Genomic DNA, 72,089 nt, shown 5'->3' with positions numbered 1-72,089 from the left:
CCCATAGTGTCAGGAATAGGATCTTTAATGGAAAGACTGGCGGAGTGACTTGATTCATTTCTGCAACCTTTAGTCAGACGTTTACCAGGGTATATTCGGGATACTTCAGTGGTATTAAAAGCTGTTTATGACAAAAAGTGTAGGGGTGGGTTTATGTGGCTTACCTTGGATGTAGTGTCACTCTATCCTTCGATTCTGCAAATTCCATCTTCACAAATATAGTACACATACATCTGATTTCATTGATTATGTTTTAGAAGTTACTTCCTTCTTAATGTCACATAATTATTTTATGTTTGACAATAATATTTTTTGCAAACCAAGGTGTGTCCATAGGGGTTAAGTATTTGCCATCTTTGGCTAATTATGCCATGGCATACTGGGAAGAATGCTATATGTACTCAGCAGATAATCCCTTTGTGGATGCGATAGTCTGGGATGGCAAATACATCGATGACCTGCTCATTATTTGAGGGGCCAGTGTGTCTGCCATGCCATACTTCGTGGACTATGTCAATAATAATCCCTATAACCTCCGCTTTACACACTATATGGATTCTTGTACTGTCAATTTTTTAGATCTTAGATTGGTATACAGGATCAGATTATTGAAACTAAAACCTTTCGGAAGGAAATTTCAGGGAATACTGTTCTATAGCTAATATCCATCATCCTGTACATACAATTAAAGCAATCCCAGTGGAAGAATTTCTAAGAGCACGGATAAACTGCAGCACTAACGCTGCCTTCATGTATGAACGCGGCGTCATTTGCAATCATCTCAAAAATAGGAGCTATCCAAATTGGATGCTGCATAGAGCTTTCAATATAGCCAAAAATAAATGCAGAGAGAACCTGCTCTTTGATATCGCCTACTGTGACACAAAACGAAAAAACAAAAATACAAATAATAAAAATAAAAACAAAAATAATAATAGGAACTATAGGGAGAAACAAAAACCCATTTTAGTTCTTACCTATAGTCATCAGTTCCCAGAAATAAAATGTTATAAACAAATGCCTACCAATTCTTTATGATGACCATACCCTGTACAAGATCCTGAAAAATAGTTGTCGTATTGTTCCTAGGAGATCGAAAACTCTAGCAAATTCTCTTTCTCCATCGTTGTTCAGTAACACATTCACCGGACCAAGGATACATGGCTCAAATATAGAGGTTTCTTTAAATGTGGGGGTCATCCGTGCAAAACTTGCAGAGTGACATCTTGAACTACGGAGTTTGAGCACTCGAACCACACGTACACCTTTCAAATTAAGGATTATATCAATTGCAATACATCCGGTGTGGTTTATGTTATAAAGTGTACCGCATGCGATTTAATGTATGTTAGCAATACAAGCAGACAGTTCAAGGTAAGACTGCGGGAACATCTCAATTATATTGAGAACCCCCGAGCTTTGTGTACCTCTAACGCAGAGGCCCATTTTTTTATAACAAAACATAACCGTAATATAAACAGCCTATGCACCTTTGCCTTTGAAAAAGTGTCTGCTCCACCCAGAGGTGGGGATATTAAGCAAAAAATATTATTGCGTGAAGCGTATTGGATTTTTAGGATGAATACCAGGGTTCCAATTGGCTTAAATTTAAAAAAAATAATTCATTCTTTTTTTCTAATCGCTGCATTTATATTTTATATTTAACATCTAATATTTATGCTTTATTATCAATTTATATCATGTTTCGGCCATTCGTGCTGTTTACCTGTTTTCTAAGGGAAGTTCTCCTATGGGAGATCCTGCTGTTTTGCCAGGTCTTCCCTTCTTTGGTTTTAGCTACTTTTTCCTATGCGATTCTGAGACATATACACATGATGCATATTTATGTCCAGTCTATATTGTATATGTTCATTATTGTGTTCATTATTGATCCTAAAGCTAATAAGTGTAACTGGTCTTTCAGGTATGGTGTGCAGGTTTGGGGGTTTATATTTTGCTCTCCCTTCCATTCCGGTTTCTTTTTCATTCTTAACTTTATTCTGTTTTGATTCTCTCACCTGATCTAATTTTCTTGTTCTACCTTTGGCCTACATTTCTCCCTTCCCCCTAGCTGTTTCTTCCTACGGGATTGGAGAGGGAGGAGCATAAGTTTATCACAGCCTGAGCACATCATGAGGCTATGATTAAGAACCACAGTGTTCGAAACATGTCAACCGAATTGGAGTAGGAGGGAGGAGATGTCCACCGCATGTATTGTCCCGTGTATATGTGAAAAATAAAGACGTTGCAACGACAGAATTGTTCCGGTGCTGGATAACTTTCTTTTTTGATTTTTATGTATGCCAGAATTTGCCTTGGCTCGTACCGCGCACAGAGGACATGAGGTGAGCTGGACTTACTACGTGTTCACTTCAGTCTTAGGCCTCATGCACACGACCGTATGTATTTTGCGGTCCGCAAAAAACGGATCCGCAAACAATACGGATGACGTTCGTGTGCATTCTGTATTTTGCGGAACGGAACAGCTGGCCCCTAATAAAACAGTCTTATCCTTGTCCGTAATGAAAACAATAATAGGACATGTTCTATTTTTTTGCGGAACAGAAATACCGACATACGGAAACTGAAAGCACACAGAGTATCTTCAATTTTTTTTTTGCGGACCCATTGATATGAATGGTTCAGTATACGATCCTAAAAAAAGGATGCAGAAAGAAAATACCTTTGTGTGCATGAGGCCTTAAAAGGGTTGTCACATAAAAAATATTGTACAATTTTCAAACCAGGACCTAGATCTGACTACTTTCGTAATTGGATGTAATTAAAAATTTTGCATAGCAACTGAGTCATTCAATAAAATGTATCTGAATAGCGTTAACTGCAGTTTGTTTTTTTCTTATTTCTTTGTCCGGCTCAATGAGAAGGTGGCACATGCTCAGTTTCATCCTTCAACTTCCTCCTGAGAGGCAGCAGAAAAGACACCCCCAACTGAGCTGCCAGCTTGATATAAATCTAGCAGAGCAATGAATAGGGAGATCTCTGGATCCATGTGAGGTATGGGGATGGTTCTAGCTTTGATAGAAAGATACTGTATTATCATGGACTATATAATTTCTGATTTGAATTTTTTACATTAGTCATGGGTAGAGTTGAGCGAACACCTGGATGTTCGGGTTCGAGAAGTTCGGCCGAACTTCCCGGAAATGTTCGGGTTCGGGATCCGAACCCGATCCGAACTTCGTCCCGAACCCGAACCCCATTGAAGTCAATGGGGACCCGAACTTTTGGGCACTAAAAAGGCTGTAAAACAGCCCAGGAAAGAGCTAGAGGGCTGCAAAAGGCAGCAACATGTAGGTAAATCCCCTGCAAACAAATGTGGATAGGGAAATGAATTAAAATAAAAATAAAAAAAATTAATATGAACCAATATCAATTGGACAGAGGTCCCATAGAAGAGAATCTGGCTTCACGTCAGCAGAGAATCAGTCTCTTCATGCCATAGCAAAGAATCTGGGTTCATGTCAGCAGAGAATCAGTCTCTTCATGCCTTAGCAGAGAATCTGGCTTCATGTCAGCGCAGAATCAGTCTTCATGTCATAGCAGAGAATCAGGCTTCACGTCACCCACCACTGGAACAGGCCACTGTCACACATTTAGGCCCCGGCACCCAGACAGAGGAGAGGTTCATTCAACTTTGGGTTGCCCCGCAATATAATGGTAAAATGAAATTAAAAATAGTATTGAATGAGGAAGTGCCCTGGAGTAGAATAATATATTGTTAAGGGGAGGTAGTTAATATCTAATCTGCACAAGGGATGGACAGGTCCTGTGGGATCCATGCCTGGTTCATTTTTATGAACGTCAGCTTGTCCACATTGGCTGTAGACAGGCGGCTGCGTTTGTCTGTAATGACGCCCCCTGCCGTGCTGAATACACGTTCAGACAAAACGCTGGCCGCCGGGCAGGCCAGCACCTCCAAGGCATAAAAGGCTAGCTCTGGCCACGTGGACAATTTGGAGACCCAGAAGTTGAATGGGGCCGAACCATCAGTCAGTACGTGGAGGGATGTGCACAGGTACTGTTCCACCATGTTAGTGAAATGTTGCCTCCTGCTAACACGTTCCGTATCAGGTGGTGGTGCACTTAGCTGTGGCGTGTTGACAAAACTTTTCCACATCTCTGCCATGCTAACCCTGCCCTCAGAGGAGCTGGGCGTGACACAGCTGCGTTAGCGACCTCATGCTCCTCCTCTGCCTTCGCCTTGGGCTTCCACTGGTTCCCCTGTGACATTTGGGAATGCTCTCAGTAGCGCGTCTACCAACGTGCGCTTGTACTCGCGCATCTTCCTATCACGCTCCAGTGTAGGAAGTAAGGTGGGCACATTGTCTTTGTACCGGGGATCCAGCAGGGTGGCAACCCAGTAGTCCGCACACGTTAAAATGTGGGCAACTCTGCTGTCGTTGCGCAGGCACTGCAGCATGTAGTCGCTCATGTGTGCCAGGCTGCCCAGAGGTAAGGACAAGCTGTCCTCTGTGGTAGGCGTATCATCATCATCCTGTGTTTCCCCCCAGCCACGCACCAGTGATGGGCCCGAGCTGCTTTGGGTGCCACCCCGCTGTGAACATGTTTCATCCTCATCCTCCTCCACCTCCTCCTCATCCTCGTCCTCCAGTAGTGGGCCCTGTCTGGCCACATTTGTACCTGGCCTCTGGTGTTGCAAAAAACCTCCCTCTGAGTCACTTCGAAGAGACTGGCCTGAAAGTGCTAAAAATGACCCCTCTTCCTCCTCTTCCTCCTGGGCCACCTCCTCTTCCATCATCGCCCTAAGTGTTTTCTCAAGGAGACATAGAAGTAGTATTGTAACGCTGATAACGGCGTCATCGCCACTGGCCATGTTGGTGGAGTACTCGAAACGGCGCAACAGGGCACACAGGTCTCGCATGGAGGCCCTTTCATTGGTGGTGAAGTGGGTCTGATCCACAGTGCGACTGACAAGTGCGTGCTGCAGCTGAAACTCCACTATGGCCTGCTGCTGCTCGCACAGTCTGTCCAGCATATGCAAGGTGGAGTTCCACCTGGTGGGTACGTCGCATATGAGGCGGTGAGCGGGAAGGCCGAAGTTACGCTGTAGCGCAGACAGGCGAGCGGCGGCAGGGTGTGAACGCCGGAAGCGCGAACAGACGGCCCGCACTTTATGCAGCAGCTCTGACATGTCGGGGTAGTTGCGAATGAACTTCTGCACCACCAAATTCAGCACATGCGCCAGGCAAGGGATGTGCGTCAAACCGGCTAGTCCCAGAGCTGCAACGAGATTTCGCCCATTATCGCACACCACCAGGCCGGGCTTGAGGCTCACCGGCAGCAACCACTCGTCGGTCTGTTGTTCTATACCCCGCCACAACTCCTGTGCGGTGTGGGGCCTGTCCCCCAAACATATGAGTTTCAGAATGGCCTGCTGACGTTTACCCCGTGCTGTGCTGAAGTTGGTGGTGAAGGTGTGTGACTGACTGGATGAGCAGGTGGAAGAAGAGGAGGAGGAAGCTGAGTAGGAGGAGGAGGAGACAGGAGGCAAAGAATGTTGCCCTGCGATCCTTGGCGGCGGAAGGACGTGCGCCAAACAGCTCTCCGCCTGGGGCCCAGCCGCCACTACATTTACCCAGTGTGCAGTTAGGGAGATATAGCGTCCCTGGCCGTGCTTACTGGTCCACGTATCTGTGGTTAGGTGGACCTTGCCACAGATGGCGTTGCGCAGTGCACACTTGATTTTATCGGACACTTGGTTGTGCAGGGAAGGCACGGCTCTCTTGGAGAAGTAGTGGCGGCTGGGAACAACATACTGTGGGACAGCAAGTGACATGAGCTGTTTGAAGCTGTGTGTGTCCACCAGCCTAAATGACAGCATTTCATAGGCCAGTAGTTTAGAAATGCTGGCATTCAGGGCCAGGGATCGAGGGTGGCTAGGTGGGAATTTACTCTTTCTCTCAAATGTTTGTGAGACATGGTTGAGATGCTTGGTGACGCAGGTGGTGGTGTTGGTGGTACATCCCATGTTTGCTGGGCGGCAGGTGCCAACAATCCTCCAGAGGCGGAGGAAGAGGCCGAGGCGGCGGCAGCAGCAGCAGAAGAGGCCGAGGCGGCGGCAGCAGCAGAAGAGGCCGAGGCGGCAGCAGCAGAAGAGGTAGCAGGGGGAGCCTGAGTGACTTCCTTGTTTTTAAGGTGTTTACTCCACTGCAGTTCATGCTTTGCATGCAGGTGCCTGGTCATGCAGGTTGTGCTAATGTTCAGAACGTTAATGTCTCGCTTCAGGCTCTGATGGCACAGCGTGCAAACCACTCGGGTTTTGTCGTCAGCACATTGTTTGAAGAAGTGCCATGCCAGGGAACTCCTTGAAGCTGCCTTTGGGGTGCTCGGTCCCAGATGGCGGCGGTCAGTAGCAGGCGGAGTCTCTTGGCGGCGGGTGTTCTGATTTTGCCCACTGCTCCCTCTTTTGCTACGCTGTTGGCTCGGTCTCACCACTGCCTCTTCCTCCGAACTGTGAAAGTCAGTGGCACGACCTTCATTCCATGTGGGGTCTAGGACCTCATCGTCCCCTGCATCGTCTTCCACCCAGTCTTGATCCCTGACCTCCTGTTCAGTCTGCACACTGCAGAAAGACGCAGCAGTTGGCACATGTGTTTCGTCATCATCAGAGACGTGCTAAGGTGGTATTCCCATGTCCTCATCATCAGGAAAAATAAGTGGTTGTGCGTTAGTGCATTCTATCTCTTCCACCCCTGGGGAAGGGCTAGGTGGATGCCCTTGGGAAACCCTGGCAGCAGAGTCTTCAAACAGCATAAGAGACTGCTGCATAACTTGAGGTTCAGACAGTTTCCCTGATATGCATGGGGGTGATGTGACAGACCGATGGGCTTGGTTTTCATGCGCCATCTGCGCGCTTTCTGCAGAAGACTGGGTGGGAGATAATGTGAACGTGCTGGATCCACTGTCGGCCACCCAATTTACTAATGCCTGTACCTGCTCAGGCCTTACCATCCTTAGAACGGCATTGGGCCCCACCAAATATCGCTGTAAATTCTGCTGGCTACTGGGACCTGAGGTAGTTGGTTCACTAGGACGTGTGGCTGTGGCAGAACGGCCACGTCCTCTCCCAGCACCAGAGGGTCCACTAACACCACCACGACCATGTCCACGTCCGCGTCCCTTATTAGATGTTTTCCTCATTGTTCCCGTTCACCACAATTTTGAGAATGGCAAATTTGGGAATGCTTTTTCAACCCAGAAAAAAAAGTGTGCTTTTACGGTCACTACAAATAACTTGACCAGCTAAAACAGTGCAGATTTGGTTGAATAGAGATGTGAGACCTGTTTTTTTTTGCGCTGTGTGACAGGTATAGGTTTAATCACAGAATCACACTTCTATCAGCACGCTAGCGTGTGTCTTAGGTTTTTCTGAATGACACTATCAATACCTTCAATGTAAGATTTTCTTTTTGGGATAGATTTCAAGTAGGCCTCAAATACCAGAAACTAGTTATTTTGAGAATGGCAAATTTGGGAATGCTTTTTCAACCCAGAACAAAAAGTCTGCTTTTACGGTCACTACAAATAACTTGACCAGCTAAAACAGTGCAGATTTGGTTGAATAGAGATGTGAGACCTGTTTTTTTTTGCGCTGTGTGACAGGTATAGGTTTAATCACAGAATCACACTTCTATCAGCACGCTAGCGTGTGTCTTAGGTTTTTCTGAATGACACTATCAATACCTTCAATGTAAGATTTTCTTTTTGGGATAGATTTCAAGTAGGCCTCAAATACCAGAAACTAGTTATTTTGAGAATGGCAAATTTGGGAATCATTTTTCAACCCAGAACAAAAAGTCTGCTTTTACGGTCACTACAAATAACTTGACCAGCTAAAACAGTGCAGATTTGGTTGAATAGAGATGTGAGACCTGTTTTTTTTTGCGCTGTGTGACAGGTATACGTTTAATCACAGAATCACACTTCTATCAGCACGCTAGTGTGTGTCTTAGGTTTTTCTGAATGACACTATCAATACCATCAATGTAAGATTTTCTTTTTGGGATAGATTTCAAGTAGGCCTCAAATACCAGAAACTAGTTATTTTGAGAATGGCAAATTTGGGAATGCTTTTTCAACCCAGAACAAAAAAGTGTGCTTTTACGGTCACTACAAATAACTTGACCAGCTAAAACAGTGCAGATTTGGTTGAATAGAGATGCGAGACCTGTTTTTTTTTGCGCTGTGTGACAGGTATAGGTTTAATCACAGAATCACACTTCTATTAGCACGCTAGCGTGTGTCTTAGGTTTTTCTGAATGACACTATCAGTACCTTCAATGTAAGATTTTCTTTTTGGGATAGATTTCAAGTAGGCCTCAAGTACCAGAAACTAGTTATTTTGAGAATGGCAAATTTGGGAATGCTTTTTCAACCCAGAACAAAAAGTCTGCTTTTACGGTCACTACAAATAACTTGACCAGCTAAAACAGTGCAGATTTGGTTGAATAGAGATGTGAGACCTGTTTTTTTTTGCGCTGTGTGACAGGTATAGGTTTAATCACAGAATCACACTTCTATCAGCACGCTAGCGTGTGTCTTAGGTTTTTCTGAATGACACTATCAATACCTTCAATGTAAGATTTTCTTTTTGGGATAGATTTCAAGTAGGCCTCAAATACCAGAAACTAGTTATTTTGAGAATGGCAATTTTGGGAATGCTTTTTCAACCCAGAAAAAAAAGTGTGCTTTTACGGTCAATACAAATAACTTGACCAGCTAAAACAGTACAGATTTGGTTGAATATAAATGTCAGGTCTATTTTTTAGGCGCTGGGTGACAGGCTCAACTTGCCCCTGATGTAATATATGGCCAAAAAATAACCACACTGTTGATGGTTAAATGCACTTGGGTGACACAGGCTCAGCCTGCACCAGATGTAGTATATGGCCAAAAAATAATCAGACTGTTGATGGTTAAATGCACTTGGGTGACACAGGCTCAGCCTGCAGCTGATGTAGGATATAGCACAAAATAACCACACTATCGATGGTTAAATACACTTGGGTGACACAGGCTCAGCCTGCAGCTGATGTAGTATATGGCCAAAAAATAATCAGACTGTTGATGGTTAAATGCACTTGGGTGACACAGGCTCAGCCTGCAGCTGATGTAGTATATGGCCAAAAAATAACCAGACTGTTGATTGTTAAATGCACTTCGGTGACACAGGCTCAGCCTGCAGCTGATGTAGGATATAGCACAAAATAACCACACTATCGATGGTTAAATACACTTGGTGATAGCTCGTGCTGGCGCACCACAAGTCACAAAATGGCCGCCGATCACCCCAGAAAAAAAGTGATCTAAAAACGCTCTGGGCAGCCTCAAAAAAGTGAGCAAGTCAATAATAGCACTTCAATGATCCACAGCTGCAGATCAATCACAGAAGGAAGTCTTTTGGAGGAGTTAATCTGCCTAATCTTGCCCTAACGTCGCAGCTGCAACCTCTCCCTATACTGATCATAGCAGAGTGACGTGCGGCGCTACGTGACTCCAGCTTAAATAGAGGCTGGGTCACATGGTGCACTGGCCAATCACAGCCATGCCAATAGTAGGCATGGCTGTGATGGCCTCTTGGGCCAAGTAGTATGACGCTTGTTGATTGGCTGCTTTGCAGCCTTTCAAAAAGCGCCAAGAAAGCGCCGAACACCGAACCCAGACTTTTACGAAAATGTTTGGGTCCGTGTCACGGACACCCCAAAATTCGGTACGAACCCGAACTATACAGTTCGGGTTCGCTCATCCCTAGTCATGGGATAACCCCTTTAAGTCTAATCATATTTATTACAAATATTTAGTCAGTTTGTAAGTTTGTATGTAACCAGAGGACTGGAGTGCAGTTGTGGGTTTTTTGCCACTTTTTGCAAAAAATTCACAAAGATAAATCTGGCTAATAATATAGCCCTGTCGATACATACCAAAAAGGCAATGGGACTCCAAAAATACAAAAATCTTTATTGAATAATAAATATAAAAAAATACATAATTATTCAAAGGAAGGAAATAGCAAGATGGAAAATAATACAGAGAACATTGCAAGTGTAGTGATCCATGCCTTTAAGATACAAGATGAAAATCAATGGCGCTACTGAGCATATCACTATTAAAATAATGAGATATAAAGTGTCTGATAATCCCCAATAAATCGCAAAGGGACATTAATATGTTCACTCTTTAGATAAAAAAAAATAGCACCACAGGCACACAGGTATGTCAAATATGCACTATATTGCATTAGCAGTGTTGCTGGACAAATCTAAATAGCCCAAAACTATATGAGAGATATTATCACAAAGTTAATGACCAATATGCATAACTGCACTAATATTACAAATATATGTATAGTCTGTACCACAACACTGCAGATGTGTACAATATACTAAAGAGTATACATATAATACACATCAAAATAAAGAGGTAGAGCATAAATATCCTAATGGAACATACCCTGTGACATGGTTCACTGTAACCTGGAATGCCGACACCTCGATGCGCGTTTCACTCTCAAGGCTTTGTCAGGAGGTGATAAATGTAAGAAATACAGGGTATATATAGAGGATGTGATGGGAGTATATTATAATAATTATTATCACCTGGATTTCCACCAATGCAGGCGCGAATCCGCCATGATGGCCGACTCGATCCTTCAGCACGTCCCTGCTGCACCAATGCTCATGCGCTGCATATGTAATGACGACACATGGGAGCACGTCCAGATAGCATTGTACAGTGCATGCATCGGATCGTGACCCAATGGGGAAAAATTCTATTTCCTGGCTGATGAGATCCTCTATAGTGGTGTAGAACACTGTGCCTTGTAGTAACACACATAGGGAGTCTGCTTTGGCAGTGAAATAATACTGTGAGTCCATATGACATGCAGATGACAGACGTCGCTCTTATAATCACTGCACACTTCACTTATTAGGGCAGTCACGGGGCCAAAACTGATCAAATACGGTAACTAAATAGCTTTACAGATCGATGTTAGTGCCAAGAAGAAGCGCACTCCTTTTACACCGTCACCAGCTGTTTCCACATACAGTACAGACCAAAAGTTTGGACACACCTTCTCATTCAAAGAGTTTTCTTTATTTTCATGACTATGAAGGCATCAAAACTATGAATTAACACATGTGGAATTATATACATAACAAACAAGTGTGAAACAACTGAAAATATGTCATATTCTAGGTTCTTCAAAGTAGCCACCTTTTGCTTTGATTACTGCTTTGCACACTCTTGGCATTCTCTTGATGAGCTTCAAGAGGTAGTCACCTGAAATGGTCTTCCAACAGTCTTGAAGGAGTTCCCAGAGATGCTTAGCACTTGTTGGCCCTTTTGCCTTCAATCTGCAGTCCAGCTCACCCCAAACCATCTCGATTGGGTTCAGGTCCGGTGACTGTAGAGGCCAGGTCATCTGGCTCAGCACCCCATCACTCTGCTGTGCATTTACCTGACTTCTCCTCAACGCCACTGATGGTCCCAACCCCATTTATAAGGCAAGAAATCCCACTTATTAAACGTGACAGGGCACACCTATGAAGTCAAAACCATTTCAGGGGACTACCTCTTGGAGCTCATCAAGAGAATGCCAAGAGTGTGCAAAGCAGTATTCAAAGCAAAAGGTGGCTACTTTGAAGAACCTAGAATATGACATATTTTCAGTTGTTTCATACTTGTTTGTTATGTATATAATTCCACATGTGTTAATTCATAGTGTTGATGCCTTAAGTGTGAATCTACAATTTTCATAGTCATGAAAATAAAGAAAACTCTTTGAATGAGAAGGTGTGTCCAAACTTTTGGTCTGTACTGTAGATGTTAACAGAACCTGTTCTATTAAGCGCGTAGAGCCCCCCGGACAGAGTCAGATTCATTTGCTCTTCCTCTGATCCGTCAGAACAATAACCAATAAAAAACGGATCGTGTCTGTGGAGCATACACTTTCACCTGGTCAGCATTTGCTCAATAATCCATCACTATTGCTAATGCCCAAAAAAACAGAAGTGGATGTAAAACAGAGATGACACGTGAATGGAATATTTGCATATCTTCTGTGTTTTCTACCCACTCCTGCTTTTGGCTACCAAATCACAAGCCAATTCTGATGGGACCATACAGGCCTTACAGCTGCTACACAGACAGGATCCAATGTGCGTCTCAATTTTATTTTCTTCTGACAGATCGGAAGAAAGGTCAAATAAATTATGATGTCAGCCAGGCTGAAAGGCAAAATAGTGGCCCAGTCATGAAGTGGGGAGGGTGGGAACAGCATGAGAAGTCCACAGAGTGGACCTATGACATAGTAGTGAAGTGGAAGCAGCATGAGGAGACCACAGAGTGGCCCAATGACAGGGTCTGGATTTGGTAGCAGTATGAGGAGGCCACCAATTGGCACAATGACAGAGTCTGGAGGTGGCGGCAGTATTAGGAGGCCACCGAGTGCACAATGACCGAGTCTGGAGGTGGCCACATCAGGAGAAAGCCTCCGAGTAGCACAATGACAGAGTCTGGAGGTGACGGATGCAGCAGCAGCATCATGAGAAGGCCACCGAGTGGAACAATGACAGAGTCTGTAGATGGCAGCAGTATGATGAGGCCACTGAGTGGCACAATGACAGAGTCTGGAGGTGGCAGCAGTATGAGGAGGCCACCAATTGGCACAATGACAGAGTCTGGAGTTGGCAGCAGTATGAGAAGGCCACCGAGTGTCAAAATGACAGTCTGGAGGTGGTGACAGCATCAGGAGGTTGTCATTGTTTTCATGTACTTTTTGTATATTTGTTGTTTCATAATATATATTTTCCTCACACTTTCAGATGTCACACGACCTCATACGATGTCATTCGGTCCATACAGCAAAAGGAGTTTTTCAGTCACCTATCATTTTTATTGAAAAAAAGAAACACTTTGAAAGAGTGGCACAATGACATCGTCTGTAGATGGCAGCAGTATGATGAGGACACCGAGCGGCAAGGTGACATAGTTTGGAGGTGGCGGCAGCATCAAGAGGCCACATAGCGGCAAGGTGAGATAGTGTGAATATGGCAGTAGCAGGATACCACAGAGTGGCAAGGTGACATGTAGAGATGTCCTTGCGGTTCATCCAGCGGTAATTTTGAGGCAAACTTTACTCGTTCGCGGATCACTGAACATGCGAACATACGGCGATGTCCGCCGGCGCCATATTCTTTTTGCATTGTGCCGAACTTTGACCCATGACACATCCATCAGGTGGGACAGGACAACCAATTGAGACATTTCAGCACATGGCCACTACCCCTACCCAATAAATAAACCCGATCTGGTCGCCATTTTATAATTAGTCTTTTGCCAATGTAGGGAGAGGTTGCTGTGTGGGGCAGGGACAGACTGTTAGAGACACCAAACGCTAGCTAATAGGGCCACAAATGTCCTTTTAAGGACTGGTATAGGTGTGCTATCAATAGGTGTGACATACTGAGGGGTGTGATATATTTATAATATACTTTATAACATAGAAAGTATATTATAGTGCATTTGTATTGTGCAGCAGTTGTGTGCGGTTCTGCTGCGATACTGCAGCTATACAGAGGGACAAACGCTATTGGAACAACTAATTGTAACTAGTGTGATATACCAGTTGCCCCCCCAAAAAAACGATTGAGGCAGGGGTGTGATATACCTATAATATGCTTTCTATATAGTGCAGTTGTGTTGTGCAGTATTTGTGTGCAGTTCTGCTAGGAGACCGCAGCTATACAGAGGGACAAACGCTATTGGAACAACTAATTGCAACTGGTGTGATATACCAGTTGCCCCCCCAAAAAAACAGATTGAGGCAGGGGTGTGATATACCTATAATATACTTGGTTGCACGGGTGAATAAAAGGATCCCACTATTTTCACCTACTGGAAGTGCTGCAGTGTATTTATTTTTATATAATATACTTTCTATATAGTGCATTTGTATTGTACAGCATTTGTGTGCGGTTCTGCTGAGATACCGCAGGTATACAGAAGACAAATGCTACTGGAACAACTAATTGCAACTGACGTGACAGACCAGTTGCCCCCACAAAAAACTGATTTAGGAAGGGGTGTGATATACCTTTAATATAATTTCTATATAGTGCATTTGTATTGTGCAGCATTTGTGTGCTGTTCTGCTAAGATACCGTAGCTATACAGAGGGACAAACGCTATTGGAACAACTAATTTCAACTTGTGTGATAGATATACCAGTTGCTAGAGATGGCCTTGCGGTTCACCCGGCGGTCGTTTCGCAGCGACCTTTGCTTGTTCACGGTTCGCTGAACGGGTGAACATATGGCGATGTCCGTCCGCACCATTTTTTTTTACATTGTGAAGAACTTTGGCCCATGAAACATTTATCATGTGGTACAGGACAGCCAATTGAGACGTTTCAGCACTTGGACATACCCCCTACCTTATAAATAAACCTGATCTGGCCGCCATTTTACATTCAGGCTTTTGTAAGTGTAGGGAGAGGTTGCTGTGTGGAGCAGGGACAGACTGTTAGGGACACCAAACGCTAGCTAATAGGGCCACAAAAGTCCTTTTAAGGACTGGTATAGGTGTGTTATCGATAGGTGTGACTTAATGAGGGGTGTAATATACTTATAATATACTTTCTAACATAGAGAGTATATTATAGTGCATTTGTATTGTGCAGCAGTTGTGTGCAGTTCTGCTGCGATACTGCAGCTACACAGAGTGCCAAATGCTATTGGAACAAATAATTTCTACTGGTGTGATATACCAGTTGCCCTCCAAAAAATGATTGAAGCAGGGGTGTGATATACCAATAATATACTTTTCATATAGTGCATTTAGATAGTGCAGCATTTGTTTGCGGTTTTGCTGCGTTATCGCAGCTACAGATAGTGACAAATGCCATTGGAACAAATAATTTCTACTGGTGTGATATACCAGTTGCACTCCAAAAAAACTGATTGAAGCAGGGATGTGATATACCTTCCTCAACAAATACTGCTAGTCTATAGGGAGTTTTGTCACAGGTCATTTTGAAAATGACAGGCAGAGAAAAAGACAGGCCATTCCACAGGGGTGGTAGAGGTCAGGCAGGTGCACCAGGCCACAGATTAAGTGGGAAGTTACAGAAGGTGCGTGCGATTGCGTCTAAGGATGCACCAGACTTGGTTGAGTGGCTCTCTCAGCCTTCCGCTTCTGTACCCTTCTCATCCTCTCTATCTGCACCCTCTTCACTCTCTGCTGTGTGCACCCCCAAAGATACCACCACCATAACCCCTCCGCTCGAGTCAGAAGAATTATTTTCTCATCCATTCCCAGACATTACCGATGCGCAGCCATTCTTGGCAAGGGCCACCACCCAGCGGTCTGACGACAGTACCCAGATCCGCCCAAGGAGGGTGGACCCCGCTGTTGCTGCCTACTCTGAGATCTCTAATGTCAGTGGTGGTGAAGGTGATGATGCTGATGATAGTGTTGCCATCTGCAGCCTGTGCTGTCAACCCATATGTCGCAGTAAACCCAACACTCACCTAGCCTTAAGAAGGCACCTGGCCTCCCATCACCGAGCCCAGTGGGAGCAACACCGTCAGAACCCACAAAACCACACTCCCGGCCCTCCACATCCTGACTCTTCTCCTTCCCCTCTCTCCTCCCATTTGTCCTCCACTCCACCGTGCCGTTGTCGCGTTCATCTGGCAAAAGGCAGGCTTCCGTGCCCCAAATGTTCGAATGTAAAAAGTTGATGACGCCAGATAACCCTCTTGCCCAACAGCTGACCGCAGGCTTGTCGGAACTGCTAATATATTGCCATATAAATTGCAACTATTGCCATATAAATTGGTGGACTTGGAGGCCTTTAGAAAATTTGTGGCCATTGGCACACTGCAATGGAAGGTCCCCAGAAGTAAATATTTCTCCCAGAAGGGCATCCCAGAGCTATATGGCCATGTTCAGCGGCAAGTGAAAGTATCTCTGGCACACAGTGTTGGTGCCAAGATACATCTGACCACATACACGTGGTCTAGCAAACAGGGGCAGGGAAGGTACATATCTTTTACTGCCCACTTCGTGAACCTTCTGACGGCTGTCAAGCATGCAACCCGTGGCAACCGTGTGGTGTTACCGCCACGGATTGCATGCAGGCCTGCCTCTTCTTCTCCTCCTCCTACTCCATCCTCCATCTCCTCCTCGGCTGACTCCTCCCTTTCCTCAATTTGACAGTTGGTAAAGTGGTTTTGCGAAAACAGTGCCAATCTGCTGAGCTAGCTGAAACAGGTCAAAATTACACAGCGATTCGTTGCCAAATACCCCGGGGTCCTGGACGTCTTGCGGCAGGCCATGAAAATCTCTGGTGATTTTAGAAAATCTTACACGGTCATGGCTCGCCTTGCTGACATTCAGCGGTGACACCATTTGCCCGTCAGACGTCCGATTTGTGACTGCCCGACTTGCTGGAACTCCACCTTGTATATGCTTGATAGGTTGCTCCAGCAGAAACATGCCGTTAACGACTACCTGTACGAACCCTGCGGCAGGACAGGTTTTGGGGAGCATGTTTTTTTTTCACCGCACCATTGGCTGCTCATCCACGACGCATGCAGACTTCTGCAGCCATTTGATGAGAACACAAAACTGGTCAGTCGCAGTCAGGGTGCCATCAGTGACATCGTACCTTACACTTTCTTTCTGGAGCGTGCATTGCATTGTGTCATTGATCAAGCCCTCGAGGAGCAGGAGCAGGAAAATGAGGAAGACGCAATGCTAAATGAATTCCCAGGGGGGCTACTCCATGTGAGACAAGTCAGCAGGAGTCTGAAGAAGGATTGTATATGCTCCTGATGAAGGGGACCCATTAAGAGGCCCCGAAACGCGTCGAGATGCTCACTCCCCCACCCTGGCTTTGGAATAAAAGAACATAAAGAATGAACAAGAACTCCTGAGTGATCATTGTTCATCCGTGAGACTCTACTGGCGATCCAGGCGCAGAAGGTGTGATGTGGGTGTCTTGTGCTTTATCCCACATTACCCTCCTGGATGAAGTGAGTCACTAAAATTTTGATTTGATTTTATATCTTGATTTTATATTTGCCTAATATTTTATATTTACCTAATACTACATTTGCTATTTGCATACCATATACGAATTGACCGTGAGAATTATAATAATTGGTAAGTGTGAAAGTATTGCCACCCCACTTATGTATATCTAACAACTCAAGCTTCTATCTTTTTGGTTATATACCATCATAACCCTAGATACTAGGGATCTTGGCGCCTCTCTGTGGTCCTTTTTAGTGTCTCCACACAACCCCACTGTCTTCTTCCTAATCACCCACCTTGAGGGCATCAGGGTGGGTCGAGACCATTGGTAGCCTGCCCTTCTTTGTTCCACTATCGTTTTTTTTAATATATATATATATATATACATATATTTGATTTCCAAAAATTCAGGTACAAACGAACCACACGTATTTTATGCCCTACCTTTGGAACCCCTCCGAAGTTATCCCTGGACCATCGTTCTGAAGGCCCAGTGACTAACCCTCTTTTTTCTTCCCCTGTCTCTGACTTACAAACACAAAATGGCAGACATGTTACCAGCATCACAGAGGGCTGTTAGAATGCAGCATTTCCAGGCCTTGCTTTGAGAGATGCTGCATTCTTCTGTTGCAGGCGCTGGCAGAGGAATTTCCACCCACAGAAAAACTGTTGCGAATACCAATCCTAAAGTGCATGCAAGAAGAGGGCAGTTTAATGATGTGTTGGTCACTTTATATATGAGATCATTCTTGCAGCCAACCCATCGACAGCCGCCCTCCACATCCAGCCTCAGGGAATGGCTAGACCGATAATTGTCCGGCTACATCGGGTTAACGGCCGATGTATACGCTCTGAGAAGCAAAGAACCCTTTGTCTACTGGGTGTACAGGCTTGACCTGTGGCCAGAGCTTGCACAATTTTCCATGGAACTGTTGGCTTGTTCCTCGTTTAGTGTCCTGTCCGAAAGGACGTTCAGCGCATCAGGGGAAATCGTGACCGATAAGTGTACTCACCTAGCTCACGACAGTGTGGACTACCTCACATTTCTAAACATGAATGAGGCATAGATCTCGGAGGAATTCAACACCTGTGACGACCATGTTTAATTGAATTTCTTCATGCCAGCCCACACATATCCTCCACCACCCAGAACAAATAATGGTCCCTGTCTTATGTAAATACAGTCGCATTAAAGGCCTTTTTCTTTTCGGTGAATGCCTAATGTTTGGGACCTCGGAGGAATTCAACACCTGTGACGACCACGTAATTATCATTTGGGGTTTTTTCAAGAAGGGGGATTTCGTTAGCCATGTTATTAATCCAATTTTATATATTTTTTTTTTTTAACGTATATATTTGACATGTATTCGACGAACATGCAAACATATGGAGATATTCGCGCCAGTCATATTCTTTTACATTGTGAAGAACTTTGACCCATGGCACATCCATTACTTGGTACAGGAATGCCAATTGAGACGTTTCAGCACATGGACATGCCCCCTACCTTATAAATAAACCTGATCTGGCTGCCATTTTACAATCAGTGTTTTGCCAGTGTAGGGAGAGGTTGCTGTGTGAAGCAGGGACAGGCTGTTAGGGACACCAAACGCTAGTTAATAGGGCCACAAAAGTCATTTTAAGGACTTGTATAGGTGTGCTATCAATAGGTGTGATACACAGAGGGGTGCGATATACTCATAATATACTTTTATAATGAGTCAAAAACACATAGATCTATATAGTGATCACCTGGAAGTCAGGGGCCTAGGGGCTAGGGGCTTACTAGGGCCATTTTTATATAGCGTAAGGTTCCGGACTGGGTCGCTCTTATCAGGGCGGGCTGTCTGTTGTTAGGTTATCAGGGCCAGAATAGCACCCCCCTGTAGGACAATATCAGGGACAGTTCTTTGCCCACCCTGTCCTTCAATACCACATCATCATCAAGCCCAGGGATAGATGTTTTTTGCTTTCCCTCCGGGATTCATGGATGTGCACTGGAACCCCCCGGATTGTGACAGGACATATGGTTTCTGATTTGGTGCCGCTGAGCACCTGATTTAGTGCCGCCGAGCACTTGTTATTGCCTATCACATCTATGCTTTTTGCTTAACTTTAATAATTTAATTTATTTTCATTTTGAGGGAAATCTTTTCCATTCACATGTCGGGTGCAGCCCCATTCATTTTCAATGGGGCCGGAATGTGCTATGCAACAACCGCATTTGCGGATCCGCACTTCCGCATCCGTGCTTCCATTTCTGCAAAAAAAATAGAACATGTCCTATTCTTGTCCGCAATTGCAGACAAGATTAGGCATTTTCTATTATAGAATCGGCGATGTGCGGTCCGCAAATTGCGGAATGCACATTGCCGGTGTCCGTGTTTTGCGGATCCACAAAACACTTATGGATGTGTGAACGTTTTATCTTTATGTATATTCTAATGGATTTCCTTCCATGTACAATGTTATAATATAATTTCTATGTTAGAAAGTATGTTATAGTGCATTTGTATTGTGCGGCAGTTGTGTGCGGTTCTGCTGCGATACTGCAGGTATATAGAGGAACAAGGGTTAGAGAAATTCAACACCTGTGACAAACACGTGTTATCGAATTTCACCTATTATCATTTGGGGTTTATTCAAGAGGGGGGATTTTGTTAGCAATGTTTTTAATCAAATGTAAAAAAAATTGTTCTTTTAAACATATGTATTTGACATTTATTTGTACTGGCCTGCAGTAAAAATTATATCCAATGACCTCCAGCCACATAATCACTTGCACTTTATTGTACATTGAATGAATCATTTTTAGGGCCTGTACTCCACTGGCCTGAAGTAAAATTGTTATCCAATGACGGTCTAATACTGTATACCTCCAGCCACATAATCACTTGATGTTTTCTGTCCAGGGAATGCCTAATGTTTGGGGCCTGTACTCCTGTTGTAACGGAAGGTGAGGGAAGGGAAGCAATCCAAACACAACAAAATTAAACAAAACAGCAGGCTAGGCCCCACAGCTAGGGAACAGGGAAAGGTCACCTCCTGACAATCCCTGAGCCTTTCCCTGACTGCTACCAACATGAACAAATCTCAATGGTAGAAGTGTTCATGCACTCAAACCTAAGCCCTGCTGCAACTGACACAAGCCCTCAGCTAGGGAGCAGGTGAAAAGACAACCAGTTCCTTGCACAAGATGAAGAAACCAGCATCTACTTAAGGCCTCGCCAGTACAAGCAACAGAAGGGAAGGAAGGAGGACTTAACTGAAGACGAACTGGGAGCAGGAGATCCACAAAACACCAGTAGAGAACTCCAGGAGAAACTGTAAACCACAAGGGCTATAGTGAGAGGCAGGTACAAATAGCATCACTAACTACCTAATGAGCAGAACCTGTGAGGGGGTGGGATCCTGCCCAAAGCCACAACAAGGCAATCTGTCAGATAGAATCACGTGCAGCAAGTCTGACAGATCTTCTCAGATCACTCACAGGGCAGGGCGTGACACCTGTGGCCTAAAATACAATTTTTCTAGGCTCCAGCAGGCCACATTTTTGACAGTTTCCCTTTAAGACACATAAAAATGGCACCTGATTAAAATACATATTTTTCGTGGGATTTTTTGTCATCGATCTCCCTCTGGTATGTCACTGTCCATGTTGTGGGATGATTTGTGCACTTCTTGTAAGTATTTTGTGGCTGCAATAATGACCTGATGGTTTTTCAGGTCCATCTGCCATTAAAGTGAAAGGAGCCCACTTTCACGCGATCGCGTTCATGAATCATCTGGGCCGATGTCTGTTCATCACTAGTGATATAGTGTGGAGATAGTAGCAGTAGCAGCAGGATCCCACAGAGTGCCAAGGTGACATTGTGTGGAGATGGCAGCAATATCAGGATACCACAGAGTGGCAAGGCGACATAGTGTGGATATGGAAGCAGCATCAGGAGACCACAGACTGGCAAGGTGACATAGTTTGGAGGTGGCGGCAGCATCAGGAGGCCACAGAGTGGCAATGTGATATAGTGTGGATATGGCAGCACAAACAGCAGGATACCACAGAGGGGCAAGGTGACATAGTGTGGAGATGGCAGCAGTATGAGGAGACCACAGAGTGGCAAAGTGACATAATGTGGAGATGGCAGCAGCAGCAGCATCAGGAGACTACAGAGCGGCAAGGTGACAGTGTGGATATGGCAGCAGCATGAGGAGGCCACAGAGTGACAAGGTGACATAGTTTGGAGATGGCAGTAGCAGCTGCATCAGGAGACCGCAAAGTGACCCAGTAACAGAGTGGGCGGTGGGTGACAATACCAGTACCCGCTGATGAAGGTGGGTGCAAGAAGGAGCACTTGGCATCAGATGTGTGGCATCAGGCGGGTTGCATCATCAGAATAGTAGCTGAGGCAGGTAGCCAGAATAAACCTGTATCTTTTGTCAAATTGTTGGTGTGGCACCATGAATGATCTAGTCTGCTGCATCAGGCATTGGTGTGTGGAAATCCTGGCTGATCCACGCCTGATTCATCTTTATGCAGTGTCCCATGTGCTATATGTGGGCACTTTAAACTGTTGCTAAATGTCATATCAAATATATTGTGGTATCATGCTGTAATTCCCTTTAACAGGCTGGCATTGTCATTTACATTTATTCACCCCTAGGTGGTGCTGGCACAACTTATATATATATATATATATAGATGGGCGGGTGTCAAGTCAGTGTGTTGAGGAGGAGAATAAAGAGAGGAATAAGTTAATTGAGGAGGTGTAAATTTGTTTTTCCACCGAAATAATTCACAAAAGATTTTACCACATACACTGCTCAAAAAAATAAAAGGAACACAAAAATAACACATCCTAGATCTGTATTAATTAAATATTCTTCTGAAATACTTTGTTCTTTACATAGTTGAATGTGCTGACAACAAAATCACACAAAAATAAAATAATGGAAATCAAATTTTTCAACCCATAGAGGTCTGGATTTGGAGTCACACTCAAAATTAAAGTGGAAAAACACACTACAGGCTGATCCAACTTTGATGTAATGTCCTTAAAACAAGTCAAAATGAGGCTCAGTAGTGTGTGTGGCCTCCACGTGCCTGTATGACCTCTCTAGAAACGCCTGTGCATGCTCCTGATGAGGTGGCGGACGGTCTCCTGAGGGATCTCCTCCCAGACCTGGACTAAAGGATCTGCCAACTCCTGGACAGTCTGTGGTGCAACGTGACGTTGGTGGATAGAGCTAAACATGATGTCCCAGATGTGCTCAATTGGATTCAGGTCTGGGGAACGGCCTTGTCAGTCCATAGCATCAATGCCTTCGTCTTGCAGGAACTGCTGACACACTCCAGCCACATGAGGTCTAGCATTGTCTTGCATTAGGAGGAGCCCAGGGCCAACCGCACCAGCATATGGTCTCACAAGGGGTCTGAGGATCTCATCTCGGTACCTAATGGCAGTCAGGCTACCTCTGGCGAGCACATGGATAGCTGTGCGGCCCTCCAAAGAAATGCCACCCCACACCATTACTGACCCAATGCCAAACCGGTCATGCTGGAGGATGTTGCAGGCAGCAGAACGTTCTCCACGGCGTCTCAAGACTCTGTCACGTCTGTCACATGTGCTCAGTGTGAACCTGCTTTCATCTGTGAAGAGCACAGGGCGCCAGTGGCGAATTTGCCAATCTTGGTGTTCTCTGGCAAATGCCAAACGTCCTGCACGGTGTTGGGCTGTAAGCACAACCCCCACCTGTGGACGTTGGGCCCTCATATCACCCTCATGGAGTCTGTTTCTGACCATTTGAGCAGACACATGCACATTTGTGGCCTGCTGGAGGTAATTTTGCAGGGCTCTGGCAGTGCTCCTCCTGTTCCTCCTTGCACAAAGGCGGAGGTAGCGGTCCTGCTGCTGGGTTGTTGCCCTCCTACGGCCTCCTCCACGTCTCCTGATGTACTGGCCTGTCTTCTGGTAGCGCCTCCATGCTCTGGACACTACGCTGACAGACACAGCAAACCTTCTTGCCACAGCTCGCATTAATGTGCCATCCTGGATAAGCTGCACTACCTGAGCCACTTGTGTGGATTGTAGACTCCGTCTCATGCTACCACTAGAGTGAAAGCACCGCCAGCATTCAAAAGTGACCAAAACATCAGCCAGGAAGCATAGGAACTGATAAGTGGTCTGTGGTCACCACCTGCAGAACCACTCCTTTATTGGGGGTGTCTTGCTAATTGCCTATAATTTCCACCTGTTGTCTATCCCATTTGCACAACAGAATGTGAAATTGATTGTCACTCAGTGTTGCTTCCTAAGTGGACAGTTTGATTTCACAGAAGTGTGATTGACTTGGAGTTACATTGTGTTGTTTAAGTGTTCCCTTTATTTTTTTGAGCAGTGTATAACCACAGCGCTGAACGCTGCATTAGGTTTGTTTTTCCACCGAAATAACTCACATAAGATTTTACCGCATATAAGTGCAGCGCTTAACGCTGAATAATTTTTATTTATTTTTTTAACCACATATAACAGAGCACGGAGATGGAAAGGGTCTTCAGATCCCCCCCCGCATTATAAGGACATCTCAGAAATGAACTGCTGCTCCCGACAGCAGCTCCTGGGAAGGTCATGGAGCGTCCCCATAAGCCGACATCTATTCACTCCGCTGAAGGATTATTTTGAAAGAGTGTAGAAGCCACAGAAGACATCATGAAGATTTAACCGCATATAACCGCAGCACTGACTGCTAAATAAATTTTGCTTTTTGACCGAAATACTTCAATAAAGATTTTACCAAATTTAACCCCCACACTGAATTACTGCTACCGCCGCTACTTCCATAAACCCCTGCTACTTCTCAGGTAGGTAGGCAGCTGTGAAGCATGTGCTCTACCCCGGGCACGTTTGGCTCCCTACCTCCCACTGCTGCCACCCTGCTGAATCCCAGCCATGCTGTCACGGGTTGCTAAAGGCGCACTCGGTCTCCCATCAGCCGCAGACCTGCTGCTTAGCTTCGGGAGCGAGGATCTGTGTGTGGCCTCATTCCCAGGGCGGCTTTGCTAGCTGGGAGGCTCCCTGCTCCTAGGTCTGCCTTGAGCGCCGAGCTGATCACTCGGTGCTCGACTTGTCTGTCGGTCATGTGACGCTGGCCACGTCACATGACCCTCACTGCCCACTATAAATACAGGCAGCCTGCTGGCCACAGGTTGCCTGTTAATTCTAGGTTCCTGGTGATTTGTTGGACTTCTGAATACTCACCTGATCCTGTTCCCTGACGATCCTTTGCCTGCTCCTTCTGTACTGCGCATCTCTCCTGGTATTGTGACCTCGGCTCCCACCTGACTACTCTTTGCGGACTCCTCTGGTACTTCTCTACTCTCCTGGAATTTGACCCCGGCTTCTCCTGACCATTCTTTGCTTAACCCTTTGTACTGCGTAGCTCTTTTGGTTCTGACCCGGTCCGTTCACGTTCCGTATTTTGTCTTGTCTGTCTTCCCTGCACATATCCTAAGTAAGGGACTGTCGTCCAGTTGTCCCCTGTCATCAGGACTCGTGAGGCAAGTAGGCAGGGCCAGGGGTGAGGGTGGAGTGCAGTGGTCACTATCCTTCCCCCTGTGTGTGTGTGGACGTGACCGTTACAGATTAACAGGCCCAATAACCACTGTATAATGAATCCTCTTGTGACCCTGACCATGTCTCTAACCTGACACAGATGGTGCAGGAGCTAGGAGAGAAACTCCGTTCTTTTGAGTTAGGGCAAGGTTCTTCCACTCCTCAGCCTTCCAGTCCGCATTTTGAGCCCCAGATCAAGCTCCCAGAACCTTTTTCTGGAGACCGGAAGAGGTTTCTCTCCAAGGAGATTTGCAAACTCTACTTCAGTTTGCACCCCGTGTCCTCCGGTCCCGAGAGCCAATGCGTGGGTATTATAATTTCTCTACTACAGGCTGATCCCCAGGACTAGGCATTCTAGTTACCTCCTGGGGCCAGTTGTCTAACTTCTGTGGAGGATTTTTTTTCAGGCCCTGGGTACCCTCTATGACGAACCAGACAGGGCCCTGGTAGCCGAGACGGCTCTTAAGGCACTGGTTCAGGGCCATCTCCCTGCGGAGGAGTATTGCACCCAATTCAGACGGTGGTGTGTTCCCTCAGGATGAAATGAACCAGCCCTGAAGAGTCAGTTTAGGTCCGGTCTGTCTGATAATTTAAAAGATCTATTAGTCAGTTATCAAATTACAGAGACCTTAGAGGAGATGATGACCCTAGTTGTCCGACTTGACCGACGAGTTAGTGAGAGACTACAAGAACGACAGTTCTGTTCTCGGATGGTGGTCCAGCCAGAGGCCTTTTCCAGGGACAACACTGAGGTCTCCACCGAGGAACCTATGCAGGTTGGCATGACTCGGGGTAATCTTCGTCGCAGACGCGGAGAGTGCTTCTACTGTGGAGATCCTGACCATTGGATCAACAAGTGTCCTAAGAGGGTCCTCTCTGACAAGTCTCCTAAGGCAAGACAACCTAAAGACCAGGTACACCCTGATTTTTCTAAATGTAAGCTTTTGGTACCCATAACAATTTCTCTGGGGGTTAATAAGTGGCCGGTTAAGGCCTTTATTGATTCTGGTTCAGCGGCCAGCTTTATTGACTTTGGATATGCTAGTAAATTGGGTATTCCAATGTTTGCTTTACCTACACCTATCCATGTCATAGCTATTGATGCTACTCCCCTGATTGGTGGTACGGTGAGGTCATGTACCTCTGAAATTTCTCTAACCGTGGGTGTGTGCTACTCTAAAAGATGTTCTTTTAGTCCTGGAGAACCTACCGGTTGAGGTGGTACTAGGGTTGCCTTGGCTCTGTTTACATAACCCCACAATAGATTGGTCCAAAGGAGAGTTGGTGAAATGGGGACCTAAGTGTGACTCATGCTTATCCGTGGTCCAGGCTGGGGTTTCAGTAAGGTCTAATACATTAACCTCAGTTATTAAGGAATATTCTGATGTATTCTCATCCCCTACTCCAGAGGTTCTACCCCCCCATAGATATATGATTGCGCCATAGAGCTAATAGAGGGTGCCAAATTTCCTAAAGGGCGAAATTTATAATCTTTCTAAGCCCGAACGCAAGGCTATGGAAGATTATATTAAGGAGAGCCTTGCTAAAGGGCATATTAGACCTTCAGTCTCTCCTATGGGAGCAGGGTTTTTCTTTGTTAAGAAGAAGGATGGTGGTCTTAGGCCTTGTATTGATTACCGGAGATTAAATAAAATCACTGTCAAAAATTGATACTCTCTCCCATTGATTCCGGATTTATTTAACCAGGTTCTGGGGGCAACCTGGTTTTCCAAGATTGACCTGAAAGGGGCATACAATCTAATCCGAATCAAGGAGGGAGACGAATGGAAGACAGCGTTCAATACTCCGATAGGACACTTTGAATATCAGGTGATGCCTTTTGGACTCAGCAATGCCCCAGCTGTGTTCCAAAACTTAATGAACGATATTCTTAGGGAGTTCTTAGGTAAATTTATTATTGTCTATCTTGACGACATTTTGATATTCTCTCCTGATTTCGAATCTCATGTGTCTCATGTCAAACAAGTATTAGAAGTATTGAGGGAGAATCAGCTATCCGCTAAGCAAGAGAAATGTGTCTTTGGTGTACAGGAGATACTGTTTCTAGGGCATGTTTTGACTCCTCACGCCTTTAAGATGGATCCGGGTAAGGTTTTGGCAATTAAGGAATGGGTAAGGCCTTCATCCTTAAAGGCCTTACAACGGTTTTTGGGTTTCGCTAATTACTATCGTAAATTTATCATGAATTTTTCTGTAATTGCTAAACCATTGACCGACCTTACTAAGAAAGGGGCGGATTTGGAGAATTGGTCTACCAAGGCCATTTCTTCATTTGAAACATTAAAAAAGGCATTTAGTAGCGCTCCCATTCTGATACAGCCTGATCAGGAGAGTAAACCGACAGTAAAATGGTGTTACCAATAATTGGACTTTACCTATTGTGTATACCATCCCATCTATCTGCGGTATTTATTCAAGTGTATTTATCCAAGCTTATTGTTTTTAGTATTTTATTGTATTTTATTGTATTGTGTGACTGATTTTAACTCTATCACGTGTTCATTTATTGGATTTAATTAAATTTTATGCACTGGATGATACAAATGCAGTGTGCTCGCCCATTATTTTAGTTTACCTGATCAGGAGAGACCCTTTATTGTGGAGGTGGATGCGTCCGAGGACGGCACAGGAGCAGTCCTTTCACAATGTCCTGCTAGCCTCACTAACCTGAGACTGTGTGCCTTCTTCTCCACGAAATTCTCTCCCACGGAGAGAAACTACGGCTATTAAATGGGCATTTGATGAGTGGAGGCATTTTTTTGGAGGGGGCAAGGCATTGGGTAACTGTTGTCACTGACCATAAAAACCTAATGTTTCTCGAGTTTGCTAAGAGGTTGAATCCCCGGCAAGCCCGATGGGCTCTGTTTTTTACCCATTTTGATTTCTCCATTACATTCAGGCCGGGAAGTAAAAATGTGAAGGCAGATGCATTATCTCAGAGTTTTCCATGCTTTTCAACCCACTGAGGCACCGCCTAAATCAATCCTACCAGCAAACATCTTCTTAGCAGCTCTTACCCAGGATTTCTCACCTCGCATTAAGGCTGAACAACATCTGGCACCGGCATTTACCCCAACAGATAAGTTGTTTGTTCCCATACAATTTCATCTCCAGCTGTTGGGTGAGTGTCAAGATTCTGCCTTTTGTGGACATCCGGGCTTTGAGGGCACTAAGGATCTGGTTTCTAGATCTTATTGGTGGCCCACTCTTACCAGGGATGTCAAGTCCTACGTGTCAGCCTGTAAGGTTTGTGCCAGGTCTAAGACACCTAGGACTCGCCCTGCTGGTAACCTACGACCCCTACTCATTCCCAGTAGACCCTGGTCCCGTATCTCGATGGACTTTATAACTGACCTACTGCTGGCAGAGGGTAAGACTGTGGTTTGGGTAGTGGTTGATAGGTTTAGCAAGATGGTTCATTTCATTCCCCTGTATAAACTTCCGAATGCCAAAACCCTGGCGTCTATTTTTGTGAGAGAGATTCTTCATATACATGGCATCCCGGAAAATATTGTTTCTGACAGGGGTGTGCAGTTTGTGTGCAAATTCTGGAGGGCCTTTTGTCAAAGATGTAAAATTTCTTTGTCTTTTTCTTCCGCCTACCATCCTGAGAGAAATGGGCAGACTGAACGCCTTAATCAGTTTGTGGAACAATTCTTGAGGTTGTATGTTGCTGATGACCAGCAATTATGGGTCAAATTCCTTCCGTTGGCTGAATTTGCTTTGAATAACCGTGTCAATTCTTCTGCTGGGGTCTCCCCTTTCTTTTCTAACCATGGTTTTCATCCCCGTTTTCATTCTGGGTCATCCGTCTCCTCCTCTAACCCTGAAGCGGATAAACTATCCTCTGAACTGTGCACAGTTTGGGCTCGGGTTCAATCGAACCTAGAAAAGGCTCAAAGTTCTCAAACTCAAGGCCGATAGAAGACATTCCAAGGGGGTGAACATTCAGGTTGGGGATAAAGTATGGTTGTCCTCCTAGAATCTATCTCTCAAAGTAGCTTCTAGAGAATTTGCTCCTCGTTTTATTGGACCGTATAAGATCACGGAGGTGATTAATCCGGTATCGTTTAAGTTGGAGCTGCCTGAGTCGTTCCACATTCATAATGTATTTCATAAATCTCTACTTCAAAAATATTTTGAACCTGTTGTACCGTTGAAAGCCTTGCCCCCACCGGTTCTTGTTAATTATGCTGTCGAGTATGTGATGTCTAAGATAGTGGATGTCAGGAGAGTGCGTAATTCCTTACAGTACCTGATTCACTGGAAGGGGTATGGACCCGAAGAGAGATCTTGGGTAGCCGCCAGGGAGGTTCATGTTCCTAGACTTGTTCGAAAATTTCATTTAGAACACACTGAAAGGCCATCGCCTGAAGTCTTGGGTCCAGTGGTCCCTCGTAAAAGGGGGGGTACTGTCACGGGGTGCCAAAGGCACACTCGGTCTCCCATCAGCCGCAGACCTGCTGCTTAGCTTCGGGAGCGAGGATCTGTGTTTGGCCTCGTTCCCAGGGCGGCTTTGCTAGCTGGGAGGCTCCCTGCTCCTAGGTCTGCCTTGAGTGCCGAGCTGATCACTCAGTGCTCAACTTGTCTGTCTGTCGGTTATGTGACGCTGGCCACGTCACATGACCCTCACTGCCCACTATAAATACAGGCAGCCTGCTGGCCACAGGTTGCCTGTTAATTCTAGGTTCCTGGCGATTTGTTGGACTACTGAATACTCACCTGATCCTGTTCCCTGGCAATATTTTGCCTGCTCCTCCTGTACTGCGCATCTCTCCTGGTATTGTGACCTCGGCTCCCACCTGACTACTCTTTGCGGACTCCTCTTGTACTTCTCTACTCTCTTGGAATTTGACCCAGGCTTCTCCTGACCATTCTTTGCTTAACCCTTTGTACTGCGTAGCTCTCTTGGTTCTGACCCGGTCCGTTCACGTTCCGTATTTTGTCTTGTCTGTCTTCCCTGCACATATCCTAAGTAAGGGACTGTTGTCCAGTTGTCACCTGTCATCAGGACTCGTGAGGCAAGTAGGCTTGGCCAGGGGTGAGGGTGGAGCGCAGTGGTCACTATCCTTCCCCCTGTGTGTGTGTGGACGTGACCGTTACACATGCTTTCAACACATATAACCGCCAATGTGAACTAAGAATGTATTTTTCTGTTTGTACTGAAATAGGCCACTAAACATTTTCAAGACATCTAACAGCCGCTGATGTGACCTGAAAATGTATTTTTATTTTTGTACTGAAATACAAAATAACACATATAACCGCCGCACTGATTGACCGCCACAGCCGCTACTTCCGCGAACCCCTGCACCACTACTTCCTGGGTAGGTAGGCTGCTGCGAAGCAGGTGCTCTACCCCGGGCACGTTTGGCTCCCGACCTCCCACTGCTGCCACCCTGCTGACTCCCAGCCTTGCTTTCAACACATATAACTGCCAACGTGAACTGAGAATATATTTTTCTTTTGTACTGAAATAGGCCACTAAACGCTTTCAGCAGAAATAAATGCACCACTGAAATGCATATATATTTTTCTTTTTTTACTGTAATACGCCCCTATAAGCTTTCACCAGAAATAACTGCAAAAGTGAACTGAGCCTATATTTTTCTTGATGGACTGAATTAGGCCACTATATGCTTTCACCAGAATTAACTGCAGAAATGCACTGAGAATATATTTTTCTTTTTTTACTATAATACACCACTATATGCTTCCACCAGATATAACTGCAACAGTGCAGTGCGTATATATTTTTCTTATTTTTTATGAAATACGTCCCTATAAGCTTTCACAAGAATTAACTGCAACGGTGCAGTACGTATACTTTTTTCTTTTTTTAATGAAATATGCCCCCACACGCTTTCAACAGAAATGACTGCAACAGTGCAGTGCGTATATATTTTTCTTGTTGGACTGAAATACGCCCCTATATGCTTTCACTAGAAATAACTGCAACAGTGCAGAACGTATATATTTTTTTTTGTTACTGAAATACGCCCTTATACGCTTTCAACAGAAACAAATGCAGAAGTGAAATGTATATATTTTTTTTTGTAGTACTAAGATACTAAGATATAAGCCTCTAAAGGCTTTTCAACATAAGACTTGCAGCCCAATAACAAAAAGCTTGAATGACAGAGCTTTCTAATGACTATTTGTATCCCCAAATAATCGTTCCCTGCACTTGTAAATCGCTTTCCTATCAATGTCCATAGCACCTTATGACGTCTCTCCCTGCACTAAGATGCTGTGAAATGATTCTTCCCTATCCTTTCCCTGCACCTATAAATAGTTTTTACTGTCTTTTTTTGTTCCACAATCATTTTTTCAATATCTGTCCCTAGCACCTTCACACGTTTGTCCCTGCACTCTGAACGCTGGAAAATGGCAGAATCTAAAATGGCTGCCGTATTTATAGGGCTGTGACATCATAGGGCTGGCTGGCTGCTGATTGGCTGCATGCAGGCATGTCAATCTGGGTGATCCTGCCTTCCCAGATTTCCTTGCCCCATGTCCTCAGTCCTCACACGTGTAGCCGCCATTTTAGGAAAATTGTGATTTGTTACCACGAAGCGCAAGAAAATTTGCATTTATTGCAAATCAAATTTTTCCCTGAAATTCTAAACAAATTCCACTTTGTCAGCTTCGATTCGCTCATCTCCAAATAAAACCATGATTATGCATAAAAATATATAACATATGCATAATTCTTAGTTATATAAAAATATAATAAGTGACTTCAGTGCAAATCAATGATCCCTAAGGAAAATGTATAAAATGACATCAATTCATTAATGAAGGAAAGTTTGAATCAGCGTCCCTTCCCTTTGTATGTGCTTCACCCACCGCGACCATCTTTTGGTGACTCCCGGTGGGTTATACCACATCCTGTTTTATTGTTAGTTTATATATCTTTTTTATGTCACTTATTTTATCAGAATCAATCAGAATCAATTTATTTGGACAAATAAGTTTGCACTTACAAGGAATTTGACTTGGCAGTTGCTTGACAGACACAAACAAAACAGTACAAGGACAGACAGTATGAATAGCGCAGGACAAGGACAGTATGTAAGTTTTAGTGGCAATAAACAGGGAGAAGTGTTTTCAGTTCTATGCTGTAATGCTTCCAAGTCATAGCAGCTTTAAGCCTCATGCACACGTCCGTGAAACACGGACCGTGAGATACCGGCCTAGATTCCTGCTGAGTGCAGGAGCGCACGCCGTCATTGGTTGCTATGATGCCGTGCGCTTCGTGCCACCACTGCTGTACAGTAATACACTCGTATTATCTATACGAGTGTATTACTGTGCAGCAGCGGCGGCATGAAGCGCACAGCGTCATAGCAATCAATGACGCCGTGCGCTCCTGCACTCAGCAGGAATCCAGGCCGGTATCTCACAGTCTGTGTTTCACGGACGTGTGCATGAGGCTTTAGCGTGGTTCTGCATTAAGCAAGGCAACTGCCTGGGGGAAAAAGCTATTCCTGTGCCTGGAAGTTTTAGTAGCCACTGAACGGTATCTCACTCCTGAAAGCATAGGCTTGAAGATGTAGTGAGCATGGTGAGAGGGGTCTGAGGCAATCGTAGCTGTTCTTTTTGTACACCTGCTAGCGTGAAGATCCTGCAGGGCACATTGGGTTGTTTGCCTCTGCTCTTTCTCCCCTTTTCAGGGAGGAACGCTGACGCAAACTTTCTTTCATTAACGAATTGATGTCACTTTATAAATTTTCACTAGAGATCATTGATTTGCACTGAAGTCACTTTAGATATTTGCATTATGCATATGTTATATATTTTTCATATATAATCATGGTTTTATTAATGCAAGTATGCTATCATAATCTAGCAATAACTTTTTTGTTAATATTTGTTACGAATAATGGAATTCTGAGTAATAGTAATTGTGAGTTTGATATTTTCTTACGAGCGTAGCACATGCGCAGTGATGTGTAAGGGACGTGCTGAAGGATCGAGTCGGTCATCATGGTGGATTCACCCCCGGATTGGTGGAAATCCAGGTGATTATAATTATTATTATTATATACTCCGATTGCATCCCGTATATATACCCTGTATTTCTTACATTTTTCACCTCCTGATGAAGCCTTGAGGGTGAAATGCGTGGGGAGGCATTCCAGGTTACAGTGAACCATGTCACAGGGTATGTTCCATTAGAATATTTATGCTCTACCCCTTTTTTTAGGTGTATTATATGTGTACTCTTTGGTATATTGTACACATCTGCAGTGTTGCGGTACAGACTATGTATTTGGAATATTAGTGCAGTTATGCTTATTGGTCATTACCTTTGTGATAATATCTCTTATATAGTTTTTGGCTATTTAGATTTGTCCAGCAACACTGCTAATGCAATATAGGGAATATTTAACATACCTGTGTGCCTGATAATTAGAGACTTTATATCTCATTATTTTTATAGAGATATGCTCAGTAGTGCAATTGATTTCCATCTTGTATCTTAAAGGCACGGATCACTACACTTGGTGTGATGCCCTTTGTAATGTTCTCTGTATCATTTTCCAACTTGCCATTTTCCTTCCTTTGAATGATTATCTATTTTTTATATTTATTATTCAATAAAGATTGTTATATTTTTGTATATTTGTATGCCTTTTTGGTATGTGTAGATGTGGTTTTGTTCTATGGGTTTTTGATGCTGTCTGATTGGACTGTAAGGTTTGTGTAGGTTATGTATGTGCTAAAAATATAGCCCTGCCCAAAACACATCCATCCGCATCTTAGTAAATGTAAAGTACTGGGCATGCTGCAAACAATCCTAAAAATGGTGCAAAAACATAATAAATGTGTCACAAACTTACCTGTCTGCGCTTCAGTGGCTGTGAAACTGCTGTCCTGACATGCTGCATGGCCATGCCCCCCAGGAATGAAGCACAATTCTCTGTTTCTCCACACAACGTACGTATGCTGGGGAAGATTTGTTTTTTATTTTACTTAGGTGTTATCAAAAACATACCTGTTCAGGCTCCAGCAATGAGATCTCCGGCTTTGGTGTGACTGTGTCAAGAGAGACACGCAGATAGGCCACGCCCCTTGTGATGTGTCAGCGTCCTTAGCAACCGGTGGAGGTGTTCTGGGGGAGACTAGTAGTGAGATGATTGCTCAGCTGCTCTACTACTGTGTACTAGTGTTTCTGACTAATGGGGCACAGAGTCAAGAACCTATCCGGTTCTTATCCTGGGACTCTTTGCTCTATTTAAACCCTTTCCTGGCCTCATACCAGTGATAGTTTGTGACTTCCTAGCTATGTTCCCAGTTCTAGTTCTGTTTGTGCATTTGGCTTGCTCATATTATTGACCTCTACTTGCTTTTGATCACTCTCTGCCCTCGCCTTTTTGGTACCGTGTCACCCATCTGGTTCTGATCTTGGCTTGGCTATTTGACTACCCTCCGTCTCTACTTTGGTGTGTTTTTGTCTCTGTGTTTCATCTTTCTTGCACCTTAGCAGGTTAGGGAACAGTCCAGTTGCGGACTTGCCACCTAGGTCTTGAACTGCAAGTAGGCAGTTACAGTGGGAGGGGTTCCAGTAAGGGATCACTGTCTTTGTCTTCCCTACTAATTGTTTTAACAAAATTTGGTGCAAATACCTACTCTACTGACCTATCCTGAAAACAGATATTCAATACCATGGCACTGCACAACCTTTGAAGCATTTTTAAAGCATATATGAAGCCCTGACATCCACTGTACATGTAAGGAATATGCCGAGAATAAGTTGTAGAAAGATGTTTCTTTAGAATGCCATTTAATGGGAAGATGAATCGCAACAGGTAGTATACTCCAGCAAAATCAGAAGACATTTACTGTTTGATGGTATTTGTTAACGATATGAAAAAGTCACCCTGTCACCTTATCCAAACTATCAGCACTTGCTGCTGGAGTTTGCACTTTAGAGAACAAAGAAAGCTCTCTAAAACACAAAAGGGAATACTTCATTTTCACACAGAAACTTTGTGCTTATTAAATATTAGCTGCAGTTTTTTCAGCTGTAAAATTATACTGCCCTGGCTGTTGTGTTCACGGTTCCTGATAAAGAATGACTACTGATCATGCTGGGATAGGCTGCTGAGAAATCCTCTGCATCGGCTGTGATAATGCAATACCTTCTAGAGATGCCAAGACCAAAATACACTACGCATGAATAGGCACTGTGGAGAAAATAGTAGTTTGTTTCCAGCATAGTCAAGTAACTCACAGCCAGGTAAACAAGAGTCTTCCTTTCCTGCATCATATCACTGTCTGTTACTTGCAGAATACCATTATATCCTTTTTTTGGTTGTATAACTATGGCATTTTTTACTGTCTGATTATATATAATGAAGAGTAGCCTTACAATTTCAGCTAGCCTTGATGAACAGTTGTTAGTTTAGTTTGTAAAATATTTTATTGTGAGAAGAATGAAAGATGTCATCATCTTAGACATATGAATTACATCAAATTGTGTACATACACAGTGCGACATAGAATCAGACATTTACATAGAGAATTTGCAATAAATTTATACAGCAATAAATAATATCAACATCAACAAGCGACATAAAGTGACTTCCTGAAATATGTGTGATCTACCGCCATTTTTAATCTGCATGGATAGTGTAAATTAGCGATAATCCGACTTTAATCTTCCAGTGAACAGCAGGTACAAACACCCTGCAAGGTCATCCTGATACTCTTTTTTATTTCTTTTTATGTACAGTCTCGGAATTTCTTCCAAGGCCCCCACACCTTGTCAAATAGGGGGGTATTATTAATCTCCCAATGCGCTATTTGTACCATCCGAAACACCTGATCGCAACGGGCCAACCATTGAGGGATACTAGGCACTGTTATCGACTTCCAGTTTGAAGCTATGAGGATTAAACCTACAAAAACCTCTCTGTCTAAACCAGACAGCAAAACATACCACCTGAACAATGTCCAATGTCGTAGCAAGAAAAGCAAGTGGAGATAGTATACCAAAATATCAATTTATCAAATATAAAACTATGGGGAAAAGACAGGATGACAAACAGTGTACAGAGAAGCAAAGGGCAGTTTACACGACTGTGTTCACATGTATATCCACACAGCAGTAAGCATTAAGTGGCTACCAGGTAAGGGGGTCGTAGTACACGGACACCCAATTCTGCATAATTAGTATAAATGATCCCAAATGGGCCGTATAATGTATCTTTTCTGCTGATACATTATACAGCCCATTTGGGATCATTTATACTAATTATGCAGAATTGGGTGTCCGTGTACTACAGCCCCCTTACCTGGTAGCCACTTAATGCTTACTGCTGTGTGGATATACATGTGAACACAGTCGTGTAAACTGCCCTTTGCTTCTCTGTAAACTGTTTGTCATCCTGTCTTTTCCCCATAGTTTTATATTTGATAATAAATTGATATTTTGGTATACTATCTCCACTTGCTTTTCTTGTTGAAGCTCTGAGGAGTCTGGCTACTGCCAAGAGGTGCTGATGTAAGCGGTTGGCATATAAAGAACGACAGTTCGGCGGTTTTAGACCTATAAGACAGTACTGTGGCAAAAGCGGAAGAGTTCCGCCTTGCAGCTTAGAAATAATGTCACATACTCCCAACCAGAAAGATTTCAGTAGGTGGCAATCCCACCAAATGTGTAAGAATGAACCCTCAGTGTCTAAGCATCTCCAACACTTTGATGAGGAGGAGGGAAAGATCCTATGTAACCTTGTTGGGGTATAGTACCATCTAGTAATCATCTTGTAATAATTCTCTTGCAGGCGTACACACCTAGATATTTTGTTGGTTTGAGACAGCAATATTTTTATTTCGTCAGAAGAGAACTTAATAGTTAGATCTTTCTCCCATCTCTTAATAAAAGGGGGAGTAATTGTTTGGGGTGTTTCAAGTAGGGAGTTTTAGATTTTGGAGATTTTCTTTTTTGGTTCATTTCTTCCTAAGATCATTTGTTCGAATTGGGTGGGGGTGGTCTGGCGCTGAAACAGTCTTCCTGAGGAGACTTTTAAGATGTGGGCGTACTGAAAATGGGTTAGATTCCCTAGTTGGGGATGCTCTAGGGCGACATCATCTCCCTCGTGGTGGGTACAAAAGATATCATGTATCGGGGTGGAATTCGCCTTAGGCCCGTCACCTAGCGTAGACCTAAATTCTGAGGTGGAATCCCACAAAACATCTCTAACCTGTAATAATGGCGAGGTTTGCTCTGATATCAGTTTCCTCGAAACTCCCGCAAACCATACCTTGAGGGTATTGCGTGTAAGGGGGTTAGTTATTTGTCTCATGGTCTCCTGTCTATAGCTCGAGAGTAAAGCTAGGGGAGTCCCGTTAGGTCTTGTTCTAGCCCCACATCTAGCCTCTCTGGCGAGTTACGTAACCATTCTAAGACCCTTAGGCCCTGGATTGATTTATAGTAAAGAAGGAAATCTGGTACTCCTAAACCCCCTAGTTTCTGGGGTTTAATCACTTGGCTGTAAGGCAGTCTAGGTCTGGCACTACTCCAGAGGAAGAGCGTCAGTATCCCCTTTAGCTGTAGGAAAAAAGCTCTAGGTACACTGATTGGCAGTGCTTGTAAATAGTAGAGCACCTTCGGGAGGACTATCAACTTGATTAAGGTTCTACGGCCAAACCAGGAGGTAAACGGCAGGTCCCATGATGTCATAAGATCTTTAACATTGCGTGGAATGTTTTTAAAATTTTCTGCGTACAAGTCTGAGTAACGGGAAGTGATATTCATGCCCAGGAAGGGAATGCTGCTGTTGGACCAAGCAAAAGGAGTATTCTGTTCTAAAAGGGATTGTGTTTGTGTATCTAGCGATACATTCAAAACTTGCGACTTGGAGAGGTTGACCTTAAAGTTAGATAAGTTTCCAAAATACTCCAACAGAGTATGAATCGCTGGGAAAGCTTCAATGCGGTTCGTGATAATAAAGAGGAGGTCATCTGCGAACGCAGCAAGGGAGTGGGTTTTCCCTTTTATGATCAATCCCTGTATCTTTTGATCCTGCCGTACAGCCTGTAATAATGGCTCTACTGACAGAATGAAGAGGAGCGGGGAGAGAGGACAGCCCTGATTAATGAAGTGGAAGTAGAGTTGGCATGGTGTATGATATTGATCAGGCGACTTATATTCATTCTCCCTTCATGACCTCCGACAAAACCCACTTGCTCCATATGAATCAACTGGGGTAAGAGCAACTTGAGGCGAGAGGCTAACATCTTAGCTAGTAATTTCAGGTCTGTATTGAGCAAGGATATTGGTCTATAACTGGCGCATAATGAGGGATCCTTCCCTTCCTTGGGGATAATTGTTATTTGGGCTGCTAACATGTGTGGATGCAGGGGTCTTCCTTCCCATAGTGAGTTGCATACAAGTAAGAATCTGGGCAGGAGGGATGTATGGAAGGATTCATAATATTTCATCGGTAATCCGTCCGGGCCTGGGCTTTTATGTAGGGGTGAGTCTTTAAGAGCTTTCTTCAGTTCAACAATGTTAAACGGATGGGACAGCACCTGTGATTGCTCTCTCTTTAGCTTGGGCAGCTCAAGTTTTGATAGCCATTGCGTCATGTCTAGGAGCTTAGCTTGACTTTCAGAGGTGGATATCCCCTTAATTAGATTATATAGCTTAGTGTAATATTCTGTGAAACATGTCGCTATTTGCTCAGTTTGGTAAACCGTTTGTGCCGGGGAAGCTGAATTTTTTGGATATATGAGTGGGCTTTCCGTTTTTTCAGTTGGGACAGCATAAATTTAGAGGCCTTGTCGCCGTGAGCATAGTATTTAAACTTGGCTGACAAGAATAACTTTGCCGACTTAGAATTCAGCAAATTTTTCATTTGCGATCTAAGGAGGTCAAGTTTTTCTAGTACTTCAGGTGTCTGTCTTTTCTTATGCAAGGATTCCGCCCTGAATATTTGGCTCTGTAGGTCAATTATATCTGCCTCTCTTCGTTTTTTGAGATATGAGCTTAGGAAGGTTAAGTGTCCCCTCACCACTGCCTTATGCGCTTCCCATACCGTTCCAGGGGATATTTCTGGGGAGTCATTGAGAGCAAAGTACTCTTCAATTTTTTCCTTTATGCTCTCCAAATTTTGTGGGGCATGCAGGAGAGTTTCATTGAGTCTCCAGATCATTTCTTTTTTTGGGATATTGGTCAGATGGAAGCTCATGAAAACTGGTGCATGATCCGACAACAATATGGAACCAATTGATGTCTTAGTGCAATAAGGCAGCAGTGAGGTGAAAACAAAGACATAATCCAAACCTTTGGTAGGATTTGTAGGTCAGTGAATAGTAAGTGTAGGCTTTTTGTCTTGGGTGGAGGGCCCTCCAACTATCTACTAGTCCTACGTTGGTGATATTTCTTCTGATTGACCTCAACGCTACATGTGAAATCGATGACCTCCTGAGGGAAGTGTCCACTTCTGGGAAAATAGCCACGTTCAAGTCTCCACCTAAGATTGTTGGACCTTCTGCGAACCCCTGGAGTAGTGCCAATGTATTCCCTAACCAAGCCGCCTGTGCTGAATTCGGTACATATATACTTCCTAATGTATATATCTGCTGTCCTATTACTCCTTTGACAAAGATATACCTTCCCTCAGTGTCGACAAGGGATGAATGCACCTCAAAGGGAAAATGCCTGTGGATTGGTATGCTAACCCCTTTAGAGGCAGAAGTTGGTGAGATACTATGAAACCACTGATTATAGGTCATGTGGTTAAGTTTGGGCACGTGATTCATCCTGAAATGGGTCTCCTGTAGAAGTAAAATTTCTACTTTTTGCTTCCTCATTAAAGAGCAGATCTGACCCCTTTTAGCAGGTGCGTTCATCCCTCGCACATTAAATGAACATACTTTGACTACCGCCATTCACATCTTAGGATTTCCAGTTCTCTGCTAGTAAAATTAAAAGGGAAACCCAGCATAAAAAGTACAGAATCATCCCTGTCGCAAATAACAAAATTAAACAGTGTACTGTGGCTTGAATTCAGTGTTTGCGGGTCGTCTGACAAACTGTCTCCGGCCACTAGACCCAAAAAGAACAATCTTACTTTCATCAGTCGACAAAATGTCTCTTTAGGTCAGTCAATGTGCTCTTTGGCAAATTGTAACCTCTTCAGCACATGTCTTTTTTTCAACAGTGGGACTTTGCGGGGGCTTCTTGCAGATAGCTTGGCTTCACATAGGCGTCATCGAATTGTAACAGTACTCACAGGTAACTTTAGACCTTCTTTGATCTTCCTGGAGCTGATTGTTGGCTGAGTCCTTGCCATTTTGGCTATTCTTCTATCCATTCGAATGGTAATTTTACGCTTTCTTCCACGTCTTTCAGGTTTTAGTTGCCATTTTAAAGCATTTGCAATCATTTTAGCTGAGCAGCCTATCATTTTCTGCACTTCTTTATATGTTTTCCACTCTCCAATCAACTTTTTAATCAAGGTACTCTTTTCTTCTGAACAATGTCTGGAATGACCCATTTTCCTCAGAATTTCAGAGAGAAATGCACTGTAACCAGCATGTACAACATTTGCTGCCTTCATTTCTTAAATAAGGGCACCTGTTTTTCAAAGAATGAGTGACCACACTGCTATTATTTTGAACATGCCCCTTTCAACAAGTGATTGAATTACAGAGAATCAGCAGCATGCATGTCATGACTGTTGGGTCTGTTGGGTTTCTATTACTCTACTACACCTGCTAGTAAATTATTTGCCATGTAGAAATATAATTTCTACCAAAAACAGTGATTGATCAGGTTAGTGATGTCTGACTGCTATTATTTTGAACGAAACTGTACAAAGTGATTTTTGCTACATTGCAGTTATTGAAGACAATCAATTGTGGTTATATAGTTCTTATTAGCAGTGACTTGTCATTTTCTAGCACATGTGACCACTGAGGTCAATAATTGGTCACAATGGTCACATGACTAAGTATCTTCCCATCCGGAAATTCCCTTCAGAATTTCTTTACATATACAGATATAGCCGAGCTAAAATTGACTCTAAGAACTCTGAACTCTAACATAACATAAAAAAGTTGGCACCAAAAAAATCCTTTATTTTTGATTACGGCACACATTCGCTGTGGCATTGTTTTGATAAGCTTCTGCAATGTCACGAGATTTATTTCCATCTAGTGTTGCATACATTTTTCACCAATATCTTGCATTGATGAATGTAGAGTCTGACTGCTGCGCAAAGCCTTCTCCAGCACATCCAAAGATTCTCAATGGGGTAAGGTTTGGACTCTGTGGTGGCCAATCCATGTGTAAAAATGATGTCTCATGCTCCCTGAACCACTCATTCACAATTTGAGCCCGATAAATCCTGGCATTGTCATCTTGGAATATGCCCGGGCAATCAGGGAAGAAAAAATCCATTGATGTAATAACCTGGTCATTCAGTATGTTCAGGTAGTCAGCTGACCTCATTCTTGGAGCACATACTGTTGCTGAACCTAGACCTGACCAACTGCAGCAACCCCAGATCATAGCACTGCCCCCACAGGCTTGCACAGTAGGCACTAGGCATGATGGGTACATCACTTCATCTGCCTCTTTTCTTACCCTGATGCGCCCATCACTCTGGACAGGGTAAATCTGGACTCATCAGACCACATGACCTTTTTCTATTGCTTCAGAGTCCAATCGTTATGCTCCCTAACAAATTGAAGGCTTTTTTTCTGGTTTGCCTCACTAATTAGTGGTTTTCTTATGGCTACATAGCTGTTTAGTCCCAATTCCTTGAGTTCCCTTTGCATTGTGAGTGTGGAAATGCTCTTAAATTCACTAGTAAACATAGCCCTGAGTTCTACTGTTGTTTTTCTTAGATTAGATTTTACCAAACGTTTAAGTGATCGCCGATCACAATCATTCAGGATTTTTTTCCCGACACATTTCTTCCTCGAATACGATGGGTCCTCACTATCCTTCCAGTTTTTAATAATGGGTTGGACAGTTCTTAACCCAATTTTAGTAGTTTCTGCAATCTCCTTAGATGTTTTATCTGCTTGATGCATGCCAATGATTTGACCCTCCTCAAAATGACTAACATCTTTTCCACGACCACGAGATGTGTCTTTCAACATGGTTGTTTAAGAAATGAGAAGCAACTCATTGCACCAATTGGGGTTAAATAACTTGTTTCCAGCTGAAAGATAATCGCCCATGCAGTAATTATCCAATAGAAAGCTCATAACAATTTGCTTAGTTAAATCCATGTGGCAACTTTTTTTTTGGAGAGGCAGTGTACGACACAGTGTTATCTCATGCCAAACAAAGGCCATTGAAATATGCGGAAAGAGTTAGTTAACATTTTTATGCCATTTTTTACTTAACGCGTTAACCATCAAGTTTAGCTAGGCTGCATCTGTATACAGAATATAAGTAAGCAACGCTACTGCCATTTTACTACCAATAAACTTATATGGGGACCAGGTAGGCTGTTATTTTGCAATAAATCAGCTCTTTATATATGCAAACATTTAAAGCATACAATATATAAACATGATACAATCACAAAATTGTCCATCAACATATCTTACATGGTTCAATCAGTTAGAGCAGGAATAAGTGCATTCAGAAAACCATATGGAGATGCTCAGTAATGTGATTATTGGGGGAAGGTCCAATAAAATATCTCATCAATGTGCACCGGTGCAAATTCCTTTCTGGCAGCAGCTTAATTTTATAGTTCAACAACTCATATTTCTAATTTTTGAACTATGAATGTGATGTAGGGGTTATAGTTACATATGAAGTAAATGGTGCATTTAGACCAACAGATTATCTGACAGATTTTTTGACTGACTAATTATTGGTCAGAGATGGCCATTTACACACACACAGATCTTTTGTTATACACACCAACTATTGGCCCGATTGGACAGCAATCGGTCAGATAATCTGTTGGTGTAAATGGACCCTTAGCCTTTGTGTTGAATTGGCTAATAAAGGTATAACACATACACCCCTACACCTTCTTCAACTCTTTCAGCTTGAGGAAGTTCACTTATATGCAATTTAAAATTGTTAATAGTAATAGTTTCAATAGTTTCAAGGAAAACGTTATCTTCTCATTAAGACACATGTCTGGAGATTTCATTAGTGTGAATAATCAATTGTGAAAATGAACAGGGTTGACTTGCAATGTTTAATATTGTGTGACGGCATTTTATATGTATGTTGTGATATATATCCTGTTCATGTGCAGTGTATTTTTGAGGCTCTGTGGAAAGGGTTAATGATTACTGAGAAACTTTTGGGACTTTGAATAAGAAGCTGGTAATTTTCTAGAGCTGCAATAGAGATTTAAATAATAGCATGTTTTGGAGGGAAAAAGCCTGGCTTGTTTAGTGCCAAAGCCAGACAGACTGACCTTTGTAATGTCTGGTTTTAGCTATGTTGTTATGTCTGGAAACTTGTTTTTGTCTGGAAAAACTGCTGTATCATCGCCATTGAAACATAGAAACATAGAATGTGTCGGCAGATAAGAACCATTTGGCCCATCTAGTCTGCCCAATATACTGAATACTATGGATAGCCCCCGGCCCTATCTTATATGAAGGATGGCCTTATGCCTATCCCATGCATGCTTAAACCCCTTCACTGTATTTGCAGCTACCACTTCTGCAGGAAGGCTATTCCATGCATCCACTACTCTCTCAGTAAAGTAATACTTCCTTATATTACTTTTAAACCTTTGCCCCTCTAATTTAAAACTGTGTCCTCTTGTGGTAGTTTTTCTTCTTTTAAATATGCTCTCTTCCTTTACCGAGTTGATTCCCTTTATGTATTTAAAAGTTTCTATCATATCCCCTCTGTCTCTTCTTTCTTCCAGGCTATACATATTAAGGTCCTTTAACCTTTCCTGGTAAGTTTTATCCTGCAATCCATGTACTAGTTTAGTAGCTCTTCTCTGAACTCTCTCTAGAGTATCTATATCCTTCTGGAGATATGGCCTCCAGTACTGCGCACAATACTCCAAGTGAGGTCTCAACAGTGTTCTGTACAGCGGCATAAGCACTTCACTCTTTCTACTGCTTATACCTCTCCCTATACATCCAAGCATTCTGCTGGCATTTCGTGCTGCTCTATTACATTGTCTTCCCACCTTTAAGTCTTCTGAAATAATTACTCCTAAATCCCTTTCCTCAGATACTGAGGTCAGGACTGTGTCAAATATTCTATATTCTGCCCTTGGGTTTTTACGCCCCAGGTGCATTATCTTGCACTTATCCACATTAAATTTCAGTTTCCAGAGTTCTGACCATTCTTCTAGTTTTCCTAAATCCTTTTCCATTTGGCGTTTCCCTCCAGGAACATCAACCCTGTTACATATCTTTGTGTCATCAGCAAAAAGACAAACCTTACCAGCGAGGCCTTTTGCAATATCACTTATGAAGATATTAAACAAAATCGGTCCCAGTACAGATCCCTGTGGAACCCCACTGGTAACATTACCTTGTTTTGAATGTTCTCCATTGACTACAACCCTCTGTTGTCTGTCACTCAGCCACTGCCTAATCCACTCAACAATATGGGAGTCCATGCTCAATGACTGCAGTTTATTGATAAGTCTTCTATGTGGGACAGTGTCAAAAGCCTTACTAAAATCTAGATATGCGATGTCTACTGCACCTCCACCGTCTATTATTTTATTCACCCAGTCAAAAAAATCGATAAGATTTGTTTGACATGATCTCCCTGAAGTAAACCCATGTTGTTTTTCATCTTGCAATCCATGGGATTTTAGATGTTCCACAATCCTATCCTTTAATAGGGTTTCCATTAATTTGCCTACTATTGATGTCAGACTCACTGGTCTATAGTTGCTCGATTCCTCCCTACTACCTTTCTTGTGAATGGGCACGACATTTGCCAATTTCCAATCTTCCGGGACGACTCCTGTTACTAATGATTGGTTAAATAAATCTGTTAACGGTTTTGCCAGCTCACCACTAAGCTCTTTTAATAATTTTGGGTGTATCTCATCAGGCCCCTGTGACTTATCTGTCTTCACCTTAGACAGCAAACTTAGAACATCTTCCTCTGTAAAGATACATGCATCAAACGATTTAATAGTCATTCTTTCTAGTGGAGGTCCTTCTCCTTTTTCTTTTGTAAAAACTGAACAGAAGTATTCATTAAGGCAGTCGGCTAGCCCTTTGAGTATCATTGAAGCTCTAATGTAAGTCTATGACAGATGGCAGTGGTAACTTTATAATTGCTTGTGTTGCATTTCTCCACTCCACCCTTCCCACTAGCAGGGTCTACATCAGCCAAAAACGATATATAAGGAAAGCAGTCAGAGCCCCTAGTGTTCTGCAGTTAGAGACCAGTGCTTGTAGGGGAAGACTCTGCCAGTGTGCATGAGTGACTAGAAGAAGACATTGAGATGGGGATGCTGAGTCACAGACCATGGGTCACCAGCCCTGTGACCAAGGAGCCACCCAGACTACTGAGCTACAGACCATAGGCCCCCAGCCTTAGGCTAGGGTACCAGCATTCTGAAATAGAAAGGGACAGCTAGCTCAGGCCTTGCCTCACCAACCCCTTCTTTTGCCAGAGAGGAGACTGGAGAAGCCAGCCCTATGCCTCGCCTGTATTATTTTGTACCTGAATTCCTCCAGTAAAGAAGCACACTGGTTTACTGTAGAACCGGACTCTACCTGACTCTCTGGACTTATTTCCCATTGTGGTGCACCATGGGAAATAAGCATTTTGATGGAACTCCTAATCTTAAGAAACTGGACTTGATCTCCAAAGCAGAGGCTCTCCTGCAGATAAAAACACATGAATATTTTAAACTTATGGAAGCTGCTTGTTTTAATTGTGAATAGATGGTAAAGGCAAAGTCTGCTTGTGTGTTGTCATCAGTGTCTTCATTATGTTTACTGCAGGACACACAACAACATAATTTGGTCCATACAGCAAAAAGGAGGTCTACAATCACCCATCAATTTTCCCCAAAAAAGCCTGTTTCACGTAAAATAAATTGACCACTACGTAATTCGGTCCATTTAGCAAAAGGAGGTCTACAATCACCCATCAATTTTACTGAAAAAAACACATGCTTGAAATCCCGCAAAAAGGGCTTTAGCGCATATAACTGCACCACTGAACGGCAAATAGGCCCTTATTTTTTTCCACTACACAAGGCTTTTCAACATATAAGTGCAACGCTGAAAGGCGAATATATTTTTCTTTTGCCACTAATACACGGCAAACAGGGCTTTAAAATATATAAATGCACCGCTGAAAGGCAATTAGGCCCTAATTTTTTCCCACTTTTAAACTGCACAAAAGGCTTTTCAACATATAAGTTCAACGCTGAACAGCAAATATACATGTGAAACTCGAAAAATTAGAAGGTGAAACTAACATATGAGATAGACTCATTACATGCAAAGTGAGATATTTCAAGCCTTTATTTGTTATAATTTGGATGATTATGGTTTACAGCTTATGAAACCCCAAAGTTACAATTTTGAGGTACCCTTTGCTCAGGGGGTATGGACTAATTAGCTGACTAGAGTGTGACACTTTGAGCCCAGAATATTGAACCTTTTCACAAAATTCAAATTTTAAGCTGCATTAATGCAATTCCTTTTAATTAGCATTAGGCCTCCTGCACACGACCGTTGTGTGCATCCGCGTCCGTGGTTCCGTTTTTTTTCGCGGACCCATTGACTTTCAATGGGTCCGTGGAAAAATCGGAAAATGCACCGTTTGGCAGCCGCATCCGTGATCCGTGTTTCCTGGCCGTGAAAAAAATATGACCTGTCCTATTTTTTTCACGGTCAACGGTTCGCGGACCCATTCAAGTCAATGGGTCCGTGAAAAATCACGGATGCACACAAGATTGTCATCCGCGTCCGTGATCCGTGTCCGTGATCCGTGTCCGTTTTTTCCTATCATTTCAATGGCAAATTTGACTTAGATTTTTTTTTCATTTTTCATGTCCGTGGATCCTCCAAAAATCAAGGAAGACCCACGGACGAAAAAACGGTCACGAATCACGGACCAACGGAACCCCGTTTTGCGGACCGTGAAAAAATACTGTCGTGTGCAGGAGGCCTTACCGAAATAAATGGACTTTTGCACGATATTCTAATTTTTTGAGTTTCACCTGTATATTTTTCTTTTGCCACTAATACAGGGAAAAAAGGGCTTTAGAATATATAACTGCACCACTGAACGGCAATTAGGCCCTAATTTCTTTTCTTTCTTACACTACACAAAAGACTTTTCAATATATAAGTGCAACGCTGAACGGCGAATATATTTTTCTTTTGCCACTAATACATGGCAAACAGGGCTTTAGAATATATAACTATACCGCTGAACGGCAATCAGGCCCTAATGTTTTTCCACTTTTTCACTACACAAAAGGCTTTTCAACATATAAGTGCAACTCTGAACGGTGAATATATATACACTCACCTAAAGAATTATTAGGAATACCATACTAATACGGTGTTGGACCCCCTTTTGCCTTCAGAACTGCCTTAATTCTACGTGGCATTGATTCAACAAGGTGCTAATAGCATTCTTTAGAAATGTTGGCCCATATTGATAGGATAGCATCTTGCAGTTGACGGAGATTTGAGGGATGCACATCCAGGGCACGAAGCTCCTGTTCCACCACATCCCAAAGATGCTCTATTGGGTTGAGATCTGGTGACTGTGGGGGCCATTTTAGTACAGTGAACTCATTGTCATGTTCAAGAAACCATTTTTCCAGTCTTCAACAGTCCAATTTTGGTGAGCTCGTGCAAATTGTAGCCTCTTTTTCCTATTTGTAGTGGAGATGAGTGGTACCCGGTGGGGTCTTCTGCTGTTGTAGCCCATCCGCCTCAAGGTTGTGCGTGTTGTGGCTTCACAAATGCTTTGCTGCATACCTCGGTTGTAACGAGTGGTTATTTCAGTCAACGTTGCTCTTCTATCAGCTTGAATCAGTCGGCCCATTCTCCTCTGACCTCTAGCATCAACAAGGCATTTTCGCCCACAGGACTGCCGCATACAGGATGTTTTTCCCTTTTCACACCTTTCTTTGTAAACCCTAGAAATGGTTGTGCATGAAAATCCCAGTAACTGAGCAGATTGTGAAATACTCAGACCGGCCCGTCTGGCACCAACAACGATGCCACGCTCAAAATTGCCTAAATCACCTTTCTTTCCCATTCTGACATTCAGTTTGGAGTTCAGGAGATTGTCTTGACAAGGACCACAGCCCTACATGCATTGAAGCAACTGCCATGTGATTGGTTGACTAGATAATTGCATTAATGAGAAATAGAACAGGTGTTCCTATTAATTCTTTAGGTGAGTGTATATATTTTTGCCACTAATACAGGGCAAAAAGGGCTTTAGAATATATAACTGCACCGCTGAACTGCAATCAGGCCCTAATTTTTTCCCACTTTTACACTACACAAAAGGCTTTTCAACATATAAGTGCAATGCTGAACAGCAAATATATTTTTCTTTTGCCACTAATACACGGCAAACAGAGCTTTCGAATATATAACTGCACTGCACAAGGGCAAATATATTTTTCTTTTGCCACTAATACATGGCAAAAAGGGCTTTACAACATATAACTGCACCGCACAAGGGCAAAAAAGATTTACTGTAGAAATATTTCCTTGTAATAAACCCTGTTAATGGCTGTATCAAACAGCACTTGCACCCCAATAACAAGAATGGTTTGCCGTAATTACAGATCCCCAATCAGTGCAGCAAGGTGTAATAGGATTGTTCCTATTACTCAGTCTGTAACCTCCCCTACTGAACCCTGTTCTACATAAATGCTGTGGAACGCTTCTTACCTATACTTTCCCTGCACTTATAAATTGTTTTTTCACCACAATCAAGTCTTTCCTATCACTGTCCCTAGCTTCTGCTTACGTCTCTCCCTACACTAAGTATGCTGGAAAATGACAGAATCCAAGATGGCTGAGGCTATTTATAGGGCTGTGACATCACAGGGCTGGCTGGCTGGCTGCTGATTGGCTGCTGCATGCATGGCATTATGGGTGATCCCGCTTTCCGAGAGTTCCTTGCTCCATGTCCTCACACGTGTAGCAGCCATTTTAGAAAACAATGTGATTTGTTACCACGAGCCGAGGAAATTCGGTGCAAAACAAATTTTTCATGAAATTCGGATCAAATTTCACTTCATCAGCTTCGATTCGCTCATTCTAATAGCCATTTATAGGTGGCAATATAAAGTGCCTGAAAGTCTCCATACCTCAAATGGATCTCTTTAATGAGAACCACTACCCTCTGAGTTGCATCAAATGCATGCATTCAAGCCAACCAGTACCTTGCTCTGTACTAATGAGGGGCAAGAACCCTGAAAACTATCTGCAGATGGGTATCTGGCCCTCCGACTGAAACTCGCTACCACTAGGACCGTAGTGAAGGCTGGGGATTTCAACTGCCCGATCGAGGAGGACGGACGCAGCTCTGGGACGTCAAGCAAGCTTCATGTCACTTCCAAACTGCTCATTGAGATAGTGACTGAAGCATCCCTGCAGGACGTTGTGTGCTCCATGGGTAAAGGCTCCATTAATTATATGTGGAGCTGACCCAATGGCTCACCCCGTTCTCGGATCGACTTTGTGTTTACCTCTCGGGCAGTCAGGCAGTGTAGGCACTCTATGGTCCCTTGCTTCTTCTCTGATCACAGGGCCGTTCAGGTCCAGTGCACCCTAGGCACCGGGTTTCCCCCCGGCCGCGTGTCCTGGAAACTGAACTGCGGACTGCTGAATCGCGAGGACGTGCATGCGGAACTTAGAGAGGTCTACATAGCCTGGCAGAACGACAAATGCTTGCTTAAACGGACTAGTGACTGGTGGGAGTATGTTAAAGTCCAGTTTTGTTGTTTCTTTCAGGCCAAGCAACAACTTCAGGCGTGTGAGAAGAAGAGGGCCTTCAGAGCGCTGCAGCGTGAGTTGCGGTCCTTGCAAGACCTTCACCGGTGCGGCTGGAACGTTAGAGAGGAGCTGGAGGAGGCCAAAAAGAGCCTGAAAAGGCACTTGGAGGAGGAATCCAGGCGAATCGTCTTTCGTTCCAAAGTGGAAAACCTAGAGAAGGGTGAGAAGTGTAACTCGTTCTTTTTCAGGAAACTCCACTCCGGCCACACGCCCCTGAATGAACTTCGAGACAAAGACAGCAACATGTGCTCGGGGAAGGAGGAAGTAATTGGAGTTGTCACAGACTACTACAGCGACCTTTACTCCCTGAAGAACATCGACCAGCGGGCCCCGATAAATTCCTGTCAGGTATCACTAACCACCTTGACCCTGCAGGTACGGAGGCAATGGATGACCCTGTGACGGTGGGGGAGGTGCTCTCTGCCGCTAGATCCTTTAGGAGGACCCCTGGCAGTGATGGCCTCCCAGCGGAGCTCTATGTAGCGCTGGGGGATCTGATCTGTCCAGACCTGCTGGAATTCTATGAGGAGATGGTGGTGGAGGGTAGGATGCCCCCATCGTTGAGGGAAGGAATGATCACGATCCTGTATAAGTGGAAGGGGGTGAGATGTTACTTGAAAAACTGGCGTCCCATCTCTCTCATGAATGTGGACTACAAGATCCTCGCAAAGGTGCTAGCCAACCGGCTGAAGGTCGTCATCGGCAGAATCGTCCACCCGGATCAGACCTGCGGCATACCTGGCCGCAGGATCGCAGACAGCCTCGCTCTCATGAGAGACACGGTACAATATATCAAAGACCGCCGTGTACATGCGGCCCTGGTCAGCCTTGACCAGGAGAAGGCCTTTGACCGAGTGTCATGGGCAGGGCTTTGCGCAAGCTGGGTCTAGGCAGGAGGTTCTGTTCTTTTGTTGACCTGATGTATCTTGACATTTGCAGCACCGTGTTGGTGAACGGCTGGAAGACTGACCCCTTTTCGGTCCGCTCCGGGGTCAGACAAGGCTGCCCTCTTTTACCTCTCCTTTTTGTTTGTGTTATAGAATCCTTTGCAGAGTCTGTCTGGCAGAATGGAGAGATCAGAGGGATCACCACACCAGGACCTGGACACTACGAGGTCAAGTGCTCGCTGTACATGGACGACGTGACCGTCTTCTGCGCTGACCGGCGTTCGGTGACTGCACTCGTCCAAACCTGTGAGGAGTTCGGACAAGCTTCAGGGGCCAAAGTCAACTGCCGCAAGTCAGAAGCCATGCTCTTCGGGGACTGGCAACTGGCCTCTTCTGCACCCTTCCCATTCACCATCAAATCGGGCTTCATCAAAATTCTGGGAGTCTGGTTTGGAAAGGAAGGCGCAGCCTTGGGAAGAACGCTTGACCAAAGTCAATCAAAGAATCGTACTGTGGAGCCTCAGACACCTCACGATTGAAGGCAAAGCACTCGTCCTGCGTAATGAAGTTTTGCCTGTGCTCCAATACACCGCACAGGAATGGCACCCTCTTGCTACTGTTTCCAGGGCAATCACCAGGACAGTGTTTCGCTTCATCTGGGGATCTAAGATGGACAGAGTGAAGCGAGCCATCATGTACAAAGAGCCCCGCAAGGGCGGAAAGGGCATACCGGACCTGCCCACTTTACTGTGGATTGCCTTTGTTTGTGACAGCGTTCGTCGGACTCTAAGAACAGCCAACGGCTCTGCGGGCAAGGCTATGTCTCGCTTTATCCTCCTGCCCCTCTGGAGGGGCCTGAGCTGGGACAAGTGGGACAGCTCCATCCCTTACAACTGGCACGCTCCCTGGTTCTACGGGGACGTCGTCAGGTTTGTGAGGGGACATCAGCTGGAGGGCCTCAAGTCCGACTTGTGGAAGCCAAAAACTATCCACAAACTCATCAGAGCAAAGGATGTGGTAGATTCAATTCCAGGGATCCATAACGACACCGCAGAGACAGTTTGGACTAATGTGTCAGACAGGTTAAGCGACAGGCACAAAGACTTGTCATGGATGGCCATTCAGGGTGGACTGCCAATTCCCCAGGTGCCCCTTTGTGGAGGAAACATTGTACCACCTGTTTTGGGAGTGCCCCTTTGCGCAGGGCCTGTTGGATGCCCTGGAACATGAACTCAAAGACTCTGTGCCCAGGAACAGCCTGCAATACACTTTGGTGCTGTACGGACTATTTCCTGGGACTCATACTGTTGGAGCCATCCAGGAGGCCTGGCGCCTTATGAACTGTTTTAAGGACGCTATTTGGTTTGCTAGGAACCGGCTCATTCTCAGGAGGGAGAACAAGTCCGTCCTGGACTGCCGCAGACCTATCCATAGTCTGCTGCGGGATTACAACATCTTGGACGTCGACGACAAAGAAGAGGACTAAACCCCTCTCCTTCCCCCTCTCCCCCATTTGTTTCTGTCTTCTCAATAAGGAGGGCATGTGGTTTCCCCTCCCTACCCCCTCTTTCCCACCTCCCCTTACCTCATCACTGTCTAAATGCTTTGTTGGAAGGTTTTTGAGATTGAATAGGTATGCTAGTGTAGCATTCATTGCGATGTATAGCGTAGGTTAGCCTGAGCGTTACATAACAATGACGTGCTCGCAAAGACGACTGTAAGTAATTTAGGTGCTGACTCATGGCCTGTGCTGCGTCACAGTACTAAAGTATGTATGTATGACGATTGATTGTAATAAAGGTGTTTCAATCAAAAAATGAGGGGCAAGAACCCTGAAACTATCTGCAGATGGGTATCTGGTTTAGCTAATATCTTAGTCATGTTTCATTCTCTTTTTTGGGTTGAACATTGACTTACAGTACAGGGTAGCTGCCTATAGATGGCAAAAGAGAGACTATTTTCCACCTTCTGGAGGATAACTATGTAGTTTGAATACTTTTTACCCATGGATCATTGCCTTTATAACTTCATACCTCGCTGGATCTCATGAAAGAAAACCAGAATACTTCAGAGCTGATATATTACTAATAAATCTCAGTAGACCAAATCAGTTGGCATCTGTGTTCACCACTATTCAGCTATAGTGCACATTTGTCTTCTAAGGGCTGTATTATACCAACATATTATCTTACCAATACCCATCCAATCAGAACAATAGTTGTGTATAACTAAAGTTCTTTGCGGGTAAATGGCCATCTGTAAGATAATGTATTGGTGTAATACAGCCCTAGGAATGCATCTGCAGTGGCCAGATTTGGGGTGGTCCAAACGTTATGCTGAATCCCTGGACACGGTCGAGGTGTCACCACGTGTTGCTGCTCTCCGAAAGGGATGGTAAAGCATGGTGACCGAATTTTTTATTTCAAACATGTTTTTTTCAGTAAAATTGATGGATAATTGTAGACCTCCTTTTGCTAAATGGACCAAATTTTCGTAGTGGTCAAATTATTTATGTGAAACAGGATTTTTTGGGGAAACTTGATGGGTGATTGTAGACTTCCTTTTGCTGTATGGACCAAATTATGTCATTTTGGGTCCTGCAGTAAACATAATGAAGACACTGATGACAACACACCAGCAGACTTTGCCTTTACCATCTATTAAGAATTAAATCAAGCAGCTTCCGTAAGTTGAAAATATTAATGTGTTTTTATCTGCTCCATCTGCATTCGATCTCCACAGCACACAAAACATGACAGGAGAGCCTCTGCTTTGGAGTCCAAGTCCAGTTTCTTAAGATTAGGAGTTCCATCAAAATTGTGCGTAACAATCTTGGTCCCTGTGCAAAACCTTAACAAAAGGACTCCATAGGCATACAAATCAAGCTGGTTTCCACAATTTTAATGTAGGAGCAGTAAACAGCGTGAAGCAAATAGAGGTGGCTGAACTCCGCTGCTCTGTATCTCTTGTGAAATAAATGTCTCTAGCTATGTCCCTTTTGCGATTTACAGCAAATACATAATTTTAATGTAGAGATCCAAGAATTATGTTGGAGGCATGTAGTGTATGCAAGCCATGTGCGACCCCTCTCATCACTATCACGCTGTTCTGCACCTGGTTTGCCTGGGCGAATGGAGTCTTACAGGGGAGGAACTGCTCCATGTCCTTCAGCAAGAAATGGAATCCTGGCTTTCTCAGCGACAACTAAAAATCGGAACCATGGTGACTGACAACGGGAAGAACATGGTGTCTGTGCTGCGATAAGGAGGGCTGAGCCATGCGCCCTGCATGGCACACATGTTCAATTTAGTTGTCAAGCAGTCCCTGAAGTCTTTCACCCATCTTCAAGACATCCTAAAAATGGCCAGGAAACTTTGCATGCACTTCATCCACTCGTACACCGCAAAGCACACTCTCCTTGAGCTGTAGCGGCGAAATGGCATCCCCCATCATAGGCTGATATACGACATTTCCACCCGTTGGAATTGCACTCTCCATATTTTGGACCGACTATACAAACAGAGACAGGCCATCAACGATTTCTTGATGATCCAAGCGGACAGTAGTCCCCGTGTAACTTCGATGTCAGCCAGTGGCAGCTCATGGGTGACACCTGCCGTTTGCTCAGGCCCTTTGAGGAGACCACATTATTTGTCAGTCGCCAGGACTACGGGATGAACAATGTCATTCTACTGCTTCATATCCTGGAACAGATGATGGTAAATCTGGCTAGTCAGGAGAATGGAGACATGGCGCCTACATCTCGCGGCCACATGAGCCCTCTGAGAGTTGAACTGGAGGAGGAGGAGGACATTGGAGCACAAGCAATGTATAGCGAAAAGGGTAGTTTTTCTACACAGGAGACAGGAGAGGAGGAGAAGGAGCAGCCGGAGGAGCTACAGGGTGATGAGGAAGATGAGGCAGAGGACCCAAACACACCAAGGCAGTATACAGTGGAGATAGAGGCAGGGAGTCCCTCTGAGTCATTTGCGCAAATGGCCCGCTGCATGCTCACTTGCTTGCGTAGTGACAGCCAAATTGTCACCATTCGGCAGAGGGAAGATTTCTGGATCTCCACCTTGTTGGACCCTCGCTACTAGAGATGAGCAAATTCTGAAAAAATTTAATTCGGCCGGTTCGCTGAATTTTTCGGAAAAATTCGCTTAGATCCGACTTTATTTGCGGTGAATCATTTTACACCGTCGTCAGCTGATTCCACATAGATGTCTACAGAACCTGTTCTAATAAATGCTTTTAAAAGTAAAGCCCCCTGGACAGAGTGGAGAGGATGTAAGCAGTAAGTTTGTGCTGACGTTTTGCCCTTCCTCTGATCCGTCGCAACAATAACCCCACAAAAAACGGATCCTGTCTGTTGAGCATTTGCCTTCACTCAGTCAGCATTTGGTCAGTAATCCATCAGTATTGCTAATGACAAAAAAAAAAAAGGAGTGGATCTAAAACAGAGATGAGAACCGAAAATTTGCATGTCTTCTGTGTTTTCTACCCACTCCTGATTTTCGCTACCAATTCATAAGCCAATTTTGATGGGACCATACAGGCCTTAAAGCTGCTACACAGACAGGATCCATTGTGCATCTAATTTTTCCTCCCTTCTAACAGATCAGAATAAGTGTAAAATAAATGATGATGTCAGCCAGGCCAAAATAGTGGACCAGTCATGAAGTGGGGAAGGGTGGGAACAGCATGAGAAGTCCAATAGTGGTGAGGTGGAAGCAGCATAAGGAGACCACAGAGTGGCACAAAGACAGGGTATGGTGGTGGAAGCAGTATGAGGAGGCCACAGAGTGGCACAACAACCGAGTCTGGAGGTTGCAGCAGCATGACTAGGCCACAGAGTGGCACAACAACAGAGTGTGGAGGTGGTAGCAGCATGAGGAGGCCACAGGGTGACACAATGACAGAGTCTGGAGGTGGCAGCAGCATGAGGAGACTACAAAGTGGCCCAAAGACAGGGTCTGGAGGTGGAAGCAGTATGAGGAGGCCACAGAGTGGCACAATGAACGAGTCTGGAGGTGGCAGCAGCATGAGTAGGCCACAGAGTTGTACAACGACAGAGTCTGGAGGTGGCAGCAGCATGAGTAGTTTACAAAAGAAGGACCTAACCTGGGTAAAGTTTTTTTTTATACAAATATATCAATGCCAGAAATGGCCTAAAACTATCTTGACCCAGGTATAAAGTGTATATTAAAACATCACTTTTAATTCAATATAATGATAAAACGGAACCGTCACCACCCACACCCCCTAAAAAAGGGGATACCTATAGGCCATTATATCAGGGTGTGCAGGAACTGTTCAGAGGATTCAAGTTTTATACAGGAAAGTAATAACCTGTATAACAAGTTTAGAGCTAGAGGATATCAAAAAAAGGTCCTACATAGGGCCTTTGCGTGCACAAAGGGTGTGAGGCGTGCAGACTTGCTGACTATGGAACCGGCCGTCTCCCCCACACAGGTCTTCAGATGTATTAGTACCTTTGATGCTCAAAATCAACAGATTTTTCAGATTAAAAAAAAAACACTGGCATGTGTTGAGGGCTGACAATGATCTTAGAGCGGTTACAACTGAACATCCCAGCAATCTCAAGGACATCTTGGTCCATAGTGTCTTTCGGTCAGAACCTCCAAAAACAACTTGGTTGAAGTCAAGGACTATTGTCAACTTTTCTTGTGGAGACTGCGTCTTTTGTCCGTTTGATCCATTTGTTAATCCTGTGGATCAAAAAAAATAATCAGATTAGACAGTTCATTAATTGCAAAACAAAGGGCATTATATATATATTGCACAATGTCCCTGTCAAAAGATCTATGTGGGCAAGACCTCACAAGAGTCTAGGCTACGTATCTGCCAACATATTAGCAGCATTAATACTAAGGTGAATACCACAATTTCTAAACATGTTAGATTTCATCATGGTGGGGACCCTAAATGCCTGACCTTTTTGGGGGTCTGCAAAAAGACATTGGGGGTAAGGAGGGGTGATCTGGATGCACTCCTCTTACAAGAAAAAAACTAAATGGATATACCGTTTGGATAGTCTCCATCCAAAGGGACTCAATGAAGGATTAACTTTTTCCTCATTTCTGTAGACCGTTTAGGGAGGCAATCTTAGTTGACACACATTTTTATGGTTAGTTTTCAGTTTAGTGAGCAAACAACTATAGATGACAGCTAGTGGTCGGTATGGTGGGATAGCCACAGGTATGCAGTTTGTGCTGGTGGCACAATTTGCCTGTGGAAAGTTATGGTAGTCAATACTAGAATGTATATTACATATCTGGCACCAGTGGATGATAGATGTAAATCCTCCTTTTGTAAATATGGCTCTCCTTTAGTTATATAACATCTATTCCTTACCGGAGATAAAGTGCCTGTGCATCTATTGACAGCACAGGCCAGCGCACTGGTCATTCCGTGTCGCTCCATATTCTAAGTTGGCACGCATGGGCAGCAGTTCACTTGGTTATTCCTTCTTGGAAACCAAGTGCTTACGCATTGGCTGCCGGTGCAGGACATGCACACTGTGCATGTCTTGTGTTTCCTTACCTCTAAGTTGGTGCGCATGGGTAATAGCACTCAGTGTCTCTTTGATTAGAGACTGAGTGCTCACGCACCCATCGTCTGCACAGGACATGCGCTTTGGTACTTATCATCCCGCTGTTTTTCTAAGTCGGAGCGCAGTGTCAGCTTGCGCATGATGTCAGAAGGACACCTCCCCTGCCCTGCACTCATTTGTCAACAATAAAATAGGGAGGGCAGCTACTTCAATTGTCTTGCGTTCTCATTTGTTACTTGGTGTAGCTTTCCTAACAGTAATTGGCTACCACACAAATCAATTACAGAATTGCGGCATATATACCACCATCATGTTTTTTGTCTTCAACTCTGCCCAAACCCCTGAAGAAGCCATTGATCTGGTGAAACATGTTGGGGGGCAGTCGATTGTTTTAAACAATTGTTGTCCACTCCAATGTTGCTTATTAGCTTAGAAGTCCTTATGCAGGACATTTCATTTAATACAGCAGGGTTTTTGAGCTAGGTGGAGCGCTTAGCAGCGTGTGTGCAGTGTGTGAATGCGTCTTGACAGCTACTGACGTAGTGTCAGACAAGTGTGCTGTGCTGTGAACGTTTGTGTGTAGGAGCACAGTCACCTATTCCATTTAATCAGCTTTTGCAGTCAATTACAGGTAGTTTGCTTACATCAGGCTATTCACACATTGCCCCCCTATGTTCAAGTGCTGTAGACATAGTTGTGGTGAATAGGAGATAGTGCACATCTCCCTCACCCCGGCAGCAACTAAGTTGTGAACTCTTTAGGTGGAAACAAAGTGTTTTAACTGTTTGTTATGGCTTACAGACGTTTTATCAATATATTGAATTAAAAGTGATGTTTTAATAAACACTTTATATCTGGGTCAAGATAGGTTTAGGCCATTTCTGGCATTGATATATTTGTATAGCGGTATGAGTAGGCCACAGAGTGGCACAACAACAGTCTGGAGGTGGCAGCAGCAGCATCAGGAGGAGGCCACAGAGTGGCACAATGACCGAGTTTGGAGGTGGCGGCAGCATGAGTAGGCCACAGAGTGGCCCAATGACCAAGTTTGGAGGTGGCGGCAGCATGAGTAGGCCACAGAGTGGCACAATGACAGAGTCTGGAGGTGGCGGCAGCATGAGTAGGCCACAGAGTGGCACAATGACCAAGTTTGGAGGTGGCGGCAGCATGAGTAGGCCACAGAGTGGCACAATGACAGAGTCTGGAGGTGGCAGCAGCATGAGTAGGCCACAGAATGACACAATGACCGAGTCTGGAGGTGGCAGCAGCATGAGTAGGCCACAGAGTGGTACAACGACAGAATCTGGAGGTGGCAGCAGCAGCATCAAGAGGATGCCACAGAATGGCACAATGACTGAGTCTGGAGGTGGCAGCAGCATGAGTAGGCCACAGAGTAGCACAATGAAAGAGTCTGGAGGTGGCAGCAGCATGTGGAAGCCAGAGAATGGCACAATGACAGAGTGTCGATCGACCAAAATACTTCTGGAGGAACCTGCCTGACATGAACAAGCCTCTAGTAGCTACAGACAATGACAAGACAAGCGTCAACTTTGAAGTTCATCAAGATACGTCACTAAAGATTTTACCGCATATAACCACAGCGCTGACCGCAGAATAAATTTAGTTTTTTTACCAAAATACTTCAATAAAGATTTCACCGCATATAACCACAGCACTGACCACAGAATAAATTTTGTTTTTTGACCAAAATACTTCAATAAAGATTTTACTGCATATAACCTCAGCGCTGACCACTGAATTAATTTTGTTTTTCGACCAACATACTTTAATAAGGATTTAACCACATATTACTACAGCGCTGAACGTTGAATAAAAAAAAAATTTCCACCAAAATAAGTCACAAAAGATTTTACCGCAAATAACTGCTGCGCTGAACGGTGATTAAAATTTGTAATGGGAAAAGTTTGTGGATAGCTCACCACCCTCCTCAATACGGTAGGGGTGCTCTAGTCGAGGGGCTGCTCACTCAATCAGTCCAGTGGTATAGAATAAAATGGTAGAAAAAACGACTGGCACTCGCTATGTGGTACACATCAAACGTACTATTTATTATCTGCCCACTCAACAGTGGAGTCGTAGCAGCAACATATATACTAAAAATATACACTAAAAAGACCTAAAACGAATAAAATTACTAAAATGCCCTGATTGAGTAGATGTAAGTACAAAAACGCATATATCAAAATATAAGACCTCCTAGGATATAAGTAACAGCAATAGCTAAATGGTGTGGAGCCTAATCAGTCCTATGGAGGATAATGTCTCTATAGTGGCATAAATCGCCAAACTGTTAGATCTCCTATACAATGTCCACAGTTTATGTGTTCAGTTGTTCCGGATCCAATAGGGATGTCCACCAGTTGTAATACTTGCAGTACTGTTGCTGCTGGGGGATATCACTCCCCTATATATAATATTTACTATAACAGTCCTTTGGCCGGTTTGTGTTATGGCCTTGACAAAGAATCTGTTGGAGGTAAATATCGCTTACCCATAGGCGAATGTTGCAAACAGTCCGGTTTGGCCGCTCGCTGTGCCGCTCGCTTGTAGCGTCCTGGGCGGGTTTACAGCAGTCAGGCTCTGGTCACTCACTGCACCGTTCACTCTCGGCGTCCTCGCTCTCTGGTATTAGACACGTGATACTTCAGAGATCTCGTGGGACTTCGAAGTTCGCTTCCGGTATTCCTGTGAGAAGGTGCTTTAGGTAAAATGTAGAAATGGAGCGCTCCACTTATGAAGGATGATTTAAATCTTTGTCATCGTATCCGGAATGTTGCTGTGAACAGGGATATAACGCTAAACGCGTTTCGAGGACTTCCGTCCTCTTCCTCAGTAGCTATATCCCTGTTAAGACGTCATCCCCTTTTATATCATCACAAGTAATCCCCAAAATCTGGACTGGAATCCTTTATTTATATGATGCGATTTCTTCATGCGTTTTTGATGCGATTTAAAAAACGCATATGCGTTTTCTGTTAAATTTGGACTGTGACTTCATATTAAGTCCATATGACCCAAAACATGAAAGTGATACAATATAAAATGTATAAATAATAAACAAAAACTAAAAACAGGTTAAAAATATGATGTATATAAAATATAGGAAGTGCATATTAATAAATCGACAGATGGAGACAAAATGACAGTACATAGAAAAAACTCCAGTGTATAAAAGGACGGCATCTTATATCTCTTATGTCCCATAGTAACATCATCTTCATAAATGTTATGGGAAATGGTGCGAAGGGAGGTGGGCCCATCAACAAGAGGGGATCACACTGCCGATAAACGGCCAAAATGTGATCCCCAATTGAGTGAGGGGCACACCACCCATTCTATAGGAAACCAAAAATTTCAAGTTCCGCATTCAGCCCAGCTGGTATCAGGCTACCAAAATTGTAAATTTGTTTGGATTCTGCCCTGGACATCCGTTCAATGTGATTTCCGCCCCTCCAATGTTTGTCTATTTTTTCCAAAGCCATAAATGACAGGCCTGAGGGGTCTCGTCCATGGACTTCTTTGAAGTGCCTTGAGAGTGAGTGTTTCTCATATCCTTTCTTAATATTAGAAATGTGTTCGGATATCCTCACTCTCAAGGTCCTCTTAGTCCGTCCAATATATTGTCTCGAACACGGACATTGAGCTAGGTAAATCACACTGACAGAATTGCACGTGAGAAATTGTTCTATCTCCCACACAAAATTGTTTTGTGTGGAAGATACACTCTTCGTGTTTCTTGGAATTTTCGTGGTTTTGCAACCAATGCACTGGCCACACTTATAAAAGCCTTTCAAGTTAGTCAATCTTCCAGTATTTAGTATTTTTACCTTTTTAGTCTTGACCGAGGGAGCTACTTTTATCCCTAGGTTGGCCGCCCTCGTATATATTATTTGTGGTCTTGGAGGTATCAGCCTGCCTATTACTTTATCTTGCAAGAGGTGATGCCAATGTCTTTTGATAATTTCTTCCACTTTTTTCCTTTGTGTTATATAGGGAAGGATAATTCTAAATTGAGGATCTACCTCATTTTGTTCTGCTATTTTTACAGTCAATAGTGCGCTTCTTGGTAGCTTTCTCACCTTTTCCAATGACCCTTCTAATATGTTACTCGGATATTGTTTGGCCAGGAACTTATCTCTCAAATGTAGGGCTTCCACCTCAAACTGGGCCTCTTCGGTACAGTTCCGTTTCAATCTACGGAACTGTCCGAAGGGTATATTTAGTAGCCAGCTTGGCAAGTGGCAGCTGGAGTGTAATATAAATGCATTCCTGGCTGAGGGTTTTTGGTATGTCTTGCAGATGTATTTGTTGGTTACTCTCGTAATGACCAAATCTAAAAATTCAATTTCCATCATGTTAGTACTACGGGTAAAAACCAAGTTCAAATTATTTACATTTAATTCTACTAAGAATTTCCTAAGACTGTCTTGGTCTCCCTTCCATATTAAAAGAACATCGTCGATATAACGTTGCCAGAGCACCAGGTCGCCCCCTCTATGCACATCAATGGTTGTCTGTTCCCATTGTGCTAGGAACAGATTTGCATAGCTGGGGGCAAACCTGGTGCCCATGGCCGTTCCTCTAGTCTGTAAATAAAAACTTCCTTCAAAATAAAAATAGTTATGTTGTAAGATGTGTTCAATACCGTCTAAAATGAAATCTGATTGTTGCTTTTTCATTGTCTTACTATTCTCCAATTGTGCTTTAATGGCTCTCAACCCAGCCTCATGGTCTATTACTGTGTAGAGAGACTGGATATCCAATGTGGTCATAATCCAGTCTTCTTCCACATTTAACCCTTCCAATATTTGAATGATTTGGGTAGTATCTCTCAGATATGATGTAGTCGTTTTCACCATGGGTTGTAGCCATGTGTCTATATATCTTGATAAGTTGCATGTTAGAGACCCAATACCTGATACTATGGGGCGGCCCGGAGGACTCTCCGTGTCCTTATGGACCTTAGGAAGGCAGTAAAAGACCGGGAGTCTTCCGGGCGTCCCATAATATAATCAGATTCCTGTTGTGATAAAATGCCCATACGGGTACCTCTTTGGCAATATTCTTTCAACCTATCACTAAATGGCTTTGTGGGATCTGATTCAAGTTTTTTGTATGTCAGACTATCCGAGAGTTGTCTCAAGCACTCCTGTATATACTTTGTGGTATCTAAAACGACGATAGCCCCGCCCTTATCTGCGGGGCGTATCGTAATCTTTTCGTTCTTTTGTAGTTCTCTAATTGCAGACACTTCTCCATTTGATAAATTTTTTCTATACAGTTGTTTTTCTTTTATTTTTCTAAGGTCAGTTTCCACATTCTTTTGGAAACTTCCCATTTCTGGACCGATTTCATTCCTGGGGAATTTTTTTGATTTATTCTTCAGACTTGTATGTTTAAAATTATCTTCTCTTTGTATTGTTGTCAAGATCGGATTTTTGATGAAGTATTTTTTTAGGCATATATTCCTCATAAATTTTTGAATCCCAATGTAGGTATTAAATTTAATACCTACATTGGGATTCAAAAATTTATGAGGAATATATGCCTAAAAAAATACTTCATCAAAAATCCGATCTTGACAACAATACAAAGAGAAGATAATTTTAAACATACAAGTCTGAAGAATAAATCAAAAAAATTCCCCAGGAATGAAATCGGTCCAGAAATGGGAAGTTTCCAAAAGAATGTGGAAACTGACCTTAGAAAAATAAAAGAAAAACAACTGTATAGAAAAAATTTATCAAATGGAGAAGTGTCTGCAATTAGAGAACTACAAAAGAACGAAAAGATTACGATACGCCCCGCAGATAAGGGCGGGGCTATCGTCGTTTTAGATACCACAAAGTATATACAGGAGTGCTTGAGACAACTCTCGGATAGTCTGACATACAAAAAACTTGAATCAGATCCCACAAAGCCATTTAGTGATAGGTTGAAAGAATATTGCCAAAGAGGTACCCGTATGGGCATTTTATCACAACAGGAATCTGATTATATTATGGGGACGCCCGGAAGACTCCCGGTCTTTTACTGCCTTCCTAAGGTCCATAAGGACATGGAGAGTCCTCCGGGCCGCCCCATAGTATCAGGTATTGGGTCTCTAACATGCAACTTATCAAGATATATAGACACATGGCTACAACCCATGGTGAAAACGACTACATCATATCTGAGAGATACTACCCAAATCATTCAAATATTGGAAGGGTTAAATGTGGAAGAAGACTGGATTATGACCACATTGGATATCCAGTCTCTCTACACAGTAATAGACCATGAGGCTGGGTTGAGAGCCATTAAAGCACAATTGGAGAATAGTAAGACAATGAAAAAGCAACAATCAGATTTCATTTTAGACGGTATTGAACACATCTTACAACATAACTATTTTTATTTTGAAGGAAGTTTTTATTTACAGACTAGAGGAACGGCCATGGGCACCAGGTTTGCCCCCAGCTATGCAAATCTGTTCCTAGCACAATGGGAACAGACAACCATTGATGTGCATAGAGGGGGCGACCTGGTGCTCTGGCAACGTTATATCGACGATGTTCTTTTAATATGGAAGGGAGACCAAGACAGTCTTAGGAAATTCTTGGTAGAATTAAATGTAAATAATTTGAACTTGGTTTTTACCCGTAGTACTAACATGATGGAAATTGAATTTTTAGATTTGGTCATTACGAGAGTAACCAACAAATACATCTGCAAGACATACCAAAAACCCTCAGCCAGGAATGCATTTATATTACACTCCAGCTGCCACTTGCCAAGCTGGCTACTAAATATACCCTTCGGACAGTTCCGTAGATTGAAACGGAACTGTACCGAAGAGGCCCAGTTTGAGGTGGAAGCCCTACATTTGAGAGATAAGTTCCTGGCCAAACAATATCCGAGTAACATATTAGAAGGGTCATTGGAAAAGGTGAGAAAGCTACCAAGAAGCGCACTATTGACTGTAAAAATAGCAGAACAAAATGAGGTAGATCCTCAATTTAGAATTATCCTTCCCTATATAACACAAAGGAAAAAAGTGGAAGAAATTATCAAAAGACATTGGCATCACCTCTTGCAAGATAAAGTAATAGGCAGGCTGATACCTCCAAGACCACAAATAATATATACGAGGGCGGCCAACCTAGGGATAAAAGTAGCTCCCTCGGTCAAGACTAAAAAGGTAAAAATACTAAATACTGGAAGATTGACTAACTTGAAAGGCTTTTATAAGTGTGGCCAGTGCATTGGTTGCAAAACCACGAAAATTCCAAGAAACACGAAGAGTGTATCTTCCACACAAAACAATTTTGTGTGGGAGATAGAACAATTTCTCACGTGCAATTCTGTCAGTGTGATTTACCTAGCTCAATGTCCGTGTTCGAGACAATATATTGGACGGACTAAGAGGACCTTGAGAGTGAGGATATCCGAACACATTTCTAATATTAAGAAAGGATATGAGAAACACTCACTCTCAAGGCACTTCAAAGAAGTCCATGGACGAGACCCCTCAGGCCTGTCATTTATGGCTTTGGAAAAAATAGACAAACATTGGAGGGGCGGAAATCACATTGAACGGATGTCCAGGGCAGAATCCAAACAAATTTACAATTTTGGTAGCCTGATACCAGCTGGGCTGAATGCGGAACTTGAAATTTTTGGTTTCCTATAGAATGGGTGGTGTGCCCCTCACTCAATTGGGGATCACATTTTGGCCGTTTATCGGCAGTGTGATCCCCTCTTGTTGATGGGCCCACCTCCCTCCGCACCATTTCCCATAACATTTATGAAGATGATGTTACTATAGGACATAAGAGATATAGGATGCCGTCCTTTTATACACTGGAGTTTTTTCTATGTACTGTCATTTTGTCTCCATCTGTCGATTTATTAATATGCACTTCCTATATTTTATATACATCATATTTTTAACCTGTTTTTAGTTTTTGTTTATTATTTATACATTTTATATTGTATCACTTTCATGTTTTGGGTCATATGGACTTAATATGAAGTCACAGTCCAAATCTAACAGAAAACGCATATGCGTTTTTTAAACCGCATCAAAAACGCATGAAGAAATCGCATCATATAAATAAAGGATTCCAGTCCAGATTTTGGGGATTACTTGTGATGATATAAAAGGGGATGACGTCTTAACAGGGATATAGCTACTGAGGAAGAGGACGGAAGTCCTCGAAACACATTTAGCGTTATATCCCTGTTCACAGCAACATTCCGGATACGATGACAAAGATTTAAATCATCCTTCATAAGTGGAGCGCTCCATTTCTACATTTTACCTAAAGCACCTTCTCACAGGAATACCGGAAGCGAACTTCGAAGTCCCACGAGATCTCTGAAGTATCACGTGTCTAATACCAGAGAGCGAGGACGCCGAGAGTGAACGGTGCAGTGAGTGACCAGAGCCTGACTGCTGTAAACCCGCCCAGGACGCTACAAGCGAGCGGCACAGCGAGCGGCCAAACCGGACTGTTTGCAACATTCGCCTATGGGTAAGCGATATTTACCTCCAACAGATTCTATGTCAAGGCCATAACACAAACCGGCCAAAGGACTGTTATAGTAAATATTATATATAGGGGAGTGATATCCCCCAGCAGCAACAGTACTGCAATTATTACAACTGGTGGACATCCCTATTGGATCCGGAACAACTGAACACATAAACTGTGGACATTGTATAGGAGATCTAACAGTTTGGCGATTTATGCCACTATAGAGACATTATCCTCCATAGGACTGATTAGGCTCCACACCATTTAGCTATTGCTGTTACTTATATCCTAGGAGGTCTTATATTTTGATATATGCGTTTTTGTACTTACATCTACTCAATCAGGGCATTTTAGTAATTTTATTCGTTTTAGGTCTTTTTAGTGTATATTTTTAGTATATATGTTGCTGCTACGACTCCACTGTTGAGTGGGCAGATAATAAATAGTACGTTTGCTGATTAAAATTTGTTTTTCCACCGAAATACGTCACTGAATATTTTACCGCATATAAATGCTGTGCTAAACGCTGAATAAAATATGTTTTTACACCGAAATAAGTCACAAAAGATTTTACCGCATATAACGTAGCACGGAGATGGAGAGTGTGTTCGGATTCCTCCCGCACTATACGGACGTCTCAGAAATGAACCGCTACTTCCGACAGCAGCTCCTGGGAAGGTCAGGGAGCGTCCCGGTCATCCGGCATCTATTCGGTCCTATAAAGGATGATTTTGAAAGTGTGTAGAAGCCACACGGGGCCGCGTGCAGATTTATCATGGAGACATCATGGAGATTTTACCATATGTATAGGCGCGGCAGACGCCGCATTTGTGTGAGGGGAGGTGCCAGCAGGACTACAAAAGGTAGGAGCAGCGAGCTCCCGAGTGACGCGGTCTTCAGCTACAGCTGACGTCACTTCCGGGATTCTCCTGCTCCTATTCTTGCTCCGACGTCGGCGTGGTACGCGATCCCCCGATACTTCCTCCGGTGGGTAAGTATAGGGCCGGCAATCGAATCGAGGGACCGTACATCGGTACACACGGAGGGTAAGTGGGGTAGGGGGGCGGCACGGCACAGACACCAGCAGACACATCATACTCACCAGCAGCAGCCGGACCACTGGCACGCACGCCCAGTCCTTGCGGCCCATCGGCCGCCTCCTCACATGTGTTTCTTTCAACAGGTTGTTTGCAAGTGGCAATTCGGCAGCCCCATCAAAGCAGCGCTATTGTGGGTGTGTGAAAGGTATGGTCTGGGGTTGGTAGGGCCGTGGCACCGCAGATATGAGAGGCTCATCAAGCGCATTTTTTCATTACAGGGCGCCTGCTCAGGGATAATTGAAGGTAAAAAAAAAAAAAAAAAAAAAAAAGTGGTTGTTACCTATGGGAGAGAGGGGGGGGGGGAAGAAGTGTCAGTGACGTGACATTCCTGCTGCATGATAGTTGGGCAAGAGACAAATCCATGAGGGGCAGTATGGCCCCAGTATGGCCTGGGTGCCCCCCTCATTGCTGGGGCACTAGTTTCGTATCTTTAGGCTCACGCGTCTGTCCTCTGAGTATGCGCCTCACGCACGTGCGCAGATCTGTCACGCCTTCGGATCCAAAGGTCAAAGCCCTGTCACGTCCTCAGGCACCAGTAGTCCTTTACGCACGCAGGACACGACTTAAGTCCTGTCACGACTACAGGCAAGCATCAGTTCCACACGGTCTTGGACACAAATTAAGCCCTGTCACGTCTACAGGCAGACTCGGTCCTTCACGTCCAAGGAATCCGCTAAAGTCCTGTCACGACAACAGGCGTATACGTGCATGCGTGTATGTATGTACATATACATATATGTGTAGGGGGTTACGTATGTATATGTATGTGTATGTATATGCGTGTATGTAAAAAAAAAAAAAAAACTTTATTCATGCATCAACTCATGTCACGTCGCATCCATTTCAGCCATACAAGGGTCACTCCAGTCACGAGGTTCCAGGGCACGCATTGCATTCAATGTCACCATCTAGTCTGGGCGCACGGTTAGAATCCCACAGGTGATTAGTTCCGGGTACACTAGTGCATGCAGGAGGACATTTTGGGCAACAGGGCCTTCATGTCTTCACAAATATCTTAGATGGAACCAGCGCAGGACCAGAGGAGCCAAGGCACGGTCGATTCCCAGAGAAGTCTCGACCTGATGTCTGACAGGGAGCACTCCCAGTCCCTCAGAGCCTGGACCATTCCAAAACTATCGGCCGAGCTCCTGCGTAGAGGCATCCCCTTTCCCGCATCAGCCAGGAAGGCAGAACTGTATCGTCTCCTCCAGGCGGATTCGGGCCCCAGTCAAGACGTGGTTACAATGAATACCATTCAAACTTCTATCAGTCAGCTGCACGCTGTCATAAATAACATGGCCTCATCCATGTCCAGCTTTCAGACCAGACTTGAAGTTGTTGAAAGCAGGGCTTCCAATCCTATTGACGACAGCCAGGGTCTGGTGGTTCCATCTACTTCCGCCGGCTTGGGCGTCCACACCCCACCCGTTTTCCCCAGCATATCCCCGTCTCACTTCATTCCTGCCACTCTGAGGAAGGACATCCTCGAGGGTAAGGACATCAATTTAGCCTCCTTACTTATTGCCACCCACGAAGTCCCTGACAACAAAACGATCGCATGCGGCGAAATGTCAGTAATACTGAAATCCAGAGACAACCGATTAAACAGGAAGCTCAGTGTCATCGAATTTGTTCTGGCATTTAGCCTATACAGAGACGTCATTTGCACGGTATCCCCAACACGCAGAGAGGAGTTGGATCTGTACCTCTACAAGGTGGCGGAACTGGGTCACAAGTACGGGGGCACTGCCTTCTATGAATATCACCGTTCATTCTCCGCCAAAGCGGCTGCAATGCTTACCCAGTTCCGGCATACTGTAGATTGGGCAGTCGTGGACACTGAGCTGTTCTGTCGGCACTTCGCCGGTCAGAAGTCACCGGCATGCGTCAATTGTGGGTCTTATTCCCATGCAGAAGAATGGTGCACCAATGCCAGCATGCGACTCGACGTTCCCATCCCAAAAAACGCCCCGGAGGCATTTCCGTCCAAAGCAGGCACGGGGGTGGACAAGTTAGGTCGGCCCATCAGATACTTGGGGAAGTCGCAGATATGCAACAATTTTAATGCTGGCAGCTGTTTCTACAATCAGTGCCGCCTTTTGCATCTGTGCGCGAATTGCTACAGGGCACATCCCCGCATTGCTTGCCCACAGAAAGGTCACAACCCCGCATGACTAAGCAGGGTAAACATCGATATGCTCGCGTGTCACCTGGCAGGTCATCCCGACCTAGCTTGGGTCAGTTTTGTCATCAATGGCTGTTCATCAGGGTTTCATACAGGACAGGTCGCCATTCCCCAGGCTTCGTTTGAATGTAGGAACCTCCAATCTGCATTAAACAACCCCGTGGTAGTATCACAGCTGATCCAGGCCGAATTAGCCAAGGAATACCTCATCGGTCCAATCTCCATACCCCCGTTTGAAACCTTCAGGATCAACCCCATAGGGGTAGTCACCGGGAAATTTAATAATAAACAGAGATTGATCTACGACTTGTCAGCACCCCATTCTTTATCCACACCTAGTCTTAACTCGCTCATTCCAGCTGAAGAGTTCACTATGAAATATTCCTCCATAGACGAAGCCATCCAGGTTATTCTGTCCTTAGGTGAACTGGCGTGGCTATCCAAAGCGGATATAGCGGACGCCTTCAAACTCCTTCCCATAGCTCCGCAGTTATGGCAATGGCACGGGGTCAAATGGGAGGGCTGTTATTATTTCGCCAACAAATTAACATTCGGGTCGAGATCCAGTCCATGGCTTTTCGATCAATTCGCCAGGGGCCTACACTGGATCTTGCAGCACAAATTCCACGCTTTTCACGTAATACATTACTTAGACGATTTCCTGTTGATTGAACCCCCTTCACGACCACCGGTAGACCTTAATACTCTGATGCAAGTTTTTAGGGAACTCCAAGTACCAGTGGCTGATAACAAAACAGATGGGCCCAGCACTAGGATCACCTTCTTAGAAATCCAGCTAGACACCGCGTCTGGTCAGGCCAGTCTACCAGCAGATAAGCTGTCTAGAATAAAAGCGGCGGTGCGCAACTTGCTTCAAGGGGAGGTCACGTCCAGGGTCAATCTGCAAAGCGTTCTGGGGATGCTCAATTTCGCCATGAGGATCATTCCCCAGGGCAGATCCTTCATCTCCAGACTCCTGCGCTTGTTGCCCGAGGCAGCGGAGCAGAACTCGATCATTCATCTCGACCACCAGGCCAAGGCAGATCTCGTCATGTGGGATCGGTTTCTGTCACACTGGAACGGAGTCTCTTTGTTCATCCCCAAGGTCTCTAACAATTCCCCTGTCGTACACACAGACGCTTCATCTTCGGTTGGGTTTGCGGCTATTTATGGGGAGCACTGGATAGCTAGCGCTTGGCCGGCAGAGGTATCCCGCATTCCGGGGTTTTCAGGCTCATCACCTCTATTCGAGATTTACCCCATAGTCGCTGCTGCGCAGACCTGGGGTAGCCAGTGGTCCAATAAGACGGTATTAATTATATCCGATAACATGGTAGTGGTCGATCTCGTCAACAAAGGGAAATCGGCATCCGCGCAGGTCATGGCCTTTCTAAGGCGCTTCGTGTGGTTGGCGTTACAACATCATTTCAACTACGAAATAGCGCACATTGCTGGGAAGGCTAATCTGGCCGCCGACGCGCTGTCAAGACTTAACATGCAATCTTTCTTCCAGGTTTCTCCAGACGCAAACCCATGCCCGACTCCAACACCAGCTTACAGCCTCCTCCACATGGATTGAGGCAGCACTTGGAAGTGGCTAGGTCACTCATCAATCAGTCCCTCTCTAAAAACACGCAGAGGAATTATAACACCGCCTGGGGACATTTCAGCACGTTCAAACACCTATTTCCACAGGCTCACTTAGATCATGTGTCTTACATCCTAGCATTTATAGCATACTGCCATAAGACTCTTAAATTATCCCACAGCACCATCAAACTATACTTAACTGGCGTCCAGCATTTCTGGTACAGTATGTACCCCGACAGGCCATCGTTATTTTTGGCACACCCCATTAAAGCCATCCTCAAGGGTATTCAATACACTACGGCCAGACCCAAGGCTTCACGGGAACCCATCACTGGGGAAATCTTCAAATCCCTGTCGCACATGTTAGATAACGAGCCTTTCGGACACCATACCAGTCTACTCATAAAAACAGCAATGTATCTCAGCTTCTATGGTTTCCTACGCCCAGGCGAGTTCACCTGCCCAGGCTCCTCCCCCGGGTACTTCCAGAAGGGACATCTCATCCAGGTAGGTTCTGCCTTCTCACTCACCCTGCCACATTCCAAGACGGCGCGGCCGGGGGAAACCGTAGAGGTGAGATATTTCCCCACCGGCAATGCCTGGTGCCCGGTAGCGGTCCTACGGGCATGGACTGACACCATCCTTCAGGCCCCGGCCCAATCTCCCCTACTAGCGCTTGGATCCGTGCCACTGAGCATCCAAGTCTTCCTAAAGCACATCCGGATCCTCCTCTCCAAGGGTAAGGTAAACCCGCGATCAATCACAGGGCATTCCTTTAGGATAGGCGCAGCATCCGCAGCTTCAAAAAATGGCACCCCGGAGCACATCATAAAGAAACTAGGTCGGTGGCAGTCTTCATGCTATACCAGGTACATTCCCAATCCACGCTCCGAAATGTCTCGTGCTTTTCAGAAAATATTACTGTAAATCTGTAACACGAATCCTTTGTACCATCCATGTCTCACGCGTCATTTTTGGCCCCTTTAGGCTTTCCTTACACAAGCAGTTCCGCCACACCCCACTGCAAGGTTAGGGCTCATCATCTGCTAGCCGATCCGATCACAAGTATAGGCGCGGCAGACGCCGCATTTGTGTGAGGGGAGGCGCCAGCAGGACTACAAAAGGTAGGAGCAGCGAGCTCCCGAGTGACGCGGTCTTCAGCTACAGCTGACCCTCCCACCCACAACCCTCAACTCACACATCCTCCTATCAAGGTGGCCCCCTTTAGGCTTTCCTTACACAAGCAGTTCCGCCACACCCCACTGCAAGGTTAGGGCTCATCATCTGCTAGCCGATCCGATCACAAATAACTGCAGTGCTGAACACTGAATAAAAAAAAATTTCCAACGAAATACATCAATAAAGATTTTACAGCATATAAGTACAGCGCTGAACGCTGAATAAGATTTGTTTTTCCAACAAAATACGTCACAAAAGATTTTACCACATATAACTGCAGCGCTGAACGCTGAATACAATTTGTTTTGTTTTTCCACCGAAATACATCCCAAAAAGTTTT

The 72,089-nt window shown here is 44.2% G+C and overlaps 1 long non-coding RNA gene across 1 annotated transcript; it reads left to right on the top strand.

The window, feature by feature from the left end:
* Positions 1–37,697: 37,697 nt before the first annotated feature.
* On the top strand, positions 37,698–60,552 carry LOC120994977. Its single transcript, XR_005777510.1, has 3 exons — positions 37,698–37,708; positions 54,414–54,421; positions 60,423–60,552. It is a non-coding gene; the product is annotated as an uncharacterized LOC120994977 (long non-coding RNA).
* Positions 60,553–72,089: the final 11,537 nt, after the last annotated feature.

The sequence above is a fragment of the Bufo bufo genome, chromosome 3, assembly GCF_905171765.1.
Source record: "Bufo bufo chromosome 3, aBufBuf1.1, whole genome shotgun sequence".
NCBI classification, from domain to species: Eukaryota; Metazoa; Chordata; class Amphibia; order Anura; family Bufonidae; genus Bufo; species Bufo bufo.
Note: the sequence above shows the minus strand (reverse complement) of the source record. Positions and strands in the feature narration are given on the sequence as shown.